General features: G+C 44.8%; 2 protein-coding genes across 3 annotated transcripts; one reads left to right on the top strand and one right to left on the bottom strand.

The window, feature by feature from the left end:
• The first annotated feature begins 9000 nt into the window (after positions 1-9000).
• On the top strand, positions 9001-20723 carry GPRC5D (G protein-coupled receptor class C group 5 member D). Of its 2 annotated transcripts, XM_054444225.2 has the most exons (4): positions 9001-9145; positions 10822-11761; positions 18712-18779; positions 20185-20723. In XM_054444225.2, exons 2-4 carry the CDS (start codon positions 10867-10869, stop codon positions 20254-20256), a joined length of 1035 nt encoding a protein of 344 aa, XP_054300200.1. In that variant the 5' UTR covers positions 9001-9145; positions 10822-10866; the 3' UTR covers positions 20257-20723. The 2 variants fall into 2 exon arrangements, with proteins under 2 accessions (XP_054300200.1, XP_054300201.1); XM_054444226.2 differs by lacking the exon at positions 18712-18779 and having other exon boundaries at positions 20185-20549.
• A 21583-nt stretch (positions 20724-42306) lies between these two features.
• GPRC5A (G protein-coupled receptor class C group 5 member A) lies at positions 42307-69061 on the bottom strand. The gene is made up of 4 exons (XM_054444223.2): positions 68816-69061; positions 50998-51926; positions 48037-48095; positions 42307-47732 (listed from the first exon to the last, which is right to left on the bottom strand). Exons 2-4 carry the CDS (start codon positions 51917-51919, stop codon positions 47640-47642), a joined length of 1074 nt encoding a protein of 357 aa, XP_054300198.1. The 5' UTR covers positions 51920-51926; positions 68816-69061; the 3' UTR covers positions 42307-47639.
• Positions 69062-71402: the final 2341 nt, after the last annotated feature.

The following is a 71402-nucleotide window of genomic DNA, read 5'->3' as shown; positions in this document are numbered from 1 at the left end:
GGTGGTCCCAACTACTTGGGAGGCTAAGGTGGGAGGATCACTTGAGCCTAGGAAGTGGAAGCTGCAGTGAACTGAGATCATGCCACTGCACTCCAGCCTGGATGACAAAATGAGACCCTGTCTCAAAAAAATAATAATAAATTTAAAAAAAGAATTAAATACAATCAGTTATTCTCTTCTTTGTTCACCAGGTTTAATTCAATTATTGATTCAGAGATTTGAAAAGAAAATAGACCTTTTATTGAAATGCTTTTCTTTCAAGCTTCATATTTTCTTCTGAAAAGTAATAATTGTGACTTTGAAAGAAAAATGAGATGTAGCAATATCTCTAATTTTATTTCTCAAACTGATTTTATAATGTTCTCTTCTATGTGTTGCAACAATGTTGGGAACATACAGCAGCATAATTATGACCTTTATAAGGACAATTTTAAGACTTAGGAATGAACATCCCTCATTGGAATGCTGTTGCCTCTGGGATTATTTGATCCTATAGGGATATGTGCCTTTGATTTTCACTAGGCTATTTTAAAACTCTGTAGAAATAAAAGTCAACATATGGAAAACTGATAGCAATGTGAATAATTCTTGCATACAGACATAAACATAAATTCTGCTCAGTGGAGTTTCAATTGAAGAATTGGAACAAGAGGATTAATTTCCCAGATGGCTTTTCCATTCACATGCCTGGTGCTTTGTCAAGGATAGCTAGCAGGCTGGGATCAGCTGGTACTATTGACCAGAGAATCTATATGTGGCTCTTATGTAGCTTGGGGTTTTCAGAACACAGCAGCTGTGTCCTAGGAAGAGCCTTTGGACTAAGTATTCCAAAAGACCAAAGCAGAAGCTGCAAGGCTAATTTTCACCTAGCCTCGGAATTCACGCATCCTCACTCCCACCACATTTTATTGGTTACAAGAGAGTCACTAAAGCCAGCCTAGATTCAAGTGGAGAGGAATTAGATAGACCCCACCTCTCGATGGGAGGAATGTATGATACTTACAGCCACCTTTTAAAATTGCTGCCTTTTAGGTTCCTTAAATGTGTTTAACATGTTAAAGTGTATCGTACAGCTGAGTGCAGTGGCTCGCACCTGTAATCCCAGCAATTTGGGAGGCCGAGGCGGAATGATTGCTTGATGCCAGGTGTTCAAGACCAGTCTGGCATAGTGAAGTTCTGTCTTCATGAAATATTTTTTAATTGTTTTTGTTTTTAAGACAGAGTCTTGCTCTGTCACCCAGGCTGGAGTGTAATGGCATGATCTTGGCTCACTGCAACCTCTGCCTCCTCCTGGGTTCAAGCAATTCTCATGCCTCAGCCTCCTGAGCAGCTGGGATTACAGGTGTGCACCACCACACCCATCTAATTTTTGTATTTTTAGTAGAGATGGTTTTGCCATGTTAGCCAGGCTGGTCTCGAATTCCTGGCCTCAAGAGATCCACCCACCTTGGCCTTCCAAAGCGCTGGGATTACAGGCATGAGCCACCACACCCAGTCTAAAATTTTTTTTTTGAGACGGAGTCTCGCTCTGTCCCAGGCTGGAGTGCAGTGGTGTGATCTCGGCTCCCAAGCAGCTGGAATTACAGGCGCCCGCCACCACACCTGGCAAATTTTTGTATTTTTAGTAGAAATGGGGTTTCACCATGTTGGCCAGGCTGGTCTCGAACTCCTGACCTTGTGATCCATCCGCCTTGGCCTCCCAAAGTGCTGGGATTACAGGCATGAGCCACCACATCCAGCCAAAAGTTTTTAGTTAAAAAATATATTAGCTGAGCATGGTGGTGTGCACCTGTATTTCCAGTTCTGCCTGAGCCCAGGAGTTTCAGGCTGCGGTGAGCTTTAATAGTATCAATGAACTCCAGCCCAGGTGACAGAGCACGACCCTTGTCTTAAAAAAAAAAAAAGGAAAATAATGCCCCCAAATCAGCTAAATGTGCACTTTTACTATCCAAATACCATGTTCAAAAATATTTGCCAGATGAGATAGTTTTTCAATTTAACAAAATCTAAATCTTATTTCTGAGTATTTTTCCTCATGGTAACCAGGACTTTGACTATGTGTGGTAAGTGGATATGTCAGCTCCAATATCTGAACAAAATATTTCTACAAGTTTTGCCCACTGGCATCTCATTTGATTTCAATAAATCCATGAAGTTCAGTAAAATTTCTTCAGGTGCCAAAGCCTTATGATGAATAAACCAGGGCTGTTGTAGTTTTTTTTTTAACAACATTTATTAATTCCGCTAGATTTTCTGGTTGTATTTGTTGTCCACACTCATAATTCCTTTACATTTTTTTCAGTTTAAATAATATTCAATGTATGGCAATTCCTCAAAGAACTAAAAACAGAACTACCATTGGACCCAGCAATCCCATTACTGGCTATATACCCAAAGGAATACAAATCATTCTACCATAAAGATACATGCACACGAATGTTCACTGCAGCACTCTTCACAATAGCAAACACATGGAATCAACTTAAATGCACGTCCATGACAGATTAGATAAAGAAAATGTGGGACATATACACCATGGAAGACTGTGCAGCTATAAAATAAAATGAGATCATGCCTTTTGCCGGAACATAGATGGAGCTGGAGGTCATTATTCTTAGCAAATTAACACAGGAACAGAAAACCAAATACCACATATTTTCACTTATAATGGGGAGCTAAATGATAAGAGTTTATGAACACAAAGAAGGAAACAACAGACACTGGGGTCTACTTGAGAGGAGAGGGTGGGAGGTGGGAAAGGAGCAGAAAATATAACTACTGGGCACTGGGCTTCATACCTGGGTGGTGAAATAACATGTAAAACAAACCCCCGTGACACGTGTTTACCTATGTAACACACCTGCACATGTACCCACAAACCTAAAAGATAAAAATTAAAAAAAAAAGTTCAATAAACAATATACTTTTCCAACTAGGAGATTATATCTAATCCAGTTGAGGGTAAAATAAAATTTAAGGCCAGGTACAGTGCCTCATGCCTGTTACCCCAGCACTTTGGGAGGCCGAGGCAGGTGGATCACCTGAGGTCAGGAGTTCGAGACCAGCCTGGCCAACGTAGTGAAACCTCATCTCTAATAAAAACACAAAAAAAATTAGCCAGGCATAGTGGTGCGCACCTGTAATCCCAGCTATTCAGGAGGCTGAGGTACAAGAATCGCTTGAACCCGGGAGGCAGACTTGCAGTGAGCCGAGATCGCACCATTGTACTCCAGCCTGGGCGACAAGAGTGAAACTCCATCTCAAAATAAAATAAAGTAAAATAAAATTTAAGCACAACAAATTCTCCATAAAAATTGTCTTGTCAGTCATATCTGATCTGACTGAAAGTGTTGGCAACTTACAATATCAGTGTTTTCTTTAAGTTGAATCACAAAATCTGTACCATACTGTCATTGCATTCAAAAACATTGCGTCTTATTATTCTGTAATAGTATAGATTTGATGAGATATTATGGGATACTAAAAGGTATAATTTTTAATTTTTCAGCTGATTTATCATTTTATCATAAAAAATCCTACGTACCATCTCATCCATTCTGGAAGAATAATTTTTGACAGGTGCATGACCCATTTTCTTTTTTGCCCCTAATACACTACTAAATAGGTGATTACATGGCTCTTTCATTAATAGTAGCTGACAACGTATAAATTATTAGTAATCATATGTATTTTTCCTTTAGAAACATTTCTTTGACTTATTGACAAGATATTATATTGTATTTCCAGGTATGTTTTTTATTTTGAAGGTCCTAAGCTTTCAATTATAAAAAAATTTTATAAATAATATATTGAGTCTGTCATTTTTGTTAAGCCTTGCATATTTTATAAAATCGCATTTAAATAATCTTCACCATCAGGTCTTCTATGTACTTTTTCCTTTTTAGAATGCAACTCAAATAAAATAAAAAATAGTGCTCTCTTTCGGGTTTTGGCAGAGGCAGTTTGAGACAGGGTCTCACTCTGTCACCCAGGCTGGAGTACAGTGGCACCATCTCGGCTCACTGCAGCTTCAACCTCCTGGGCTCAAGCGATCCTCCAGCCTCAGCCTCCTGAGTAGCTAGGACTACAAGTGTGCACCACCATGCCTGACTAATATTTGTATTTTTTGTAGAGATGGGTTTTGCCATGTTGCCCAGTCTGGTCTTGAACTCCTGGGCTCAAGCAATCTGCCAGTCTCAGCCTCCCAAAGTGCTGGGATTACAGGAGTGAGCCACCATGCCTAGCCTAGCCCAAAAAATGTTATTAGAGTCAACATTTTTCTCAGTATTGTCGGATTTATACTTCCAGATGTACAATAAATTATTCATAAAAATTGTCTTGTCAGTCATATCTAGTCTGACTAAAAGTGTTGGCAATTTGCAACATCAGTGTTGTGATTTAATTGAATCAAAAAATCTGTACCAGACTGTAATTGCATTAAAAAACATTGCCTCTTATTATTCTGTAATAGTACAGGTGTCAACAAGCTGAACTTGAATATACCTCTATATTTTTACATCATCTGCTTTCTTCTAATAATAAGGCAGCTCTGCATAACAGAATGTATACTAGTACAATTAAAGTGTTATAAGAGCTACAAACTGAAAAAAAAAATAGAATAACTTCCCTTCCAAAAAGTATTCTGACATTCTTAAGTGATACTCAGTTGAGAGTCTTGACAATTTGCTGATCAATTGCTATGGCACTTCACAACTAATTCCACATTATATCAATATAAAATTAAACTGTACAGTGTTCACATCCTGATATAAAATTGATCAAACTAGGCATCAAATACCAGAAAACCGAATAAGATGCCCAGGGCCAGCTATATAATTTCTGGAGCCAAATGCAAAACAAAAATACATGGCCCAGACTGGGTGCCATGGCTCACACCTGTAATCCCAGCACTTTGGGAGGCTGAAGTGGGCGGAGTACTTGAGGTCAGGAGTTCAAGACCAGCCTGGCCAACATGGTGAAACCCCATCTCCACTAAAAATACAAAAATTAGCTGGGTGTGTTGGCACATGCCTGTAATCCCAGCTACTGAGGAGACTGAGGCATGAGAATAGCTTGAACTCAAGAGACAGAGGTTGCAGTAAGCCGAGATCGTGCCACTGCACTCCAGCCTGGGAAACAGGACTAGACTCCATCTCAAGAAAAAAAGAAAAAGGGAAGAGAGAAAAAGAAAAAGCAAAAGAAAGAAAGAAAGAGGAAGAAGAAAAGGAGGAAAAAGGAAGGAAGTAAGGAAGGAAGGGGAAGGAAGGAAAAAGAAAGAAAGAGAAAGAAAAAAGGAAGGAAAGAAACAGAAAGAGAAGAAAGAAGGAAGGAAGGAAGAAAGGAAGGAAGGGAAAGAAAGGAAGGAAGCAAGGAAGGAAAAAAGAAAGAAAAAGAAAGAAAGAAAATATGCAGCCCTGCTTAGAAATGAACAAGTCAGTTCCCCCTTTCTAAGGGCCCACTGTCCCAACCCATGGCAGACAGGTGAGCCCAGGTGAGGGGCGACAGTAATCACAGAGCAGAAGCACAAATGGGGAGGCTAGCTGGGCAACCCAGGACACCACATGGTGGCATAGAGTGGGTGGCCAAGAACCTGTCTCAGGAAGGAGGGGAGGCTATGGAAGGCAGGGTGGGGTGTGAGTCAAGACTCAAGCCTCAGCGCATGCTTCTGTGTCCCGCCCCACTTCACTTACCAAACACAAATTCAAAGATGCAAGTATTAACAATTTCAATATGGCAACCACGGAGTATCCAATTCCAAGCACACGGCCCTTCTGAATGGGGTTCCCCATACAACTGCACTGGTTACACCCTTATGAAGCCAGCCCTGGAGATGCCAGTGAGCAAAAGAACAAATGGGCCACTCCTGACTGATGCATTCCGTCCCACACAGCCTGTCCTCACACGGCCAGTCATGACAGCTGCAGGATGAAGAATATGTGATGTGCTTTCATATTCTTTTTTGTGTGTGTGCCGGTCAAATCATGCTTAAAGGCTCACGTCTCTCTAAAAGCCTGTCCTGATAAGGTGGGAAGAGTCAGGAAAGGCTGCCTGGTACAACAGCAAGAATATGGCCCAGAGACAATAAACCTTGGCTGTCATCTTCAACATTCCATATGGTAAGCACATCCCTTCATCCCTGGGCCTCTGCTTCCTTATTATTAAATTCCTCATGTTGTAACATTTGCTTCCTTATTATTAATCATTAATAGGAGTTAGGCTAGGTAACCTTTAACATTCCCTCCAGCTCTGTTTCTGTGAGAAGGAAACAACATAAATAGGTGTTTGACATAAGATGTTTGGTGTCCTGTTTTATTTCCATTTTCATTGGACTCATTGTAATCAGTGTATTTTGATTAATCAAAGCCATATCTGAGCTGTTTGTTCTGATGTTATTGTAGCATAGAAGCCAAAAGAAATGAGCTGTGGGTAATTTGGATGTGTGTAGGCAAAAAGGCTCCTCATATCCTTAAGGCCTAGCTGCAGATGGGTTAATTCTATAACGCTAGATTTTAAAATAACAATAATTAATACCTGGGACACATCCTTTTATCTAAGGTACTTAAAGGGCTTTGTGGTCATTAACCCATAAATCCACTGGTCTCAGGCCATCAGGAGCTCAAGAGGAATCTCCTTAGAAGACAAGCACACCAGAAGCTAAAACATCACCAGGAGGAGGAATGACAACCATGACTAACCAGCAGGAAGGGGGTGGGAGGTGCAGGATCAACAAAATAGTACTCCTGGAAGAATTAAATGGAAAATCCTCCTGCAGTTCTGCTGACAGCAGTTTAACCACTCACTATGCTCTTTGAGTGGATGCTCACGGATGTCACATTTCATCACCTGAAAAATCCCTTTACCCTTAACGTAAACATTAGCCTTCACAGCTTCGGAAAGCCTGCTATTACACCCAAAGCAGGTAAAGGGGAGCTTAAGGTGTAATTGGATGTAAGAAAATTCTATCATCCCTAGAATTTTCTTCTCTCATAGGAGAAAATGGCTTTTTGAAGGAACTCTAAAGATAGAACACCACTTCAGAAAGATTTTGTCAAGGGTTTGTTAAGTCTCTCACTTATTTGCAGGTGTTTTCCATTAATACACATCTGTTGAAAAACCACACCGCTATAAAGGACCTTCTGAAAGATCTGGAATTTTATCTTTAGAATCATTCCATTAATTGAATTATCCATCACCCAGGAGGTTCTCCACATAAAAGCAGGTACTATGGGGACATACAATGTGGAACCTGATCCCCAGACAGCTATAAATCCAATCAGGAGATGAGATTAATTCAAATAACAGAAATTGAGACACTTCTTATTTATTATTCATTTATTTCAATTCATTATTTCTTAAAATGTATTCATAAGTTAAGTAATAGGCAGAAAATAGGGTTTCTGTAATTTTGAACAGAACAGACCCCAAGTCTTGTAGAGTTCCTGGTGGAAGGTGATCAGCGAAGGCTAGAATGATGAGGGAAGACAGGAAGAGTCATAGAGGAGATAAGGTGAACAAAATCCTACAGGGAGGGAAAGAATTTGGGTCAAAAATTGGATAAATGGGAATCAAGCACAAGGCAGTTTCAGACAGGGACAGAGGTGAGCAGATGGGAACTTATTTTTTTTTTTTGTGAGCCAGTGGGAAAACCAAGGGGGCTAAACCATAGAGCCTGGAGATGTGAAGAAAGTACAGGTGGGTAAGAAAAGTAGAGCCAGATCACAAGCACCTTGAAACCAGACACTGGTTTGGAGTCTTCAGCAGTCCTCTGTCAAAATACATATATTCAGGGGCTGGGTGCAGTGGCTCACATCGGTAATCCCAGCCCTTTGGGAGGCAGAGGCAGGCAGATTACTTGAGGTCAGGAGTTCAACACAAGCCTGGCCAACATGGTAAAACCCCGTTTCTACCAAAAATATAAAAAACTAGCCAGGCGTGGTGGCATGCACCTGTAATCCTAGCTACTCGGGAGGCCGAGGCAGGAGAATTGCTTGAACCCAGGAAATGGAGGGTGCAGTGAGCTGAGATCATGCCACTGCACTCCAGCCTGGACGACCTAGTGAGACTCCATCTCAAAAAAAAAAAAAAAAAATACATATATTCAGAAAGAAAACCAAGGAGTAAATTGGAGGTGGCAGGGGTGTGGTTGGTGGGTGTAGGCTGGACACTGTGCTGTGCTGTATTTTGTGTCACCATAGGAGAAAAGGAATATGGTACTCAAGTATCAGCCGGTGACCTTTAATTGTCAGTTCTTTATCTTGGGATAAATTCACAGACTGATTCACAGTTTTGCCTGCCACTGGCCATTTTAATGCCAGTAGTAGGCAAAACCACCCTTCCTTATGGCCCAGTGAAACCCTCATTACCTGTACTTTGTTGAATGGATGCTCTTTTGAATTAAAATCAAGATGTGGGGGCCGGGCAAGGTGGCTCACGCCTGTAATCCCAGCACTTTGGGAGGCCAAGACGGGTGGATCACGAGGTCAGGAGTCTGAGACCAGCCTGGGCAACATAGTGAAACCCCACCTCTACTAAAAATACAAAATGTGGTGGCATGCACCTGTAATCCCAGCTACTTGAGAGGCTGAGGCAGGAGAATTGCTTGAATCCGGGAGGCCAGAAGTTGCAGTGAACCGAGATCGCACCATTGCACTCCAGCTTGGGTGATGGAGCAAGACTCTATCTCAAAAAAAAAATCAAGATGTGAGAAAGTCTCCAGAGATGGCTTTTTAGGCAATAGGTCAGAAGAAGGATGAGGTATCCTGGTGTAAGTCACCTGAGGGCCTGGTGTAGCTTCCCTGAATGTGTCGCAATACACAGGGAGGAAGCCGTCTTTCCTAGATTTACACCCACTTTCAGATTTATACCCGCTCCCTAAGGCCAAGGTGCCTCTGGTCAGCAGTAGAATGAAAAAGAATTGTTCTCACCAAGGAAATCTCTGTAGAAAAGTTGCGGTGAAACTGGAATAGGTGTGTCTTTCTGTCCTTCCGGCTCTTTTTATAGATACTGCAGGAACCTCAGTGAGAGCCTACAGTTCTTCCGCCCATTTGGGGAGAGATTAAAGAAGCTGAGGTTGGCTTTCTTACTCATTGGCAGTTACAACTTCGCCAGCACTACAGCCTAAGCTTCCAGAGTGGACACGGAGAAGGTAAGTTGGAATTGGGGGGCCATGCCCTCAGCTGTAAACCTGGGTCACTCCAGCCATCTGGTCTGGGGATAACTGAAGGGAAATAGAGCTAAGGGGTATTCAATTGCAATTGATTTTTTTTTTCAAATGAATATGTGGGATCTTTTTCCTAGGCTACCTCAGTCAAGACACGGACTTTTGTACTAAACTGTTCAAAAAGGTATTTAAAGAAAGGGACCATTTTGTACAATTATTTGAAGAACATACAATAGGTGTTTAATTACAACCTGTTGCATTGGATTGACTTGAATTAACTGAAAAAATGAACAGTCATTAAAATTATTGGGAAATTTTATTCCCAGTAATTTATCTGCCTGTCTCCTTCAAGCAGTGCATCAGTGTCTAGAACGATCCAATGATCCATTAATGTTGGCAGTCCTTGTTCTGGAGTCTGATATAACTGAATTCCATCAGTCATGCAAACATTCTCATACACCTCCTTTTATGAAAAAGATTTTGTATTAGCTTTCAAAGCCTTGGAAATTAGCATATGCAAATGGACATATTATCAAGTGAAGTCTGTTCAGCTTTTCCCAGCAAGATGAAGCCAAGATAGTTTTGAGGGGTTTATGTTGCCTTTCTCATTTCCTTTACTGACATCCTATATAAAACTGAGATAAATTTGGGGTAATATGTGTGATGGCATTTCCCATCCCCTTAGACTATGTTTGCATATATCTCTGAATTTCTTCCCCCAGGGAAGCTTAGCATTTAGATTAGTATCAGGAGTCAAACAAAATGTAACTCAGGCTCTCGACAGTGTCCTAGGAACAATTTTGGTAAAGACATTTAATTCATATGCCCAGGTGTCTTCATTTCAGAATGAGAGAAATTACAGTGCCCAGCATGGACCACCCAATAGGCATTCTTGTAGGTATTAGGTTGGTGCGAAAGTAGTTGTGGTTCTTGACGTTACTTTTTTTGTTTGTGTGTTTTTTGTTTTTCGGTTTTTGTTTTCAGACAGGGTCTCACTCTGTTGCCCAGGCTGGAGTGTAGTGGTGTGATCTTGGCTCACTTTAACCTCTGCCTCCCGGGTTCAAGCAATTCTCCTGCCTCAGCCTCCCAAGTAGCTGGGAATACAAGCGCATGCCATCATGCCCAGCTAATTTTGTGTGTGTGTTTTTAGTAGAGATGGGGTTTCACCACATTGGCCAGGCTGGTCTTGAACTCCTGACTTCAAGTGATCCACCCACCTCGGCCTCCTAAAGTGCTGGGATTACAAGCATGAGCCACTGTACCCTGCCTTGTTTTTCGTTTTTTGAGACAGAGTCTCACTCTGTCACCCAGGCTGGAGTACAGTGGGGCGATCTCGGCTCACTGAAACCTCTGTCTCCTGGGTTCAAGCAATTCTCCCGCCTCAGCCTCCTGAGTAGCTGAGATTACAAGTGTGCACCACCACACCCGGCTAATTTTTGTATTTTTAGTAGAGATGGGGTTTCACCATGTTGGCTAGGCTGGTCTCGAACTGCTGACCTCAAGTGATCGGCCCGCCTTAGCCTTCCAAAGTGCTGGGATAACAGGAGTGAGCCACCACGCCCAGCCTTCTTGCCATTACTTTTAATAGCAAAAAGCGCAATTACTTTTGCACCAACCTAAGAGATGCAGAGTTGTCAATTTGTCTCATTCTTTTTCTGCAGGGCATCAGAAAACCATTCTGGTGAGGTCCACACCCGTAAGTCAGCATGTACAAGGACTGCATCGAGTCCACTGGAGACTATTTTCTTCCCTGTGACGCCGAGGGGCCATGGGGCGTCGTTCTGGAGTCCCTGGCCATACTTGGCATTGTGGTCACAATTCTGCTACTCTTAGCATTTCTCTTCCTCATGCGAAAGATCCAAGACTGCAGCCAGTGGAATGTCCTCCCCACCCAGCTCCTCTTCCTCCTGAGTGTCCTGGGGCTCTTCGGACTCGCTTTTGCCTTCATCATCCAGCTCAATCAACAAACTGCCCCCGTACGCTACTTTCTCTTTGGGGTTCTCTTTGCTCTCTGTTTCTCATGCCTCTTAGCTCATGCCTCCAACCTAGTGAAGCTGGTTCGGGGTTGTGTCTCCTTCTCCTGGATGACAATTCTGTGCATTGCTATTGGTTGCAGTCTGTTGCAAGTCATTATTGCCATTGAGTACGTGACTCTCATCATGACCAGAGGTATGATGTTTGTGAATATGACACCCTGCCAGCTCAATGTGGACTTTGTTGTCCTCCTGGTCTATGTCCTCTTCCTGATGGCCCTCACATTCTTCGTCTCCAAAGCCACCTTCTGTGGCCCGTGTAAGAACTGGAAGCAGCATGGAAGGCTCATCTTTATCACTGTGCTCTTCTCCATCATCATCTGGGTGGTGTGGATCTCCATGCTCCTGAGAGGCAACCCGCAGTTCCAGCGACAGCCCCAGTGGGACGACCCAGTTGTCTGCATTGCCCTGGTCACCAACGCATGGGTTTTCCTGCTGCTGTACATCGTCCCTGAGCTCTGCATTCTCTACAGATCGTGTAGACAGGAGTGCCCTTTACAAGGCAATGCCTGCCCCGTCACAGCCTACCAACACAGCTTCCGAGTGGAGAACCAGGAGCTCTCCAGAGGTACTTTCCTGGGGGATTCAGGGAGCAGGGAGGTGCTCCTACAGGAGAAGCAGGAGAGAAATCATGCAGTAGGATGAGCCAAGAGGAAACTAAAAGAAAATGGTCAGATTTGGGGTGGGTGGCTTCATAGTTCAAGCATGGAAATGCAGACTCCCAGAATCAAGGTTAAATTTTTATGAAAAATGAGTTCTTCCAAGGCATAGAGCTTTATAGGGAGACACCAAGACATACATGAATTAAAGGCCCTAAATAAAGAGGGCATGACTCTGAATGTTCACACTGGCTAAAGAAAGGCATCCACTATAAAATGAGTTAACCGGCCCTACATTAGGCCTGGACCATGCGATTTTGCATGACATCTAATGTTAAGTCCAGATGTATTGGCCTTCGAGTGCAAAAGCCGATCCTGGCAGCAGTGATGGACATTTTAAAAATTTGTCTCAAAGCTAATTTGCCCAAACATAATCTTAAACTGATTCATAAGACTCACCACCTCATTAAAGCCATAAAGCCCAATCCCTTCTGGATCTCAACTTTTCAAACCATTTACTGTTTAAAATCCTTCAAGGTTTACAAAAAGCGAGAGGAAGAGCCATTATATCCTAATTCTGAGTAAAGACTCAGATGTGTGATCATTAGGAGAAAGAAAGTAACTTGCTTATGTGACATTTTCGTAATAATTTCTGGGTCATATTTTTATTCAAGCCACCTGACTACACTTTGTTAAGGAATAAAATATATTATCCACGGCAACAAGGACGCTTGGACCCCAACAACCTGGGGGAAATAGTGGCTAATTTCAATTATCTGGAAATATGTTAACACTCATTAATTCCTTTTCTGAAACATCTGGGCTATTATCCAAAACCCAATATCACAGTTTTACATCAATTTTTGTGTCTTAATAGGCATCTGATTTCTCACATTTTATTTCTAATATGTAATGATGATGTTATTTTATATATTGTACAGCACACATAATGTTCACCAGGCTCAAAAAAAATTCACATGAGCTTCCTTTTAAGTACGTACACTTTTTTTGAGCTGTAATCTACGGCTAATTGCACATTCAAATTAAATCCTGTTCAGATAAATACATCCATTAATTCTTTTCAGTTCAGTTAACCAAAAGTTGGAAATTGACACTACACATTTTTTCCCATAAAAGTTTTCCATTGCTTGTTGGTGATGCATAATCACATCACTGAGTTTTTTGGCAGAATTGCAGAGTCAATCTTTCCTGAAAATACTTCTCATAGTTCTTACTAGAAGATAAAACTTTTTGTGTTTGTTTTTGTTGCTGCTGTGTGTTTCCAGGAAACAAAAGTCAGAGCAAAAAACATTCTTAGAGTTTCACAATAAACCAAAATACACTGAGCTTTGTAACGATCAATATTCCATACCCCACAAAGTACCAGTCAAGTGTTGAACGGGTTCGAAGGAGTATCTCAGTTGAAGAGCAAGGGCCTGCTAAAATATGATGATTCCTGGTTTGGCCAGGAGTATCCTGTTACTCAAGAAAGGTTAGAAAATCCATTTCTGGGCAGGAAATAGTCTGCCAATGATAGTCATCATCAACGTAATTTGAAATTTTGTGGAAAAAAAATCAATAGTGTTGTAAAGAACATACAGATTGGCTGGGCTCTGTGGCTCACACCTGTAATATCAGCACTTTGGGAGGCCGAGGCGGGTGGATCACTTCAGCTCAGGAGTTTAAAGACCAGCCTGGGCAACATGGCAAAACCCCGTCTCTACAGAAAATTAGCTGGGCATGGTGGCACAGGCCTGTGGTCCCAACTACTCAGGAGGCTGAGGTGGGAAGACCACTTGAGTCTGGGAGGTTGAGGCTGCAGGGAGCCATGATTACACCACTGCACTCCAGCCTGGGTGACAGAGAAAGACCCTGTCTCAATTTAAAAAAAAAAAAGAAAGAAGGGAGGGAGGGAGGGAGGGAGGGAGGGAGGGAGGGAGGAAGGAAGGAAGGAAGGAAGGAAGGAAGGAAGGAAGGAAGGAAGGAAGGAAGGAAGGAATTGTTCACCAAGATTGGGCAAAATAACCAGAAGCTTAAGCTCAGAAAGTAAAATGAGAATTTAGGTCACCTGGAAGAAGTACAAATATCAAAATTTAGAAGAACGATTAAAACTCAATTAAAAGTGCAGGATTCCACCTAGCTAGGAAAAACATACAAATAGATACAAAATAGGTAAGAGCTAGAGAAGTATAACAATAACTTGAAACATCCTAAGTGTTATGGTAGGTCATGAGCTGATAGTAGGGAAACAACTTACCACTGTCTTTGCTTTTGTTTGCTCAAGAAACAATCACAGTACTGTATAAGCAGATGTGTGGTCAGCAAGAATAACTGTGCCATTGTACCCGCAATTGGTCAGTCTCTAGCAAGGATACCCACTGATCCACTAATGAGAAGTGTGGGAAGTTTGGGGAGGCTCGGCAGAACCCCACAAAGATGATTAAAGGCTTATAACATCAGATCTGTGTGGTAAGGTGAAGACAGTCAGAATGAGATGGTCATTCTTAAGCTTTATGTGCTTTACCAGACTATCCAAGTTCTCTCTCGAAATTCTGTCCCAAAACACATTTTGTTTCAGTCCATGAGGCATGCATTTGTGATGTGACACTTCTGACTAATGCTGTTTGTAGCTGTGATTCCGGTCACATAATTATTTAGTTTACCACTGGGTTATGAGACCAGAATTATTCAGCTAAAAGGAGAGTAGGACAAGGGATCCCTAGCTGGAAATTTCACAAGTATGGCCGGGCACAGTGGTTCACGCCTGCAATCCCAGCACTTTGGGAGGCCAAGGCAGGCAGACCACCTGAGGTCAGGAGTTAGAGACCAGCCTGACCAACAGGGTAAAACCCTGTCTCTATTAAAAATACAAAAATTAGTTGGGCATGGTGATGCCTGCCTGTAATCCCAGCTACTTGGGAGGCTGAGGCACGAGAATTACTTGAACCTGGGAGGCAGAGGTTGCAGTGAGCGGAGATCACACCACTGCTTTCCAGCCTGGGCAACAGAGCAAGGCTCCGTTGAAAGAAAGAAAGAAAGAGAGAAAGAGAGAGAGAGAGACAGAGAGAGCGAGAAAGAGAGAGAGAGACAGAGAGAGAGAAAGAAGAGAGAGAGAGAGAGAGAAGAGAGAGAAAGGAGAGAAAGAAAGAAAGGAAGGAAGGAAGGAAAGAAAGAAAATTTCACAAGTGTGAAGACCTCTCCCCAAGAGGCGGTTGTCCTATTGTTTTCCATCTCCAACTAAAGATAGTGGGTGGAAATGGACGCAGAGGCATGAGAGATTTAGATTAAAAATGAAAATAAGAGTTGGTAGACAGAAACAGATCAGCAAAGGGGATTAAGAATTTCATTTCCCTGGAAGTCTTTCTAAAGAAGATTAGGCTTTATTCCTCTGAAGTGGATTATGGACTTAATTTTAAGATACAAAAACATCTGGATGGAGAATGAAAATGCAATCAGGTATATTACTGTAGGATACCAAACAAATGGGTATAAATATTATTTGCTCTGTGTTATAAGTGTGTCCGTGAAAAGCTGTATATTGATTGGACTTTTAAAAATCAGTTGGCCTCACACAATCAAATCCTCTCACAGCATTTGATTGAAATTCAACATGCTCAGCATATTGTTAAGTACAGGAAACTTCAACAAAAAGATTAGGGTAAAGAATTTGTGTACATGAAATGAAGCAATTAAAATGCAAAATAAAATAGAGACGTAATTCTGAAATTATTTTGATGTTTAACTACTTTCCATTTACATGCTCCTGGGATTATGTTATTTTTTAACATATTCTTCATTAATTAGTTGATGAATATAATACTTGTTTTATATTTAATTTGGAGTTAGTAAATTTTGGAATATTTCTCTTCCTGAATAAATGATAACTAACCTTCAAAATAAATAAATAGAATAAAATCAGTAGGTCTTTTGAGAATCTTAAATGTGATATAAAGAGCAGAAATCTTAGAGTAGAATATCAGCTATGAATTGTTTTATAAGTGGAAAACTTCTAATTATTGCCTGCCTTATCTGTTTTAGACTAGACTAACAGGAATATCATTATATCATATTTGCTAACACTAAGACCCATCTGTATTTGAAAGTGTTGTCCGGGCGTGGTGGCTCATGCCTGTGATCCCAGTACTTTGGGAGGCCGAGGAGGGTGGATTGCCTGAGGTCAGGAGTTCAAGATCGGCCTGGCCAACATGGTGAAATGCTGTCTCTACTAAAAATACAAAAAATTTGCTGTGCGTGGTGTCGGGCACCCGTAGTCCCTGCTACTTGTGAGGCTGAGGCAGGAGAATCCCTTGAACCCGGGAGGTGGTGATTGCAGTGAGTTGAGATCATGCATTGCACTCCAGCCTGGGCAATGAGAATGAGACTCGAAAGAAAGAAAGAGAGAAAGAGAGAGAGAGGGAGAGAAAAGGAAAGAAAGGAAAGAAAGGGAAGAAAAGGAAGAAAGGGAAAGAAAGAGAAAGAAAGAAAGAAAGGAGGTGTCACAGTACTGTAGGCATTTTTCCATCCAGTGTTTGGATGCATACAGACAAACCTCGTATGACTCTTTTTGAAGGCATTAGATAATCAATGAGTCTACATAATGTAAAAATGGATCAACGAGTATAAAACGAGATGAACCAAGAGAACACTATTCCTGCAAACATAAGCCCTTCTGGTTGTTTCCCTAGCAAACTCCAACTTTTGCTGAACATAGCCCTTTTTGACAATTCTCAACATTTTTTTCTTCAAGGCACACTCACCTTACCAGGGGAAATCCAACTTAAATGGTCCCAGATGGTGTCATGTTTGTTTGTTCTTTCATGGGAAGTTCTTTTTTGTCACCCTCAAGTTACAGGTCACAGAGAGAGAACTAGCTTAAAGCAAGGAAGAAGACAGTGGGGTTATAGGCAGGATTTGTTTGGTCTGAGGACAGATAAGTCAAGGATGGTGTCATTCATAAAGATTCAGAGAGCTTAGCTGGACATAGTGGCACACACCTGTGGTCCTAGCTACTCAGGAGGCTGTGGGATGGATCACTTGAGTCCAGGAGTTCAAGGTTGCAGTGAGCTATGACTGCGCCACTGCACACTCTAAAAAAATTACATTTCAATTTAAAAAAACAAATTCAGGGAGCGAGAGCATAATCGGGCAGCAAAGCGCAGTGGAAAGAGTGCAGAATCGGGCCGCACATGCCCAGGCTCCGAGACTCTGCTTCTTACCAACCTCGAGACCAAACCAAGGTCCTCAAACCCTAGGATCCTCAGATTCCTCATCTTTAAATGCTGCTCATCACCTCCCTCCCTGCCTCCTCCACAGATAAATGGAAGGTCTTACTCAGCTCAGACTTCCTCTCACACAGTGGTGCAGGTTTAGTATAAAAAAACACTCAGCCTTTTGGTAAACTCATGAACTATAGCTAGAGCTGGAAGAATTAGGCTTTTCTAACTGATGATCTGGTTTGATGAGAATGTTGGATGAAAGTTGGTTCCCAAGAGACTGAGTGTGAAGGAGCCTTGTTATGACACAAGGAATGAAGTTGAGCCAAGGATTCAGTTTGTTCTGCCATGAAGGAAAGACAAGCATTTCATGTATCACAGCATCAGCCCCTTTAAAAAATAAAAAAAAAATAAAAAGCCACTAGGAAGAGGATGTCAGAGCATCTACTATAACTGCAGCACCAGCACCACCACCAATAATCATAAACAAAGGATAGCTCTGTTCCAAGGACTTTACATAACATTTTACATAATCTTCAAAACAATCCTATGAGACAGACTTAGTGTTATGACTGCCATTATTCCTCTTTTATTTCCATCAGGAAACAAAGGCAACAAAAGGTTAAGGAACTTGGCCCTAGATAGGTAACACAAATGAGAGAGCCAAGCAGTCCTTTTCCAGGGTCCATCCACTCAACATGAAACCTCTAAGTGTGAACCCTACTAACACGGTTATGTCTGTGATCATCAAAAAACAACTAGGCACCCAGCAAGTACCTGCTCTTAGAGACAGGCACAGCTCCTGTCTTCACAGAGCTTACAGGCTGGTTGAGGAGACAGCCATTAAACAAATACCTATGTCTGTGATGATCCTACAACAATATAGAATTGTCTCAAGTTATCTCTTTTATTATGTCCAATTTTAAAAATTGAATTCAGGCCAGACATGGTGGCTCAGACCTGTAATCCCAGCACTTTGGGAGACCAAGGTAGGAGGTTTGATGCCAGGGGTTTAAGATCAACCTGGGCAAAATTTGTAAAATTTTGAAAAATTAAATTCAACCTTGTAGAGAATCAAGCCTAAAGGGACTGTTGAAAAGAGTGAGATGCCCAAGGCCACACAGTAATACTGAGAGAGCAAAAACTGACTCGGAGCTAGTGCTCTCCCAACGCCAGTGCGCTTCTCCTAAACACTCACACGCTACCCATGCTTTCTACATCAACTTTAAATATACTCCTTTAAATCACAAACTTTTTCAATAACAGCTACAACTGATTGATAATTCCTCTTATTTATTTATTTATTTAGTCTCACTGTGTCACCCAGGCTGGAATGCAGTGGCGTGATCTCGGCTCATTGCAACCTCTGCCTCCCGGGTTCAAGAAATTCTCCTGCCTCCGCCTCCCAAGTAGCTGGGATTACAGGTGCACGCCACCACGCCCAGCTAATTTCTGTATTTTTAGCGAAGATGGGGTTTTGCCATGTTGGCCAGGCTAATCTCGAACTCCTGACCTCAAGTGATCTGCCCATCTTGGCCTCCCAAAGTGCTGGGATTATAGGCGTGAGCCACCGTGCCCGGTCTCAGAGTTCCTTTTAAAGAGTGAAGAGCCTGTTTGCAAGCCATGGAGTTTTCCTGTAGTCCTCATGTGCTGTTTCCAATTGACTCTCGGACACTAACCCAGCCCTTCCCTCCTTTGGCTTTCAGCCCGAGACAGTGATGGAGCTGAGGAGGATGTAGCATTAACTTCATATGGTACTCCCATTCAGCAGCAGGTAAATGTCCTCACTTACATTCACCCAGGAGGGACTTAGCAAGCACTCCTTCCTTAGGACAGCCTCAGGCTTCATTTCTAATGGCTTTACTGACCTGAGAGAGGAGAGACAGGGCAGGAGCATCCCTAAAGGCATGTGGAGCTTGAGCCACCCAGATTTAAGCCAGAACAGGTGGCGCAAGACAGCCTTCACCCAAACCTTCCCAGTCTTCATCGCCAGCAACAATATAGCATTCTGATGCAAGTGCTTGTCCCTGGAAAGAAAGGGCAGCTTGAAGCTTTTGTGTGAAGGTGAAGAGCAGTAGGCTCACCGCATTTTGCCTCGGGGACAATACAGGATTATAAATATGTCTGAGTTTGGGGTCAGCTTTTAGTAGCAGTTGTCTGAACCTATCACCTGAGCCCCACTGACTGCTTCTCTGAGTCACTGTCTAGCTCCAGCAGCCCAGGCTGCCCTAAGAACTGGGCAGGGTATGTCATCATCATCTGCATGCCCAGATGGATGAACAAATTTTAATCCTTTTTAGGCAAAAACAGAGGGAGCACTGCTGAGTAGTTTGGGGGTAATTCACATTTGGGCTGTGAAGACTTGAAGACATACAAATCTAAACAGCCAAAAATATCACACTGGGACACAATTCTTACATTACGGGGATCAAAAGTAACTAAAACCCCAATGTGAAAGCCACCCTCAGATCATTTGTTCAATGAATTTACTAGGCCACTAAGCTAATCCCTCTGGTATGTTATCTGAGAATTTGCCTTTTCCTAGAATGACACATGGACCAGGCCATAGCTGTATCATGTGCTTTAATCAACCCTCAGGAGGGCATTTACATAATGAAAACATCTTTATTATCCCCTCCAAGAGTTTCTTGGATTCATTTCAATTTCCAGTGATCAGCTATTCAAGAACCTTGCTTGCAAAAAGATTCTTGTTCGTGGCTAAGGGGTAGCCTGGTATAGGTAGGCTCAGTACGTTTCTTCTGTTATTGACAAAGAATTAAATGAAGGTGAGATAATAATACTTCAAACATAACTTTAGGGCCGGGCACAGTGGTTCATGCCTGTAATCCCAGCACTTTGGGAGGGTGAGGTGGGCGGATCACTTGAGGTCAGGTGTTCAAGACCAGCCTGGCCAAAATGGTGAAACCCCATCTCTACTAAAACTACAAAATTATCTGGGCATGGTGGTGCATGCCTGTAATTTCAGTTACTCAGAAGGCTGAAGCAGGAGAACTGTTTGAACCTGTGAGGCAGAGTTTGTAGTGAGCCCAGATCACACCACTGCACTCCAGCCTGGGTGACAGAGCGAGACTCTGTCTCAAAAAACAAAAACATAACTTTGGAGAGTATCATTTCTTTTGTTGCTCAGAAAGTTGATGATGGCATTTCTTCCTTTCCAGACTGTTGATCCCACACAAGAGTGTTCCATCCCACGGGCTAAACTAAGCCCCCAGCAAGATGCAGGAGTATAAATCTACAGGAAACACAAGTGGAGAAAACCCAGCAGACCATCCTCGGTAGCATAGCCCTGACAGACCACGGGGGCCCACAGAGTCACGCTGCCAATGAAGAGTCAGCACATCCCACCTTCTGTTTCCTAACCCCTCCATCCACCAGGACCCTCCACCAGAAGATCACCATTTTGAACATAATTACAATCTTGCTGGCCACCCTACTTTGACTGTGTCTCTTTCTTCATTCGTGTAACTGCAAAATTCCCTTTCTTAGGAACGCTGGAAAGAATTGGTGCCTCTTATTCACAGAACTGAAAGACCCTGTCTGAAGAAATTAAGGGCATTCTAATGTGACAACAAGGTTAGTAGCAGCTTACTACTGGGTTACATGTCTGGTCAATTTTTAAATTGTGCTAAAAAACTCAGAACATAAACTTCACCATCTCAACCATGTTTAAGTGTACAGTCCAGTAGTGTTAATCATATTCACACTGTTGTGAATTCTCTAGAACTTTTTCATCTTGCAAAACTGAGATTCTCAATCCATTGAACAGCTCCCTCCAGCCCCTGACAGCCACCATTCTACTTTTGGTTTCTGTGAGTTTGACTACTTAGATACCTTATGTAATAGAATCATACAGTATTTGTCTTTTTGTGACTGGCTTATCTTTCCTAGCATAATGTCCTCAAGGTCCATGTCACATGTTGTAGCATGTCACAGGATCTCCTTTTCTAAGGCTGAATAATATTCCATTGTATGTCTATACCACATTTTCTTTATCTATTTATCTGTCAATGGACATCTGGGGTTGCTTTCGCCTCTTGGCTATTTTGAATAGTGCTGCAATGAACATAGATGTGCAAAAATCTCTTTGAAATCCTGCTTTCAATTATTTTGGTGTATACCCAGAAGTGGGATTGCTGGATCATATGATAATTCTATTTTTAATTTTCTGAGGAACCTCCACACTGTTTCCATAGTGGCTACAGCATTTTACACTCTCATCAACAATGCACAGAGTTCTACTTTCTCCACATCCTCGCCAACATTTGTTATTTCCTGGGGTGTTTTTATTTTTGGTTTACAGTGGTCATCCTAATGAGTGTGAGGTATCTAGTAATTTTTTTGTAAAGGAACTCAAAATACGATAGGTCCAGAATTGTCTACAAAAGTTAAAGCCAAATCCTCAGGATCACCACAATTGGGCGGTTTAAAGAATACGGACATTGCCACGGACTTGCAAGCTGGCAGGCTTTCTCTCCTGGTGCTACCTCCCTGTGACAGCTACTTGGGCAGCAGACATGGCTGAGGGCATGACCTGCTTTGCTGAGCCGGTAACAGCAAAGGAAGAGCCACCCCAGCAAATGCTCATAAAGGATTTTATGTGGTGAACATAAAAAGCATAGTCTGCCTGTCTTGATGTTTCTAATGAGCTGGTGCCTCTGCGCTAATTTTCTTGCCTTTGTTCCTCATCAGCCCCACATTCTTCCGAATGTTTTCATCTGCGCTTAATACTCGTTTGTCATCTATTACAAGAATAAGAGGACCAGAGTCAGAGGTGTGCCTCTAGAAGGGTCCCAGGGTCTGAGTCATCCCTCCCACCTTGCAGATGGGAGAACAGAATGACTTACCCAAAGCCACACAGTCATTAGTGGTGCGCCAGATTTTCTGACTCCTAGGCCTGTCTTCTTCCCCGTCCACTAGGCTCCTCCATGCCCATATTTCTGTATGAGCAAGTAAGGTGTGTTCCCCTTGAGAACAAATGAAATATTTCAGACCCGTGAGTGTTGAGTGCCTGCTAACTGAAAGCCTTTTGAAAAATAACTACAGCTTTATACATGCAAGAGAGGCTTTTCTGTGGCCAATGGAGACCATAAGTTGTTCAATAGCAATAAATATTTCCTGAGCATCTGCAAGGTACCAGGAACCATTCTAGGACTCAGCCCCAGACAAGGCGTACAACACTGCTTTAGCAGAGCTTGCATTTTTGTTGTAGAAGATCATACAATGCAGAGAATTTCAGGAACACAGTTCCTTTGTTTTTTACAGACAGGGAGAAGGGACTTGCCCAGTATAACATGGCTTGTTAGCACTAGAACCAAGACCAGAATCCAGGTTTCCAAACCCCTACCCAGAGCTCATCTCTACACAATGTTCCAACGTTTTCGCTCTCTCTTTTTTTTTTTTTTCCTGAGACAGAGTCTCACTCTGTCACCCAGCCTGGAGTTCAGTTGTACGATCTCGGCTCACTGCAACCTCTGCCTCCTGGGTTCAAGCGATTCTCCTGCCTCAGCCTCCAGAGTAGCTGGGATTACAGGTGCCCGCCACCACACCCAGCTAACTTTTTTTTTTTTTTTTTTTTTTTTTTTAGTAGAGACGGGGTTTTACCACGTTGGCCAGGCTGGTCTTGAACCCCTGACCTCAAGTGATCCTCCCAAAGTCCTGGGATTACAGGCATAAGCCACCGCGCCCAACCTGTTCCAACACTTTCGTATGTTTTTCTGCTGCTGCACTAAAATTCGCTGCTCTTTTTCAAAGTGTGTGCCATAAGCAATATTATCAGCACAACCCAGGACCTAGGTAAATGACCAAAACGTTTGACCTACTGCCCTTATTGATAATGAAAAACGGAGAAAAAATGTTTAAGCATTAAGCAATGCTTTGGTCTATAGATTAGGTGGCATCCACATGAAGACCCTAATTTGAGAGGAAAAACAAGCCAAAAAACTTCCACCTGTTCTGAAAGAAAACCATTATAACACATCCTCCTGATGTTTATCCTAATAATCATAATAATACCTTCAACATAATTTTGTTTTGTTTTGCAAGCAGGAGATGTTTCTACAGAGTTGGCTAACAAATTTTTAAAAACCCATTGAAGCCACATACAAGGGCCTAATATTGTCTCCAAAAATGTTTTTTTCTAAAATTGATGAAGGCTAAAATTGAACCTCTTTTTACCAAACTGCCTCAGAAATTTACACCACAATTTATCTAATTTTAGACTACATATTAGTTAGATTTGGGGGGTTGTAGGTTGCAAGTGTCTCATTCAAGCTGTTTCAGGAATAAAGTTTTTTTTCTTTTGTTTTCTTTTTTTGAGATAGAGTCTCGCTCTGTCGCCAGGCTGGAGTGCAGTGGGGCGATCTTGGCTCACTGCAACCTCCACCTCCCGGGTTCAAGCGATTCTCCTGCCTCAGTCTCCTGAGTAGCTGGGACTGCAGACGCGTGCCACCACACCCAGCTAATTTTTGTATTTTTAGTAGAGACGGAGTTTCACCATGTTGGCCAGGATGGTCTTGATCTCTTGACCTCATGATCCGCCCACCTCGGCACCCCAAAGTGCTGGGATTACAGGCGTGAGCCACCACGCCCGGCCTGGAGTTTTATTTTAAAGTTACATATGACAGGGAAACAAAACTTCCTCAGGATACACAGTACAGCCTCTCAGCTGGCCTGACGGAGAGTAAACACTGTCAGGCACTGGGAGAGGCTTGCTGTCTCCTGCGGTCACTTCTACACTTTCTCTGCTTCTTTTTGTGGGTATTTTCGCTTATCCGCCCACCGCCAGCTGACTGATTCTCTCCCATGCCATAATTCAGCCCTTCTCTTAGGTTGAATCAGCCTGTGGATTGGCTGCCCTTGGGTCCGGCACCCACCACTGGTCCACTCAGCTGTGCCTGGCTTGGTTATGTGGGACAGACTTGGTCACATCTGCCTGCTTCCTCTGTGGGAAGTTGTGGACAAAGAAATGTTCTCTGGGGAGCAGGGGAAGCCATAACATGCACCATAAGAAACCAATACAGGAGAAATTAATCCTGAAAAATATAAAAATATAATTTCATAAAATTAGAGAATACTTTGTTTTGAGACAAGATCTCACTCCATCCACCCAGGCTAGAGTGCAGTGGCTTAAGCTATCCTCCCACCTCAGCCTCCCAAGTACCTGGAACCACAGGTGCACCCCACTATGCCCAGCTAATTTTGTATTTTTCGTAGAGACGGGGTTTTGCTATGTTGCCCAGGCTGGTCTCAAACTCCTGGGCTCAAGCAATCCACCCGCTTTGGCCTCCCAAAGTGCTGGGATTACAGGAATGAGCCACCGCACCCAGGCTATGGAATACTTTTGTGAAAATACAATTGAATTTATTTCAAGTTTATGCAGCAATTCACATAAAGCTAAAAACTGTGAACTCTCTAAGTAGAGATCCATGAGGAACCTGCTTTTAAAAATAGATTTTTCCAGGTACTCGGGAGGCGGGAGGATCCCCTGAGCCCAGGAGTTCAAGGCTGCAGTGAGCTATGATCGTGTCACTGCACTCTAGTCTGGGTGACAGTGAGACCCTATCTAAAAAAATAAATAAATAAAACATAAAATTATTTATGGTTAACATACTGTACTCAATTACTCAATTTGACAAGTATTATTTGAAGGTCTAAATTCATTTACTTTTTTTTGTTGTTAATACAGATGAGATGGCCGGGCATGGTGACTCACACCTGTAATCCCAGCACTTTGGGAGGCTGAGGCAGGTGGATCACTTGAAGTCAGGGTTCAGCCTGACCAAGATGGTGAAACCCCGTCTCTACTAAAAATACAAAAAAAAAAAATAGCCGAGTATGGTGGTGGGTGCCTATAATCCCAGCTACTCAGGAGGCTGAGGCAGGAGAATCACCTGAACCCGGAAGGCGGAGGTTGCAGTGAGCCAAGATAGTGCCACTGCACTCCAGCCTGAGCAAGAGAGTGAGACTCTGTCTCAGAAAAAAAAAAAAAAAAATAGAGATGAGATTTCACCATGTTGCCCAGGCTGGTCTTGAACTCCTGGGCTCAAGCAATCCTCCTACCTCAGCTTCCCAAAGTACTGGGATTACAGATGTGAGCCACCATGCCCAGCCATCTAAACTCATTTACTTACATGTAATGGGTTACATAATTTGATAGGTACATATTCTCTAAAATATTTTATTTTTAATTTTTCTTCTGGGTGGCTCATTTCATCTCGCATCTTAAATATTTTAGGTAGTATCCCTCTGATTATATTTACTTTATCCAAGAAAAAGGTATCAATTAAAATTTTTATTTTAAAATGTCTGCTTGGCATAATGTAGCCGGTTAGCTTAGCTGGTTAGAGCATACTGCTAAAAAAATACTTGCCTGGATAGAGTTAATATATCCTTCATCTTGATGATATTAATATTTTCCTGATTCAAAGAACATCAAAGATTTATTTCCCTCCATATTAAATTTCATGATCATCCCATAAACTTAAAGGGCTTAGAGTAATATCTGTTTTATATCGACCAACTTCGTGCCTTCTTCTTCTTTGTTTTCTTCTTCCACAATTAATTCGAGATCTGCCTTTTCCTGGAAACTTCCTTTGATGGTCTAAGAGACAGGGCTTGTCATAGACTAAGCCCAACCTAAGTTATGGCAGAATGATATAAACCAGATACTTCTGTGGCTGTGGCATCCTCCTCAGATTAAGCATAATCACCTATTTTAAAAGAACACAATTAACGAGAATTAAACTAGAAAAGAGCTTTCCAGTTTCCTTGGTCCAACGCCTCATATTGTGCACTTGCGGGAGGTGCTTCTCAATGAACGCTAAACAGTGGCCATATGGAGACCTGGACCTCTGAGAAGATGCACCTGACGTCTGAATAAAGGCAGACTTTTTCCTGGAGCTGTTAAAAATGTCTTAATGGCTCGGGCCTTTAGGAGATCACATCTGCCACTCTTCATCAAAGGTAGCTTATTTAGAATTAAGTGTGGAGTCCTGATAAGTAAACAACGACAAGGAAGGGGCCGCGGGTTGGGGTGGGGGTCAGGTGGGGAATATCAATGAATGAATGATTGTTCTGAGAGATGGCTAATCACAAACAACCTGCGGGCACAAGGACCTGCTGGGGGACCTCCTTCTGCACACAACCCCCTCCAGCACAACCTTATAAAACTTCCCTCCAGCCCCTCCCTCTCTGCAGACAGATCCTTTTCTGCTGTGCTGCCCGTTGCAGCCTTGCAAAGTATTTTCATTCCTTCTCAAGAAATCTGCATTCCTTTATGTACAACTGTCTTGATAAATTCCTTCACCACCTGCGCCATTGGCCCCAGATAGTCACCACCTGTGACATTAAGTTTGTCGGGTAACATATATCAGAACTGATTTATTTAAAGGACTTCAAAGTGGTTACATCAGGAGGCACAAAATCGCAGCCATTGTTAAAGTATTATCAGAATGCCTTTCCTGGGGCTGCCTTCAGGAATGTCTCAAGAAAATCTGTGTGACTGGATTACCGTGATGATGTGACCTCAGAGAGCAAAACAGACACCTCTTTATCGACTAAGATGGACCCTAAGGGTAAAGAAACCAAAATATTACCTAGAGGTCGAGGATTCAGGGGCCAGGTGGCATGACAAATTTCTAAGTTTCTACAAGCAAAACTGCACTTTCACTAAACCCCTTAACAACAGAAGCTATCAGGCAGATTATCTGAACTCTGGTTTACAACCCAGACCACTACAACTCTGTTGGACAGAGGATCAGCCTTACCAACATTCTCTTTTTTGACAAACAACTGCAGACCTTAAGCCAATTTCAGCCAGCTTGTAGAGGCCGCGCACAAACTGTATTTGAGTCATAAAGTTCACCTTTTGACATGAAGAGCCAAATTCTACCTCATTTTAATGCTAAAACCCCACCCCAAAGTGCACAGGGGATGTATGTTGCATATATATTTACCCATTGCTCAAGCACTAGGCAGCCTTCATAAATATGTATAGCTTGTCCCCAAACCTGCTGAATATGTATGACTCTAGTGTGTAATACAGACCCTGTGAGGCATAAAACCCAACCATCCTTCCCCTCTTTGAAGAGAGAGCACCTTTGATACACACTGGACACTTTCTCTTCCCGGCTGGCAAAGCAATATCACCAGTAAAGGTCTTCTTTCTACCTTTTAACCATCGTGGTGGTCTTTTGAACAGCAATAATCAAACTGTTGGATCAGAGAGGCAAGCACAATGACGATTTCTAATATTCACCTGAATCATCACTAAAAGAGCTTCCAAGTTCACTTTGGAAGTGCCATTGAATATCTTTTCTGGGTTTTTCTTTTTTTTTTTTTTTTGAGACGGAGTCTCGCTCTGTCACCAAGGCTGGAGTGCAGTGGCATGATCTCGGCTCATTGCAAGCTCCGTCTCCCCGGTTCATGCCATTCTCCCGCCTCAGCCTCCGGAGTAGCTGGGAATACAGGTGCCCGTCACCGCACCCAGCTAATTTTTTGTATTTTTAGTAGAGATGGGGTTTCACTGTGTTAGCCAGGATGGTCTCGAGCTCCTGACCTCGTGATCTGCCTGCCTCGGCCTCCCAAAGTGCTGGGATTACAGGCGTGAACACTATTAGAACTTGAATCATATTCAGTATCTACTTAAATCAAGTCTAGATTTGGCAAATGATACAGTTCTTGAGGTAACTGTGTCATCCTAGGATTCAAGATCAACTAAACTGTAGGAATTTCAGTTGCATCTATTATTGCCCACTAATTGTGAGATGATGGCATATATGCTACAACATACGTACAGAGGAAGCTATCCACAGAATTCTATACATATTTCAACTTGGAGAACTGACATAATTTTTACTCACTCATGTTTTTTATATGATATTAATGCACTGAGGGAGCACATTATGCCTTTTTAATTACTTTCTCTTTTATTTACATATTTTTTAGAGACAGGCTCTTACTATGTCACACAGGATAGAGTGCAGTGATGCAATCATAGCTCACTGCAGCCTCAGACTCCTGGGCTCAAGCATCCTCCCACCTCAGCCTCTTAAATAGCTGGGACTACATACAGGTGCACACCACCACACCTGGCATTTTTTTTAAAGAGACAGGGTCTTGCTATGTTGCCCAGGCTGGTCTTGAATTCTTGGCCTCAAGCAATCCTTCCACCTCGGCCTCCCAAAGTGCTGGGATTATAGGCATCAGATGCCACGCCTAGCCTAAAATAACTTTTTAATGTGCAATTCACCCCTTAATTATTGTTTTAAGAGTTTGAAAATTTGCACATCTTCCTAAAACAAGACCCACCTACATGTATTGAGGGGGCTGAACTTTTTAAAGTATATGCTACAAACAGAACATTTCATTGTAGTTTCCACCTGGGCTTTATTTGTATGTAGAAGAAACTTGTGTAGACTTTATCTGCAACTAATTTTTAAATTTCTCAATGTTTGGCTGGACGTGGTGGCTCACGCCTGTAATCCCAACACTTTGGGAGGCTAAGGAGGGTGGATCATGAGATCAGGAGTTCAAGACCAGCCTGGCCAAGATGGTGAAACCCTGTCTCTACTAAATATACAAAAATTAGCCAGGCGCAGTGGCAGGCACATGTAATCCCAACTACTCAGGAGGCTGAGGCAGGAGAATCGCTTGAACTCAGTGGGGCGGAGGTTGCAGTGAGCCGAGATCACGCCACTGTGCCTAGCCTGGGTGGCAGAGTGAGACTCCATCTCAAAAAAAAAAAAAAAAAAATCAATGTTTAATTCAGTGGCATTAATCACAGGGCAATTATCTACAGAAAAACTGAGTTTTTCAGTTTTGTTTTGAGTATATATAGCTGGTCAGATTAAAAGAATGTTTGTTGGCCAGGTGTGGTGGCTCATGCATGTAATCCTAGCACTTTGGGAGGTCGAGGACAGTGGATCGCCTCACGGTGGATCGCCTCACGGTGGATCGCCTCACGGTAGATCGCCTGAGGTCAGGGGTTTGAGACCAGCCTGGCCAACATGGCAAAACCCCCGTCTCTACTAAAAATACAAAACTTAGCTAGGCATGGTGGTGGGAGTCTGTAATTCCAGCTACTTGGGAGGCTGAGGCAGGAGAATTGCTTGAACCCAGGGGGACAGAGGTTGCAGTGAGCCGAGATCATGCCACTATACTCCAGCCTGGGCAAAAAAGCAAGGCTGTCTCAAAAAAAAAAAAAAAAAAAAAAAGGATGTTCGCTGTAGTGCTGCTATAATTAGCGTTTTGTTTTAAAAGCAAATGAAAAGAAATGAGTATATACCTAAAGCAGAATAAGATCTTAGATCATAAGTGTCCAATGATGACCCTATGATGAGATGCCTGATCTTTTAGGGTAACAATTTTTTTAAATAGTGCTTTGCTTTCTACTTTATAGCTCTTTACAATTTACAAATAATTTTCACATCCACCATCTCATCTGATCCATTGGATGGATGAGCCAATGCTTTTCAATTATGAAATACACACATACACACACACACACACACACACAGAGACATACATATATTTTATAATATATGTCTTACTAAGATGCTAAGACTCTCACCTAATAAACTGCATTTGGGCCACTATCACTCTGCTGTTTTTTACAGCATAATCTGAGCCACCTCTATAACATAAAATAGACACATACCCCATGAGAATCTTTACTACTGGCAGAGATGTCACTGCATGATTTTCAAAAAAGACTGTGCTTTTGGTTTTTAACTGCAGTTGTTACTGCTGTGTCCCGCTGTTGACAACTCATTTTTCTAGACACCAAAACAACTAGTAGGGGTGGTTATTCAGAAAATTAGGAAAATCTGTCAACTTTATGGAAAGTGTCACTGTGGTAGTCACAAGTGCTGTTTTCCAAATATTTCCAAACTCTCTTGTCTTCTGGGTACACTGCCAGTTTGCACTTTTGCACCTTTTGAGGTTGTGGGGGATGATGACGCTAATTCTGTCCTACAAGTTGTGAGCAGAAATGATGTCACTTCCAAGTCCCAAGCAATTAATTGTTGATGCAAGACCCTTGTGGGCTTTTTCCTTCCTCCCATGGTGGTAAGCAATATTCCACATAGCAACTGCTGCATTCATCTGGGTTCCATGATGAATATGCAGTGTGTGCAAGAAATAAAGCTTTGTTGCTTTATGCCACTGAGACTCGGGGCTGTTTGTTACATCAGCTAACCCAGCCCATCCTAACTGACATAGCCACTGAACCAGTTGTTTGGTATCCTGAGGTAAAGCAAGGAGTTACTTGTCTGAACATTTTACTTTACCATCTGTTATTCTAGTGTTCTTCAAAGACATTCCTACATCAAAGAAGAACTGCCCTGCTCTTGACTGATGCATGGCAGACTGCTCTGCCAGCCATGTGGCTCCGCGCTTGCCCACATAATTACAATTCACAGAGATAGCTTGCTTCCATCATAAAAATATGTAGAAGGTCACCCTGCGTGCAGCAGAGGGCTGGTCTAAGGTGGTGCCCTCGAAGTGTGGCCTCCAGACCTGGGCCTGGTCGGCTGATGGCTTGTCACTAGTCTGCCACAAAGTATAGAACTTAAGAGTAAGCCCTTAGAAACTTGTCTCCCAGACAAAAAGCAATTCTAAGAGACTGAGAGCAAAATAGACTTCACAGAGGAGGTCAAAAGCTCAAGCTCTGTCTTACACGGGGTTGGTGGGGGGTAGAAATTCCCTGAGCAGATGATGTTGGGAATGGTACTCAGAACAGCCACACACAGGGAGACTGTGTGTGAGTTAGAAACATGTGCCCCCTCTGAGTGGATGAATTTGAAAATGTGCCCCCACCCCAAAGGATGTGACCTCAGGCCAGCATCCAGGGCTTGGCCAGCAGTGAGGCCGGATTCCAACCCCACCCCAACCATCTCAGCTGGGTGCCTTTGAGCAGTGCAAAACACCCAAACTAGTCAACTGACAGCATTGGACCAGGTATGCGGGTCAGAAAAGTCTGTCTGAAGGTGAGGCTGCAAGGAAAACCAAGGCTCATTCAGCGAGCCACAAGACCTCCTTATGCTGGAGCAGAGATAGACAAAGAGAGAAGCAACGGGAGAGGTTGGCTGTGCCCCCACAAGGCTTCCATCCCAAAAGGAGGAATCTAGACATGGTCTGTGTTTGAAGAGCACTGGAAGGAGAGGCCTGATCATCAGTGAGCACTGCTGTGCTAGGCCCTCTTGGAGCCTGAGACAGAAGGAAACGTGTGTGTCCCTATGTGCACTTATCAAAATATCTTCCCATGCTTTGAACCAAGTGGAAAAAGCTCATTTAAAAGTCTCCAATCAAAAAATAATTAAGCCTCAGCCGGGCACAATGCCTCACGTCTATAATCCCAGCACTTTGGGAGGCAAAGGCAGGTGGATCACTTGAGGTCAGAAGTTTGAGACCAGCTGGGTCAATGTGGTGAAACCCCATCTCTACTAAAAACACACAAAAAATTAGCCAGGCGTGGTGGCATACGCCTGCAATCCCAGATACTAGGGAGGCTGAGGCAGGAGAATCGCTTAAACCTGGGAGGCAGAGGTTGCAGTGAGCCAAGATCGCACCATTGCATTCAAGCCTGGGCAACAGAGCAAGACTCCATCTCAAAAAAATAAAAATAAAAAATTATACATATATAATTATATATATATATATAAAGCCTCCTCCGCCCCATCTCCCTTTCTTCTCTCTTTTAAAACAAAAACAAAAATAAAAAGGCCAGGTACAGTGGTTCACACTTGTAATCCCAACCCTTTTGGAGGCCAAGGCAGGATGACTTGAGCCCAGGAGTTCAAGACCAGCCTGGGCAACATAGCAAGACCCCCATCTCTACAAAAAAAAAAAATTATCTAATAAAAATATCCAAGAGGCTGGGCATGGTGGCTCATGCCTGAAATCCCAGCACTTTAGGAGGTTAAGACGGAACGATTGCTTGAATCCAGGAGTTCAAGATCAGCCTGGGCAACATAGCAAGACCCCATCTCTACTAAAAATCAAAAAAATTAGCTGGCCCTGGTGGCACATACCTGTGGACCCAGCTACTCAGGCAGCTGAGGCAGGAGGATTGCTTGAGCCCAGGAGGTCAAGACTGCAGTGAGCTGTGATTGCACCGCTGCACTCCAGCCTGGCAACAAAGCAAGACCCTGTCTCAAATATTTTTTTTAATAAATTTTTTAGAAAGTACCCAAGAATGGTGGCACACACCCATAGTTCCAACTACTCAGGAGGCTGAGGTGGGAGAATTGATGCGGCTTGAGAGGTTGAGGCAACAGTGGGCCATGATGGTGCCACTGCACTTTAGCCTGGGCAACAGAGCAAGATGCTCTCAAAAAAATTTTTTTAAGCCCTCCCTTTCTTTCATCTCTCTTTCTTCCCTCTCAAAATACAAACAAACTATATATATACATATCTATGTATGTGTGTTATATATATATATAGTGTGTGTGTATATATATATATAAAGCCCTTCATTGCCCAATTTGTTTGTACCCCATTGTCAACCCTCACAGATCCATGGCAGGAACACAGCAGCCACACAAGCCCTGGATCCGAAGCCTGATTGGAAACGGCTCCTCTCTTGCAATAACACAGGGTGGTAAAACAAACCAAACAGCCTGGTTTTATAAATTTTGATATGTTGTTTATCATGGGCTTTTTGGTATTGATTTTGTTTTTAAAAATATTGTGGTAAGGCAGGAGTGACTGAGGCAAGTATTAGAGCAGGAATGAAAGTTTATTAAAAAGTTTTAGAGCAGGAATGAAAGGAAGTAAAGTACACTTGGAAGAGGCCAAGCAGGCGACTTGAGAGATCAAGTGGACAGTCTGACCTTTGACTTACGGTTTTATATGCTGGCATGCCTCCGGAGTCTTGTGTTCCTTCTCCCCTGACTCTCCCCTTGGAGTGGGCTGTCCACACTTGTGGAGTGGGCTGTCCACACTTGCGCAGTGGCCTGCCAGCACCTGGGAGGGGAGCATGCGCAGTGTTTGGCCTGCCAGCGCCTGGGAGGGGAGCATGCGCAGTGTGTGGCCTGCCAGCGCCCGGGAGGGGAGCGTGCGCGGTGTGTTTGTACCATGCAGGAGTTGTACACATGCTCACGTGAGGCGTTCTTCCCTTATCAGTCGAATGTCCCTAGAAGGTCATATACCAGTTAAACTCGGCCATTCTGCCTCTTAGTGCTCATGCTTGAGGCCACTCGCCCGACTCCTAAGATCTTATCGGGAAGCTGCTTATCACCCGTTTCAGGTGTTTTCTATCAGCTGGGAGCGTGTCTTTCCCTGGCACCAGCTGTGACCAATTATTATTTTAGAGCGACAAACTAACAGCCGCCTGACCATCACCCAATGGTCACCTGAGGTTCCTGGTATTGGAACGGACCCTCTCCTGCCCTGCTCATCCTGACAGCTACCTACTGTAACACACCTAGGCAGATAAAGATGAGATTGTGGAGTTCCAACAGAGGCAGACATTAGGGAATGAGCTGAAAGGTGGAGGTGGAAGTTGTTCAGGGAGATGAGATTGCGCGGGGTACGTAAGAAGAAAGCCTCAGTAGGCTTCACGGTGGAGCAGGCTGTCCCATCTCCAACGAAGCTCTCCCCATGCCTCCATCTCCATATGGAGTTCCACTGTTAACCCTAGGCATCTCCAGCAAGATCCCTACGGGGAGAGGGAAAGAATCTGAGTACTGTTTGCAGAACCACACACGACAGCTCTGAATGAATAAGCCAAGAGAACACCCCGAGATTCTTCCTGCGGATTTGGGTTCCCAGGCCGGGAAGGAGCTGTTGGAGCCTGCATGGAAGATTAGTGGATCTGCAAAAACACAATGTGGATGACTGGCCGACGCCTTGTTCCATCCCTGCCCAAGCAGAAGAATCGCCGGGATACTTGCTCCGGATACAAATTCTTGGACCCTGACTCAGACCGACTAAATCAGAACCTCCGGGAGGCCTCGAGACACTGCATTTTTAACAAATTCCCATGTGATTTTTAACACAGTATAAGTTTAGGAAGCGCTGCTCTGTTGACAAGGAAAGGCTCTGGTCTGGTTTGTAGCAGACTGTCCAGGCTTTCCCAACTTGGTCCAAAAAGGCAGGAAGTGATTGGCTTGAGAGGGCAGAATCAATGGAAAGAGTTTATGAATTCCTGCCCCTGGGAACATTCGTCTTTCACTTTTCATCTTCTTCCCCACCCCCACCTCTTTGGGGTATAGTCTCCCCCATGCCACGGTTCCACATCTGCTCTGACCTGGGGTTCCCACCCAGCCTCCATCCAGAACACGCTCACCCTGTTTTTGTAAGAGAAAACATTGCCAAAAGCAGCTTATGCCTGAAAATTCAAGAAGATAAATTCCTCCTGAGCCTATTTGCTGGCATTCTCATCTGTTTCCAGTTTGGTGTATATCATCTGAAGGGTTGTTGTTCATCCATTTTTGTTCAAGTCAGTTTAGAAAAGAAATGCACTTTATGCTGGGTGCAGTGACTCACGCCTGTAATCCCAGCACTTTGGGAGGCTGAGGCAGGTGGATCACTTGAGGTCAGGAGTTTGAGACCAGCCTAGCCAACATGGTGAAACCCCAACTCTACTAAAAATACAAAATTAGCCAGGCATGGTGGTGGGCACCTGAAGCTACTTGAAAGGCTGACACAGGAGAATCGCTTGAACCCAGGAGGTGGAGGTTGCAGTGAGCCAAGATCATGCCACTGCACTCAGCCTGGGTAACAGAGTGAAACTTCATCTCAAAAAAAATTTAAAAAAGAAAGAAAAGAAATGCATTTGGAACACAGTGCAATCGATCTTTGGGGAAAATCCATCTAAAATGCTTCTCTTATTGTTTTTTGGGGTTTTGTTTTGTTTTGTTTTGTTTTGCTTTGGGGTATGCTTTTCTCTTTTCTCATATTTAAAGTTTGTTCTTGTGCGGTTCTCCTAGGAAACAGCACTTTCCCAAGCTTGACAAAGAAAAGCCTCAGGGAAATAAATTGGGATGTGATGAAAAGTATTCAGCCCAAGAAGTAAAAAATTCCTTTCCTTTCTTCCAAGCCTCAGGCTTGTAAGTTGCTTTTATCACACTGGATTTAAGTGTTCTTATATGGAAACAAACACACACAAAAATCTGATGGTTGATCAGCTGAAATTCATCAAAATTATTTGAAGACAAATTGGCATTCAAGACACCAGAATAGACAAGAGAGGGACCTGAGAGCTGTGTTCTCTGAGTGAAAGGACATCATTCTAATTAGCCTGTGACCAAAAAAAAAAAAAATACCCTTCTCCCAAAAAGTTTATTCATTTTACCTGTGTGTACAGGCACTGTCCTAGGCTCAGGGAATACTGGGAAAAAACAGAACAAATTTCTGTCCTTCTAAAGCCTATATAATAGAGAAAAACACACAAACCAACAAATAAATCTAAATTCAAAATTTCAGTACCCTGAAGACTTACCACTATGTGAGCCCAGCATTAAACTGCCAGCTCTGGCCGGGCACGGTGGCCCACGCCTATAATCCCAGCACTTTGGGAGGCTGAGGTGAGCAGATCACTTGAGTCAAGAGTTGGAGATCAGCCTGGCCAACATAGTGAAACCCCGTCTCTACTAAAATACAAAATTAGCCGGGCATGGTGGCTTGCACTTGTAATCCCAGCTACTCGGGAGGCTGAGGCAAGAGAATCTCTTGAACCTGGGAGGTGGAGGTTGCAGTGAGCTGAGATCGCGCCACTGCACTCCAGCCTGGGCAACACAGAGAGAGTTTGTCTCAAAAAACAATAATAATAATAATAATTATAAAACTGCCTGCTTATATCTGGGCCAGCTTGTAGTTAGTTCCAGCTACTCAGGAGGCCAAGGCGGTATGACTGCTTGAGCCCAGGAGTTCAAGATCAGCCTGGGCAACATAGTGAGAACCCATCTCTACAAAAAATAAAAGGTAAATAAAAATGAAAGATCATGAAAATCAAGGTCACAGGGATGGATCACTCACCGTGAGTTAGGCTGCTTTTCAGCCACACAACCGGCAACCTTGTTTTGCTACTGACTTGAATGGAAATGTGTTTTATTTGGCATGACAATGTGCACATACACATACGGTGATAGGAGGCAAGGGCACTGGTTTCATCTCACATGTAGAAATGACTCTCCATACCTTAGGCTTACGGCCAATTGGTGTATATAGGAGTGGACATGGATGTGGGTGGATGTGTGGGCATGTCTGTACACACAGCCACCAGCAGGTACACCACACATACCAGGAATTTCTGAGATTCTCACAGACCACTGAAGAAGATGTCTGGGGAGCATGAAAGCTTCTCCAGAGCCAGGCATGGTGGCTCACACCTGTAATCTCAGCACTTTGGGAGGCCAAGGTGGGAGGATTGCTTGAGCTTGGGAGTTCGAGACCAGCCTGGGCAACATAGAGAGACCCCCCCCATCTCTATAAAAAATCAAAAAAAGCTAGGTGTGATGGTGCACACCTGTAGTCCAAGTTACTCAGAAGCCTAGGGCAGGTAGATTGCCCAGCCTGGGTGACAGGGCAAGACAAGAAAGAAAAAGAAGAAAGAAAGACAGACAGACAGAAAGAAAGGAAAGAGAGAGAGAGAAAGAAAGAAAGAAAAGAAAGAAAGAGAGAGAGAGAAAGAAAGAAAGAGAGAAAAAGAGAGAGAAAGAAAAGAAAAGAGAAGAGAGGCCAGGCATGGTGGCTCATGCCTATAATCCCAGCACTTTGGGAGGCCCAGGCGGGTGGATCACAAGGTCAGGAGATCGAGACCAAGCTGGCTAATGTGGTGAAACCCCATCTGTACTAAAAGTACCAAAAGTTAGCCGGGCGTGGTGACAGGCGCCTGTAGTCCCAGCTACTTGGGAGGCTGAGGCAGGAGAATGGCGTGAACCTGGGAGGCGGAGCTTGCAGTGAGCCCAGATCGCGCCACTGCACTCCAGCCTGGGCAACAAAGTGAGACTCTGTCAAGAAAGAAAAGAAAAGGGAAGAGAAGAGAAGAGAAGAGAAGAGAAGAGAAGAGAAGAAGGAGGGAGGGAGGGAAGAAAGAAAGGAAGGAAGGAGGGAGGGAGGGAGGAAGGAAGGAGGGAGGGAGGGAGGAAGGAAGGAAGGAGGGAGGGAAGGAGGGAAGGAAGGAGGGAAGGAAGGAAGGAGGGAGGGAGGGAGGGAGGAAGGAAAGAAGGAGGGAGGGAAGGAGGGAAGGAAGGAAGGAAGGAAACCTCTCCATTATGCAGAATATGTAAACAGCCATTTTTCTTTCTAAACTCTAGTTTTCTTTTAAAGTTAAATGCAACACACATGCATGCAGACTCTAGCCCTGATGATCTGGGAAAAATATACAGGTACCAATTCATCAATTCATTGTTTCTGGCTCTGCCGCCAGGTTTGTCAGAGAAAGGAAAGGACAGAGGACCTAGCCAGGGCCTTGGGGGCGGGAGGGGACGGCCAACATAATCAAAAGAACCATCCCTGAGCAGGCTGAGTTCTGTGCTTTCAGGAGGCCGCTCCTCCTCACCTTGTCCCCCGTCTTTCATGAAGCCAGGGTGTTCTAGAAACGTAGAGGAAAAACTGGAAGGACGTTCTATGATGAGGTCAAACCCATCTGCCCAATTTCACATACAGGTCTGACCGTTTGGGAATTGTAACTTAATATTTCCCTGAATTCCTGATTCTCTTTTTTTTTTTTTTTTTGCAATGGAGTCTTGCTCTGTCACCCAGGCTGGAGTGCAATGGCATGATCTCAGCTCACTGCAACCTCCACCTCCCTGGTTCAAGTGATTCTCCTGCCTGAGCCTCCTGAGTAGCTGGGATTCCAGGCACGTGCCACCACACCTGGCTAATTTTTTGTATTTTTAATAGAGATGAGGTTTCACCATGTTGGTCAGGTTGGTCTTGAACTCCTGACCTCGTGATCTGCCCACCTCGGCCTCCCAAAGTGCTGGGATTACAGGTACGAGCCACTGCACCTGGCCATCCAAATTCCTGATTAAGTCTTTAATTTTAACTTTAGTGTAACATTCTTTTATCTTCATTACTTTGCCAGGCCTCTGATTTTACAACTCTTCCTCCTACTTATCGGCTCTCACTCCCCATCCCCTCACCCTCACTCTGATGCTTTCTTCCCAAGGAAGCCCTGGCACCCCACCCCTTCCTCTCCCTCCCTCTAATTCAGTACAGTCAGATGCTCCTTTGGACCCTCATTCTGGCTCCCAAGTATCCAGAGGTCATGGGTTTGTGACTCAGATGATAAACTCATGCTACCCAAGTACAACGCACAAGCCTTTTTTATTTTACTGAGTAACACGAATCATGGGGTTCTTTCTTATGCAATTAATCACCCTCAAATACATGGTCTAGTTTGTTTTTCTTTTCTTAAAAAGACAGTAGTTTTTGTCTAAAGAATTAAATCAAGCAATAGTTCGGACATTGACTACATGTATCTGAGGTGGGAGAACACAGTGGTGTTTACAAAATTCAAGTGCCTTTGCAAAGGATTTTAGATCATCACCGTGTCTGCAATAAAGTCACATTAACATAACATGAGCTCTATTCCCATGGCAGCTCCCATTCTAAAGCAAGGCTCTGAACAAAGGAGTAGTCCTGCAACACACAGCCCCCTTAATTTTAATCGACACCCAATCATAACACTTACTAAAAGGTGAGGGCCCATCCCAAGAGTGAAGAGCATTTCCATTTTCACCTGAAGGGCAAAGGAAGCATTTGGGTTGGAGGTATAGGGAAAGAAAACTGACCAGTAAAACTGACAATCTAAGAACCCTCCATGGCTCTTAGATTCAAATATGAGGAGTAACAACTCAGCCAATAAAAGTCTAAACCCTAAGAGTTACAAGCTGCCTCAAGCTTATCTAAGGCCTTGCTCCAGACAGAATTCCCCACATTGTCCCCAGCAGAGCTGGAGGATGTGTCCTCACCTTTTAATAAGTGTTATTGTTGGATGTCATCGGTAGTTGTGTGTTACAAGACAATTCTCTGCTTCATAGCTTTGCTTTACAATGCAAGTTGCCTTAGGAATGGAGTGCATGCTATTTGAATAGCATTGAACTGATTAGTTCATTGAGCTTGAACATCACCAGCCAAGAGAGGACCCGCTATTTTGCAGGAACCTCTCCTGGAATCTGCTTGCCTAAAATTTCTAACCACAGAGCCACCTGTTAGGCAATCGTTATTAAAGACGGTTGGGAGGCAGCAGGGAGTTACAGGGATAAGAAATCTGGAGGCAGCCCACCCCGCCCTGGCTCCCAGACAATCACTTGATAGCTGTGTTGCCTTGGGTGTTACTTAGCCCCTGGGTGCTTCAGTGTCTGCAGGTGTTAAATAAAAAAGGGATAACAATAGTAATAACCCATGAGGTTTTTATACATATTAAATTATATTATACATCTAAAGCGCTTAGGCTGAGCACAGTGGCTCACGCCTGTAATCCCAGCACTTTAGGAGGCCGAGGCGGGCGGATCACCTGAGGTCAGGAGTTCGAGACCAGCCTGGCCAACATGCTAAAACCCTGTCTCTACTAAAATACAAGAATTAGCCAGGCGTGGTGGCAGGCACCTGTAATCCCAGCTACTCAAGAGGCTGAGGCAGGAGAATCGCTTGAACCCAAGAGGCAGAGGTTGCAGCGAGCCAAGATCACGCCACTGTGCTCCAGCCTGGGTGACAAGAACGAAACTCCATCTCAAAAATAAATAAATAAATAAATAAATAAATAAATAAATAAATAAAGCACTTCAAACAGAGCCTGGCACGGAGTAAGCGCACAGTCAATGTTAGTGATGGTGATGATCATGCCCCTGCAACATCTCCTCCTCTCCGGATTAACTAGCTCCAGTCGCATCAGCCATTCTGTATGTCATGAAATTCCAAAAATAGCTCCTCTGTTAGAAGCTCCTCCTCCATCAGAGTGAGCTGCACAGATGTGGATTTTATGCTCTGATGTGGTACCTCAGGGGAACAGCACATGCCTTGACTTGGACTTCACAAATTGTCAGTGCTGCCTACAATTGCTTTGACTTTCTGGCTGTTGTCTCATCACTGGTCCTTCTCAGTTTTCTAGACACCTCAAACTACCAAGTCTTTTTCATAAAAACTACTGTCAAACCAAGTCTTTCCAATTTGTATTTATGTAATTTACTTTGACGGCACGAATACATTTACATCTATTAAGGTAAATTCTTGGTTTGGGATCTTTATTCCAGCTTATTGCAACATATTTGTATTCTGGTTTTATTATTCAGTCTTTCCTAATTTTGTGTCATGTGCGAAACTTGATAAATGTGCTTTATCTTTATCCAAGTGATTGATGAAAACGTTATCCAAACAGATGCAAAGACAGAGCCCTGTGGCACATCACTAGAGACTTCCATCTAGTAAAGGATCTCTTCTTGAATGTTTCAGTTATGACTCCACCTAACTCTATTATCACGATCTCTGCTTTTTTCCATTGTTCATAAAATATCACGCAGGCCGGGCGCGGTGGCCCATACCTGTAATCCCAGCACTTTGGGAGGCCGAGGCAGGTGGATCACCTGAGGTCGGGAGTTCGAGACCAGCTTGACCAATATGGAAAAAACCCGTCTCTACTAAAAATACAAAATTAGCCAGGCGTGGTGGCACATGCCTGTAATCCCAGCTACTCGGGAGGCTGAGGCAGGAGAATCGCTTGAACCCGGGAGGCAGAGGTTGTGGTGAGCTGAGATCATGCCAGTGCACTCCAGCCTGCACAACAAGGGCGAAACTCCATCTCAAAAAAAAAAAAAAGAAAAGAAAAGAAAAGATATCATGCTAAAAATTGACACATGCTTTTTCTCTTTCAATTCCTGGTGGGGAAAAAAAAAGTTAGCCTGGAAGCATTTATTCTTAGAAAGAGAAAGATAGTAGCTTTACATAATCAGGAAACATGGTGCTAGCCCCTACAATCATGTCCCAGAGCTCACAGCATGGCTACATGGGCTTGTCATAGGAGTTTTCTGAGTTGAGTTGATACAAACCCAGCAGGATTGACAGATCATCACATGGAAGGGGGTTGCACTAGACGCAACTGGAACCAGGCAATTTGGTGTGGCATATGCAGCAACTAAATTTCACTAACATGTCATCTTCTTTTCTGCTGAAGACCACGATTGGATTGGACTTGGATTGAATCACTGGGCTCAGGACAAACATCTTGTCTGAGTCATTACAAACACAAGTTATCTGCAGGGCTCTCCAAGGACTACCTCTGCACCTGCTCCCAGAAGCTGCACAGGGAGGGAGGGCTCTTCCAGGTGTGGCACTTGCTCCCTGAAGGGAGCCAGAATTCCATGCAAAGAGAAAGAAGGAGTATGGGTGTGGGTTTTTGGCTCATTATGGGCCTCAGGGAAGTTGAAGGAATCAATAACACAAACAAGTGAATAGGAATTCCCTGTTGGTTGGGGGCATGGTGGCTCACACCTGCAATCCCAACACCTTGAGAGGCCATGGGTGGGAGGATTGCTTGAGCCCAGGAGTTCAAGACCAGCCTGGGCAATATGTGAGACCCCATCTCTACAAAAGAAAAAAAAAAATCTCAAAAATTAGCCAAGCGTGGTGGTGCACGCCTCTAGTCCCAGCTACTCAGGAGGCTGAGTGGCAGGATCACTTGAGCAGGAAATGGGGGTTGCAGTGAGCTGAGATCACAGCACTACACTCCAGCCAAGGCAACAGATCGAGACCCTGTCTTAAAAATAATAATAATAATAAAGAATTAACTGTTTACTGGATCCTAAGCTTTCTTGTAAGAGTGGCTGAATATGATCAATTCTGAGATGAGTCAAAAGATGAATGGCAAATAAAATCTCAGGCTGGGCATGGTGGCTCATGCTTGCAATCCCAGCACTTTGGGAGGCGGAGGGAGGAGGATCACTTGAGCCCAGGAGTTCAAGACCAGCCTGGGCAACATGGGGAGACCCTGTCTCTACAATTTTTTTTTAATTAGCCATGTGTGGTGGTGTGCACCTGTGGTCCCAGCCAGTACTCAGAAGGCCGAGGCAGGAGGACCACCTGAGCCCAGGAGGTCAAGGCTGCAATGAGCCGTGATCATATCACTGCACTCCAGGCTGGGTGACAGAGAAAGAACCTATCCCAAAAGAAAAAAAAATTACTTTTAAAATTTTTTAAATTATTTTTTTAGAAAAAGAAAATCTCAGTAAAGGGGAGCATGTAAGAACCACTTGAAACCTTGAATACATTATGATATGAAACCAAGTATATCAAAAGATGGTGCTTGAAAACAACAAATTTTACCACCTGACTCAGACTTCTTTGTCATTGTTTTATTTAAAATGTGATTGTCTCTGATTAGAAAATACAGTCATGAGGGCTAAAAACTGAAATGATGTGAAAAGGCATCCATTAAGCAGTGTTGCGCCACCACCCTCTCCATCGGTCCTATCTCATGGGGGTGGGGAAAATGAAGACAGAACGCTTTGCCTTGCTTTGCAATCCCTCCTTTGAAGGCCTTCCCTCCCAGGAAGCCAATGTTCATTTGATGTGGAAGAGGGGTCCTGTGTTTAACCAGAAGCTGTCCTCCCCCATCCTTTCCCCATGGCTTACACGCAGAAGGGAGAGGAGATGACCAGAGGAGAAATCAGGGGAAGAAAAGGCAACAGGGGAGGCAAAGGAAAAGGAGAGGAACACTTAAAATATACAGTGAAATTTGAGTAGGAGTCTCTACTCAAAGACTTCTCTGGGAAGTGTCCAGAATTGACCACACAGGTGCTGATGGTAGAAAGAACACAGAACCAAAACCCTGATCTAGTTGCATTAACTCCATTAGGCCTGAGTTCCTCTGTAAAATGAAGACTGTGGAGGCACCAACTAGAGGATTTCTGTGACCTTCTCAAACTCTAAAATTTTTGGCACTGGACTGTTCCACTTTGAAGGGTCAAGAAAGAATCTGGAGGTTGCAGAAATCAGGGTCAGGCACACACACACACACACACACACACACACAGATCCAGCAGCATCCTTGGAACATCCTGAAGTCAAGAAAGGCACAGCACTGTCTGCCCCAATAGAAGGAATTCCAGAAAACAGCCACGAGGTTGGGACACAGAATTTCCAAAGAGGGCAATCTACAAACTAGGGGTTGATTTCCCAGTTCCTGGATCTCAGCAGTCAACACTCGAGAAGGATTTTTTTCTGAAGCTGCCACCTCCAATTCTGAAATAATCCCATGTTTCAGATTGGGGCCGGGACGGTGGCAAACCTGCAGACCCTGGCAGCAACATGAGGGCAAGGAAGGGAAAGGTCAGCTGGGCACAGTCCAGTTCTCAGCAGTAATGACAGAAATGAAGGAAGGAAGCTCAGAATGAGTGCACGGGGGAAATGGGTTTTGCTGATGCATTTCCAGGGCCGGCGGTACTCTTTGTTTTGGCACACTTTTCCTGACAAACAGCCAGTGTTCTCAACACATAAATACTAGTCGATGTTAACAACAACAGCATATGAGACCGTTCTCCGTAAAGATGCCAGATTGCATGCAAATGGACTGGAAATACCTTGGAGGGTTTCACAAAAATAAGACAAAGGGCAAAGGAACTTTGCCAAAGGAGATGGAGAGCAATTCTTTAAAGATAGTGGGAGGGAGGAAGCAAAGAGCTCATAAATACAAGCCTCTTAAAATGGGACGCATTTGCCTCGTGCCTACTGAATGTCTGCAGCTCAGCTTGGTGCCCCGCACAGGATAGCGGCTTTAAGTGGCTGCCTTTGCAAGGCTCGGAGGCCCTGAGGGTTGATGCCTGATGTGTCAGCGCCATCTAGTGGAAACATGGGGCATGGCCGCTTTGGACAGCCTCAGCCTAAAATGAGAGGCAGAGAGACACGCTCTATTTCCCATCTCACAATGAAAGATGAGAGAAAGGCTGTTGAGTTTTATTTCATCATCGCCCATTTTGGTCAAAGGAGATGCCACTTTGGCTCCAAGTCATCAATCACCTGGCAACACCCAAGGACCAGGCTGGGCTACATTTGCACATTCCATTTCAGCCCAGGTAGAGATGGAGACACTTATAAGAACGGCTTCGGAATCTTCTCCAGTTTGATTCTCAGATGCCAAAGCCTGCAGGCCATGAGAGGTCCCTACTTATACAGAAGAGCTATCCTTTGGTACCCTCTCCAAAGAAAAGAAAGAGTAAAAAAAATAATTTTTAAAAACAGCTTATTTATGTGCAGAAGGTGTGAGACCTGAAGATGAGTTAACAGCAGCAGCAGGGGGAGGAGGGGTGACAGGTACTGCTCAAATGAGCAGCAACCTTCTGCCACCTGGCAAGAACAGGCGTTCAGTGCAGGGTGGCCTGCTCGTGCAGACTCCAGAGACCACTGCGTTTCTTAGAAGGGAAACAACAGGGCCGGGCGCGGTGGCTCATGCCTGTAATCCCAGCACTTTCAGAGGCCAAGTAGGTGGATCACGAGGTTTGGAGTTCGAGATTAGCCTGGCCCATATAGTGAAACCCTGTCGCTACTAAAAATACAAAAATCAGCCGGGCATGGTGGAGGAGGAGGAGGAGGAGAAGGAAGAAGGAAGAAGGAGAAACAACAGTCCAGAGATGATGCCATCTCCGGGGAGAGGTTGACTTGAGGAAGGCAGCCATGGGGATAAAAGCTCCCACAGATCCTTTTCCCTAAAAAGAAAGCAGGCCGGGTGCAGTAGCTCACGCCTGTAATCCCAACACTTGTGGGAGGCCAAAGCAGGAGAATCTCGAGTTCAAGACCAGCCTGGACAACAGAGCAAGACCCCCACCTCTACGAAAAATATATTGTGTGTGTTTGTTTTTCAAGAAGTGATTCAAATTGCTGCTCAGATTTTAAAACTTACTATAACTATCAGTGTAAAGATCCATGCCTGTATCCTGTTTCATTTTTATACCAACTTGGTAAAAATGCTGTTCTTGACACCCTGTCCTCCCTATCCTCCCTCAAACCACATGTGATCTCTGAAAAAATAAAATTAGCCAAGTGTGGTGGTGCACGTCTGTGGTCCTAGCTACTCAGGAGACTGAGGCAGGAGAATCACTCGAGCACAGAAAGTTGAGGCTGCAGTGAGCTATGATTGTGCCACTGCACTCCAGCCTGGGCCGTAGAGCTAGACCCTGTCTCAAAAAAAAAAAAAAATGCCGATCCAGAGTATTTTGTAATTTTACCTTTTACTCCTCCTGCCTTGCTTGGTTAGTAGTACGAAGACCAGAGAAGGAAAGAAAAGATGGAAGGGAGGCTGGGCATGGTGATTCCCACCCATAATCCCAGTACTTTGGGAGGCCGAGGCGGGCGGATCACTTAAGATCAGGAGTTCAAGACTAGCCTGGTCAACATGGTGAAACCTCGTCTCTACTAAAAATACAAAAATTAGCCAGGCGTGATGGCACACGCCTGTAATCCCAGCTACTCAGAAGGCTGAGGCACAAAAATCGCTTGAATCCAGGACGTGGAGGCTGCAGTGAGCTGAGATCATGCCACTGCACTCCAGCCTGGGTGACAGAGTGAGACAGAAAAAGGGGAGAGAGAGAGAGAGAGAGAAGGAAGGAAGGAAGGAAGGAAGGGAGGGAGGGAGGGAGGGAGGGAGGGAGGGAAAGGAAAGAAAGAAAGAGAAAGAAAGAAAGAAAGAGAAAGAGGGGAGGGAATATGCATTTTTTGAGTCCCTAGCCTATGATAGATAATATATGTGAAACCACATTGCTTTCTTCTCACAACAAACCTCATTAGGTCACACCTCCTGGGAAAGACCAGAAGGATCTGTGTCACTATGTGTCCTTCCCCCTTTTCAGTACAAAGATAGGCTAATCTTAGTGCGAAGCCTACCAACCAAACCTTTGCAGCATATAAACATCCCTAACTCAGCACATCATCCGCTCACCTCCACCTCCCTCGCCTCTGCCTCACTCTGGTTTTTCCTTTTGATGAAAAGCAGAGTGTCAGGCTCTTAGGAAGTAACTCCCTGACTTAGCTACACATTTTTACATGTCACTCAGTTTCTATGTAGAGGGATTTTTTTTTTGCATAACGAAAGAGAGATTTCCTATTGCTCTGCCCTACAGAGCTGTTTCTTGGATTAAGTCAATTATCATGGTTAGGTATCACATGTCTTTGCCGAGAGACATTTGTGAACTAATTCTGTCAAACAGGGGATCTGGATTTGTCCTCTCCCACAATTAGACCTTGGGTGAAACATGGAACCAGCTTTGAGTTATCCTCCCTGCCTCTCCTGGGCTGCCAAACCCCAAGCCAAGGTTGCCACTCCTCTGCCTTTCTGGAGTAAAACCTCAGGCCCTGTGATGATCCTGGCTCTCACACCATTGACAGCCTCAAAAATGAGGGGAAACACACTTGTTTTAGAGGCAACAGGAGAGACCTATGAAGAAGGGTCAAGTACAAACCCAAAGGAAGTGAACCTTGAACTTCAGCTCCAACATGAAGCTCTCAGGGAAGCCCGTGTTCTATCCCCCAGAGTCTAATGCTCACTACTGGTAACTGCTGTCACCACTGTGAAATGGTGGCCACCACATCTTTATTGCATACTCAGGTGAATAACTTATTATACAATGAACACTCCTCCATTAGGAGACCATGGCCACTTACAGAATGCAGCCGTGAATGCGGTAAATCTATTTACAGAGGCTGGGGTGCAAGATGAGAGAAGTATCAGCCCCAGGAATTTAAAGTGAGAATGATCTACAAATTCTCCTGACAAGGAGCAACCGGGCTTGTGCTAGTGAGGTCTGAAAGAACTCCTGGCAGAGCGTAGGGGGAGATTAGATCTGGGAATTGACAGCAAGTTTGGGGACAGTGCAAGAAGAGAGGGGTGACCTGTGAATTGGTGCTGGGGAGCTGCTGAGGCCCAATGTGAGGCAGCACCAGAGAGATGAGTAAATTTAGGGTGATCTTTAGCCTCTCCTACCCAGGCAAGAAGGGTTGGGGAGCAGGGGTGCCAGCAAGTTGGCTTCCAGTGTAGATTCAGGTCGGTGCACTGAGAGACAGGCTTTTGCTGTTTTTGCTCAGATGTGCAGGTCTGCTCTGGGCCAAGCAATCCTCAAAAAACCCACTGCGAGTTAGAGGAGCAGGCCCTCAGAGCTGTGTGAGCCAGTGTGCGCTCAGATGACCAGACCTTTAGTCCATGGAAAATAACAGCAAGATTAAGGGTCTAGGCTGGGAGCTGTGGCTCACGCCTGTTGTCCCAGCACTTTGGGAGGCGGAGATGGGAGGATTGCTTGAGCACAGGAGGTTGAGGCTGCACTGGGCTGTGATCGTGCCACTGCACTCAAGCCTGGGTGACAGAGCAAGATCCTGTTTCAAAAAACAAACAAAAAGAGTAAGGGTCTAAACTTGAGTTGCCTGAGACTCCCACTTAAAAGAAGTATCCTAAGGATGAGACAAAAAAAAAAAAAAAAAAAACCTACAGCGCCGCTAAGAACTGGAGTCTTATTAGCCCACATCAGCCCCAGCATGGAAGAATTGTGGTTGAGGCTGGGAGGGATGCAAGCTGTTCCCGTAGGGTCTTGTACAGTTTTCTCAGAAGACTCAAGATTTCACCCACATCCCTTTGAGCTCCCGCTGGATCTGCCGCCCGGCTGCATTTGTCCCACTCTTCAGGACAGAGTTAGCTGCCCTCTTTCTTTCCTTCATAGTTTTTGTAAGGGCTCGGCCAAGCGTGGGCCCGTGGGATGGAGAATTCCTTTTGGGGAGGCTGGTTCTGAAAAGGAAACAGTCATATCGTGAAACCCACTCCAGTTCCTGCCATTTCAACAGGTCTCAAGTCTGGGCAGGAGTCTCATTTCCTTCCCTTTCTCCCAGGCCTCCCACCCCCAAGTCCTCTCTATGCCAAGCACTCATTCTTACCCACTAACCCCATGAGGCCGCTTAGAGGAAAGAAGACCCATCATTCCTTCAAGTGGCCCTCTAGGGGCCATGAGAAAGGGAACATCGTCTGTTTCCAAAGGATCAGTGTTCCTGAGGTGCTAATGCCTTTGATGAAGAGGGAGAAAAAAATCACTTACCTGTAGCTGAAAATGTGTGGAATAGGGGGCATAGAGCGTGTCCCCTGTCTCTTCAAAACCTGAAACAGAGGAAGAGGAGAAATTAAAGCATTGGGGCCCCCACCTATGTTCATCCCATTGTATCACTTATCACAGTGTGACATCTTGCCCATTTCATTGCCTGTCTCTCCAGCAGACCTTAAGTTTCTTGGAGGGAGAAAGACTAGGTCCTCAAGCCTAGGACCAGGCACAAAGCAAACACAATACTGCTTGAATGAATGAATAACTATGATGACTAGGGACGCCCCTTTTCAGAACTTCACCAGAGCCCCACCTCATCCTAGGACCACTTCAAAAGCACATTTGAAAAGTCATGGGCTGGGCACGGTGGCTCATGCCTGTAATCCCAGAACTTTGGGAGGCCGAGGCGGGCAGATCACAAGGTCAGGAGATCAAGACCATCCTGGCTAACAAGGTGAAACCCCGTCTCTATGAAAAATACAAAAAATTAGCCAGGCGTGGTGGCGGGCGCCTGTAGTCCCAGCTACTCGGGAGGCTGAGGCAGGAGAATGGTGTGAACCCAGGAGGTGGAGCTTGCAGTGAGCCGAGATCACACCACTGCACTCCAGCCTGGGCGGCAGAACAAGACTCTGTCTCAAACGAAAAAAAAAAAAGAAAAAGAAAAGTCATAAAAACCAGTCATTTCAGATATAGATCTGGCCAGGGGTGTACCTAGAGTGAATCTCACTGGGGATTTACCTATTTCCTTAACTGCCTGCCAAGGAAAATATGTATATATTTGTATCATTTTCTTTGGGAAGAGGCAGGATTGATGAGCAACTGTTTTCTGTGTATTTGGGGAAAACCAGAGGCTTGGGAAAGAAGGATAAACACATGCAATCATCATTAATGCAGTTCAAAGCAATTCATTTATTTCCCACCAAATTTATGGGCCCAATTTGCTGAACAAACACTTAAACGCCTTTATGTAAGAGATCGTGGCCAGGCACGGTGACTCACGCCTGTAATCCCAGCACTTTGGGAGGCCTAGGCGGGCAGATCACGAGGTCAGGAGTTCGAGACCAGCCTGGCCAAGATGGTGAAACCCCGTCTCTACTAAAAATACAAAAAAATTAGTTGGCCATAGTGGTGCACATCTGTAATCCCAGCTACTCGGGAGGCTGAGGCAGGAGAATTGCTTGAACCTGGGAGGCAGAGCTTGCAGCGAGCCAAGATTGTGTCCCTGCACTCCAGCCTGGGTGACAGAGCAAGACTCTGTCTCAAAAAAAAAAAAAAGAGAGATCGTGAAGCACATAAGGATTAACCAGAATGATCCCTCCTTGCAGCTGACACTGGAGAGTAAGGAACATATGACAAGTACATAAATAACAATGCAATGAGACAGACCCTGATAAGAGCATTTCAAAGTCCTACAGATGCACAGGGTGGAGTGATTACCAGGGGAAACTGGGGAATGCCTGATCCTGGAGAAGGGCAGAAGAGGGAGATGGCCACGCCAGGCAGAGGACAGACACACCTGGAGCACAGGCACAGGCAGGAAAGCACAGCGACTTGGTTCATCTGGACTGCGAGCAGTTTCAGAGGTTGTTGGTTCCAACTGTGGAAGGGCTCAGGAAGGATTTGATGGGATGGGGTGGCTCAGGGGACCCAGGGAGGAAAGTGAGCAGCAAAGCATGGAGGCCAGAGAAGCATTTTAAGGGAGAAAGCTGACAGTGGCCCTTGAAATGAATGAAGGAAGGAAGACTCATCAGTGAATGAGAACAGGAAGTACAGGAGTGAGGTGATGGAGTGAAGCCACGGAACGGACAGGAGGGGCTGGGGGTGGTTAAATAACCCCTCCTGCCCTCCTCCACCTCCCTTCAGACTTCCAAGTGCCCTAGAGAGGGACCATAGCTGCAGTGAGTAGCACCAGGAAGTTCCACACCTCAGGCTTAAGAGCAAAAGAAAGATCTATTTTTAGCTGGAGCTAAGAACGTGGCCTTGGAGGTTCCTCATTCCCATCCCAAAACCACCCACCCCCTGTGATTAAAGGTCAGTGTAAACCCTGGAGACCAATGAATAGGTCCCTATGAGCAGGAGTACTTTCTGGCCATCAGTTTAGCCTCTTTTGCTTATGAAAACAACACGAGAACATCTGGCTTCTCACAACTCCAGATAAGAGCAAAATCATTTGACTCTTTTTTTTTTTTTTTTTTTAATAGAGATGAAGTCTTGCTATTTTGCCCAAGCTGGTCTCAAACTTCTGGGCTCAAGCAATCCTCCCACCTCAGCCTCCCAGAGCGCTAGGATTACAGGAGTGAGCCACCACGCCTGGCCTGAATCATTTGATTCTTGTATGTCAAATATGATCTGTTCCTTCCCATGGGCCCAGAAACACACACAAAAAATGTGGTTCTTCGCACTAAACCAGAATCCCTACCAATTTTACGGAGACTTCCTGCTGGTTTATGATAAAAGGGCTTTCTCCCTTCTCTGCTCTGTGATCACTGCAGGAAATCATGGCTTGGTTTTATGCACTGAAATCTACAAAGGCTCCACATTTCTGGAAGGAATGCCTCGTTATCTTTTATAAAAAACACAACCTCACCTACTTATTGCTGGGAATTTGTCTCGTTATCCTTTTTCCATTTCTTTGCTGCATCTTATTTTGATGCACAGAAACCTCTGAGGTGTTCTGCCCCACAGGAAATTACGGCACAAGAAAGGGGAAGTGAGGAGGGCTCTCCCAGTCTACACCAATTGTATAAAGTACTCAATAAAGACTCCAGAGGCCAGCTTCTTGTTCTACTTGTCTCTAACAGGCTGGACAATTTTAAGCAAGATCTGAGCCTTAAGGAACTTATCTATTCTGTCAAGGGTATAACCTGGAAAATCTTGCATGTTCCTTACAGCTATAATATCCTATGATTCTCCCCCACCTTTCTACGAGGGATTCTCTGCCTAGCCAGGCTGCGTCTGTACCTTGAGTGATTTCCTCTTGAGAGTAGGCTCTGTTCTCCACACCATAGCTCTTCTTCATGAGTTGAGGTTTACAGAAAGCATCCTCAACAGGATAATCCATGGGGTTTCGTTGCTTTGTGAGCAGCCAAAACTCGGGACTAACATAAGCCAACAGGAACACCCAGCCATTGGCAGCCAAAGCAGAGCTGAGGATGGTGTCATCCCACCTGCGGTCAAAGTCAGGAATCATGAGCAGGGTGATCCAGGCCACCCAGATGGCAATGGAGAGGAGCATCGTGAGGTAGACATGGGCCCCATGTCTCTTCCAGCCCGTGAAGGAACCACAGAAGGTAAAGGAGGACATGAGGAAGGTCAGCACCATCAAGAAGAGGACGTAGATGAGCAGGAGGACAAAGTCTTCATTGCGACGAGGAGCAGAAAGCTCAGAAAAGACATTGACGTTGGTCCTATTCATGGTCAGGACAATATATTCAATAGCAATGACATCCTGGACTAGGCTGAAGCCCACGGCCAGACCTAGAATCACCAACAGGGAAAGCGGCTTCCTCCCTCGGACGAGCTTGGTCAGATTGAGAGCATGAGCCAGCAGGCAGGAGAAGCAGATGGAAAAGAGGATCCCAAAGAGGAAGAAGCGTGTGGGCCCTGTGCTCCCATCCAGTCTGATGACGAAGGCAAAGGTGAGGCCAAAGATGCCCAACACACCCAGGAGGAAGAGAAACTGAGTAGGCAGCATTTTTCGCCTGTTGGAGTCCTGCACCTTGCAGATGAGGATCGGGAGAGCGAGCATGAAGGCCACCGAGGTCACAACCCCAGCTGTGGCCACTGTTTCTAGGACGATGCCCCAAGCTTCAGCCTTATCACAAAGTCTGTAGTACTTGGATTTCAGGCCACTGTGGCAACCATCAGGGACTGTTGTAGCCATTCTGTACCTGCAGAAAAGGAATGTTGGAGTGGGGAGAAGGTAGTGAATCTCCTAACACAGTCTTCAGACACAGAAGACTAAAAAAGGATTAGGAAACCTATTTTGCATGTTTAGCCAGAGTTTTGACTTTGAGCTTACTACGTTAAGTAAAGCTACTAACTTTCCCCTACCTCCTGTAGTAAATTCTAAAACCTGTTGAAGAACAGGAAGAAATCTCTTATGTCCCTTCCCCCAGTTTAACTATATTAATATTTACCTTAAAGCCAGAGAACCTAACACTCCGAAGAGGTATTTTGAAGCCTAATCTCAAAAAGCTTCACAGGGCTGGACGTGTTGGCTCATGCCTATAATCCCAGCACTTCGGGAGTCTGAGGCAGGAGGATCGATCATTTGCTCTCCGAAGTTTGAGACCAGACTGGGCAACATAGCAAGACTCCATCTTTATATAAAAAAAATTAGCTGGGCATGGTGGCACGCACCTGTAGTCCCAGCTACTCAAAAGGCTGAGGTGGGAATATCGCTTGAGTCCAGGAGTTCAAGGATGCAGTGAGCTATGATCACATCACCGCACCCCAGCCTGGGCAACAGAGCAAGACCCTGTCTCTTGAAATATATATACATGTATATATTACAAATAACCTGCCAGGGTTCCTGATATTTTTTTTTTGCTAGTGTTTTCTTAGGAATTAGTGAACATGGAACTATCTAAACTTGAAGTTAACACTTTAATCATAATTTCGCAGCCTCTACCTTTGGCCCTGATACAGTTATCATTTGTAAGCATCCTATTCTCTCATGGATAAGAGGAGTTATCTGAATGGTAAATTTTTCTTTTTCTTTTTTTTTTTTTTTGTTTTTTTTGAGAGAGTCTCGCTCTGTCACCCAGGCTGGAGTGCAGTGGCACGATCTCGGCTCATTGCAAGCTCTGCCTCCCGAGTTCAAGTGATTCTCCTGCCTCAGCCTCCCAAGTAGCTGGTACTACAGGCATGTGCCACCATGCCCAGCTAATTTTTTTTTTTTTTTGTATTTTTAGTAGAGACGGGGTTTCACCGTGTTACCCAGGATGGTCTCTGAATGGTAGATTTTTCTACAGAAGGCCGAGCATTCCCTTCTGAGCCAGCGGCTGGGTCCTCTTCTTAGGCTCTGTGGTTCAGAATGATTCTGCCCCTCCTCCTTAAGATTTGTTTTTGGGTTTTATTGTTGTTTTTTTTTTTTTTAGACAGAGTTTCGCTCTTTTTGCCCAGGCTGGAGTGCAATGGCATGATCTTGGCTCACCGCAACCTCCGCCTCCTGGGTTCAAGCAATTCTCCTGCCTCAGCCTCCCAAGTAGCTGAGATTACAGGCATGTGCCACCACGCCCAGCTAATTTTGTATTTTTAGTAGAGATGGGGTTTCTGCACGTTGGTCAGGCTGGTCTCAAACTTCTGACCTCAAGTTGGTCTCAAACTGCTTCGGCCTCCCAAAGTGCTGGGATTACAGGTGTGAGCCACCGTGCCCGGCCTCCTCCTTAAGATGTGTAAAGATGGCTCCACTAATTCCAAAAAGTTATGAAAGCGGTCTTGTCTGTCACAACCAGCTCTAAATTGGCTACCTGTAAAGAGGAACGTCCTAGATGGCACATAAATAGCGGGTAATCCAACAAAAAATAATCTTCATAGCTAACATGTTCATTTTTAGTATGGCTCCAATTTTTACTCCTTTTTTGGGGCTGGGGGGAACAGAGCCTCGCTCTGTCACCCAGGCTGGAGTGCAGTGGTGCGATGTCAACTCACTGCAAGCTCCACCTCCTGGGCTCAAGCCATCCTCCCCTGATATCAGCCTGCTGAGTAGCTGGGACTACAGGCATGCGCCACCACACCCAGCTAATTTTTGTATTTTTGTAGAGACGGAGTTTCACCATGTTGCCCAGGCTGGTCTCAAATTCCTGGGCTCAATCAATCCTCCTGCCTCGGCCTCCCAAAGTGCTGGGATTATAGGTGTTGAGTCACCCCGCCCGGCCTCGAATTTTTACTTCTAATCACTCTATATATACATTACTTACTTCATTTCATAGCAACCCTATGAGGTAAAACTATTATCCCTATCTTACAGATGAGGAAACTGAGGCAGAGAGAAGTCAAGTTACATGCCCAACATCACACAACCAGGAAATGGCAGAGCCAGGATCTGAATCCAGGTTGTCTGGTGCCAGGACCCAGGTTCTCAAGTACTCTACGTGTCTCCTCTCAAATTAGCCTTAAAATGAGATCTGAGATATCCTTCTCTCTCTCCTTCTCTCTACGTCTCTTTCTCTCTCTCCCTACCCCTCCCCTCATCAGATGCCTCATTATGACTCTGGTTCCACTCTCCTAGTTCAGCCCCAGGAGGATAGGAGATCCCAGGTAATGGACCATCCACAAAGCGAGAAATCTACTTACTCATTCGGATAATCAGGAATCCACTAGCTGTATTACAGTTTACTTCCCATATATCTGTCCTTAATCTGTCAGGAGAAAGGCTTCTTTCTCTGCCCCTACAATCTTCATGTGAATTTTAGACCCAGCTCCTTGACCATACCCCTAGGAAATCTAAGTCCTCAGGATTCAGGGCACAAGTGGGAAGATAAATTGGGAAATTGGAAAAGAGAAAGGAGTGTCCCCATTTCCTCAAAACAGGTGGCTCACAAATTCCAAAGTCAATGTCAAATAAGATGTTGAGATTCAACAAGGCTAGACATAACTATAGTCCAGTTTCTGAACAATTTCATTCAAGTTATTTTATTGCTTATTTAAGTGTCTTCTACACTATTCTTTTCATTGTGTTCCATGCTTTTTGGGCATGGGATTTTTTTTCTTGAGTTTTTTGTTTCCCGATGAGATTGTTCACGTGGCATTAAAAAGTTTTGAACGGACTAGAAGAGAACTATGTTGTGGCAGGAAAGAGGCCAGAGTTAGAGGAAGGGAAGGCTCGCAGAGGTCACCTCCAGCCCTAAAGAAGGACAGAGATGATGCAGCAAGAAATCCAAAACAAGAGGAAGGACTGGGGTTGGGAAGCAGGAAAAGATACAAAGCATCCCTTGAATCCTGCCTCTTTCCTTAGAGCAGAAAAAACAGCTCAGAAAAAACAACCTTCTTGGCCGGGCACAGTGGCTCATGCCTATAATTCCAGCACTTTGGGAGGCCAAGGCGGGCATATCACCTGAGGTCAGGAGTTTGAGACCAGCCTGGCCAACATGGAAAAACCCTATCTCTACTAAAAATACAAAAATTAGCCGGGCATAGTGGCATGCACCTGTAATCCCAGCTACTCGGGAGGCTGAGGCAGAAGAATCGCTTGAACCCAGGAGGCAGAGGTGCAGTGAGTGGGGATCACGCCACTGCACTCCAGCCTGGGTGACAGAGAGAGACTCCATCTCAAAAAAAAAAAAAAACACACACACAATTTTCTTTTCCACTAGAAGAGATAGTCATCTTACCAAAATTATTTAATTCATATAGCAAGTAGGAAAAGATTGTACATATGTATATATGCAATATGTACATATGCATACATACGTATGATACATATGTGAATATCATGTGAATATATATTATCACAGTATTATGTATAGTGTGTTAAAGTGACATCAGATATAGCTTAAATCGATCTTCCTGAATTTTAATAAAATTTGGCTCTCCAATCTTAACTGTATTTTATGTAGTCATTCATTCAACAAATACTTACCGAGCACCACTATGTGCCAATCACTCTTCTAAGCACTCAATGGTAAAGGCAGAAACAGACACGTTTCCACTTCTACCACAGTAGAAGAGAGAGATGGATGGCACCTGTCACTATGGCCATGGGCCTCCCACAGCCTTCCCTCACAGTGGGTCTGTCACCTGCACACTCTGCCCTCCTGGAATCTACACCACAGCCATCGCTACCACAAGCAGAGCACAAAGAATGGGCTATACCTCTACAGGGCAGTGCAGAATGAGAAACAGGAAGAAAAAGGCAAATGAGGTTCAGATATAGACAGCCCCTGCAATCCAAGCACCCAAGTCTGATCCGCCTTGCCTACAAATGTCCCCTCTTTGGTCCCCTCTTTGACATGGGAAAGAGGAGGTGTGAGGGCTCTCCCAGGCTACACTGTGAATGTGGAAGAGGAAGACCCTATTTCCTTCAAGGGCGGCGTGGGGAGGGAACTCAGGCCCTGTGCACTTCACTGTGTCTCTCCACACCCCGGCAGATTAATCACCAGGGTGTTGTCTAGCAGGAAAGGTATTTCCCTCTTCCCTTTGATCTCTCCCTCTCCCTGCCCCTCCCTGCCAATTGCTCCTTCCCCACCCATCAGGTATTACAGTTTGTGGACAAGTAGTTGTTATCATAATTACCCGATCGTTATGAGGGACTTGATCCTTATGAAGGACTTTGAACCCGATGACTCTAAATCTTGACAGAGGTTGAACAGTTCTGGTACTGGACAGACAGGAGGTAAGGCAGAGCCCCCATCTAGAACCTATAGGCTCCTCTTCCTGTGCAGCTGCACAGGAGGGTGCTGAGTCTCAGGGCCTTATAGCACCCACAGATCAGGATCCAACAAGAGAAATGGCAGTGGGTGTAAAGAGAAGAAAAAACCAGTTTCCCTAAATGTCACCTCCACCTCCCACCTCCCAATCATGCAACAGGGAATGGAGAAATAGTTCTTGAAGTACCTTTAAAACATTATTTAGGTCAGGCGCAGTGGCTCAGGCCTTTAATCCTAGCATTTTGGGAGGCCGAAGCAGGCTGATCACTTGAGCCCAGGAATTCAAGACCAGTCTGGGCAAGATGGTGAGACTACTGTCTCTAGAAAAATAAAAATGTAAAAATTAGCCAGGTGCGGAGGGGCACACTTGTAGTCCCAGCTACTCAAGAGGCTGAGGAAGGAGGATTGCTTGAGCCCAGGATTTCGAAGCTGCAGTGAGCTATGATCACATCACTACATTTCTGCCTGGGAGATAGAATAAGACCCTGTGTCTATTTTTAAAAAATTAAAAATTAAAAAAATAACTTGTTTTCATTATAGAAAGTTTTATAATGGAGTCCCATGTATCCAGCACTTCATTTCAAAAATTATTACTGTATGGCCAATTTTGCTTCATCTGCATTCCCCACCCCACTCCCTAGACTATTTTTAAGCAAGTCTCAGACATCATATAATTTTATCTATAAATAGTGTGTGTATTTTTTTTCTTTTTTCTTTTTTGTTTGAGGCAGAGTTTCACTCTTGTGGCCCAGGCTGGAGTGCAATGGCGCAATCTCGGCTCACCGCAACCTCCACTTCCCAGGTTTAAGCGATTCTCCTACCTCAGCCTCCCGAGTAGCTGGGATTACAGGCATGCGCCACCACGCCTGACTAATTTTGTATTTTTAGTAGGGACAGGATTTCTCCATGTTGATCAGGCTGGTCTCAAACTCCCGACCTCAGGTGATCTGCCCCTCTCGGCATCCCAAGGTGCTGGGATTACAGGCGTGAGCCACCGTGCCCAGCCCTTTATTTCTTTTTGAGATAGATTCTCACTCTGTCACCCAGGGTGGAGTGCAGTGGTGTGATTGTGGCTCACTGGAGCCTTGACTTCCTGGGCTCAAGGTATCTTCCCACCTCAGCACCCCCAAGAAGCTGAAACTACAAGTGCATGCCACCACACCTGGCTAATTTTTTTAATCTTTATTTTTTGTAGAGATGGAGTCTTGCTGTGTTCCCCAGGCTGGTCTTGAACTCCTGGCTTCAAAGGATCCTCCCCTTCTCGGCCTCCCAAAGTGCTGGGATTACAGGTGTGAGCCCCCATGTCCAGCCTAGAATGTCTCTCTAAAAGATAAAAACTCCTTCTTAACCACACTTTAATAACTAACAAGAATCCTTTATTATCAACTATCTAGTTAGGATTCATATTTCCCAATTCTCTCACAAATGTCTTTAAAAAAAAAAAAAAAAACCTTCTTAGTCAATTTTTTTTAATCTGGATGACTAATTAGTTTGGAATTATCATTCTTAATTCACCTCAGTTAGCCTCCCCCACCCCATCCCTAAGATGATGGGGATTGCTCAACAAGTCTAAAATGTTCTGAGTACTTTGAATTTAGTAAGAGGAAAATAAAACTCACTGGAGTTATTAATAAACAAGTCTGCACTGAAAGGGTGCCATGTTGCCCAGAGAATGACCCAGGTAAGGGAAAGACACCAGGGGATTGGAAGAGACGGACAGGGTTCTGAAAAACTGAAAATGATTTCTAGAAAGCAGCATTTGAGAGGGAAAAGAGAAGTGATCAGCATTTAGGAATATGAACTGTCTGGAGCTAGAGAAACAGCCTGGGAGAGGAGCAAAGGGCTACAGCAGGAAGGAGAAAAGAGAATGAGACTAGCAGTGGTTTGGATATTATTTGTAACCAAAGTCAAAGGACGGGAGATCTAGAGTCCAGCCAACAAAGAACTTGCTCCTATAAAGACCAAATGGACCCCACCCCTTCACTTGACGTAGAGGTCCTTTCCTCCAGGATGGTTTTTTTTTTTTTTTTTTTTTTGATGCCCAAGTCTGATGAGACACACATCTCATAAATTCTCAGACACTCTCAGCTTTTCCTCCCGTAGCACTCATTACACAACCCAGCCTGTCAGTAAGTCTGTGTCTCCCTCTAGACTCAAAGGCTTTCTGCAGGCGGAGACTGAGTCATTAAACGTTCTCTGTCCCCAGCCACTTGCCTAGCACCTGATGCTCAGTAAGTACCTAACCAGAATAGATGAGGCAGCAAGAGAATGGCGCCTGGTGTGTGGGGTAAGGGGAGTCAGGAGGAGGACGGGCTGCTGGTGAGATAGGGTAGGATGGGCTGTGCCTGGTTTCTTCTCAAGCCCCCAGGCTGCTATCCTTAGTTCTAACCACCTTTCCTCCCACCCTCCTTCTCACGCAGGCTGCCAAAAATTGCACTTGGGTCTGAGATTAGGAGCGCCTGGCCATGTCTGAACCCCGCTCCTATCTTAGTGGCCACAGGTGGCTCCCAGGAAAGCATGAATCCTGAGGTTTTACTGGTAAGCAGGGAGGGATTAACTGGGATCTAGTCATGTGCTCCACCCAGTACTCAGTGACTAAACCCTGCACTTTGGAGGGAGATGGTAATGTTTCAGCATGAGTAGCCTCTGGCCTTGGGCATGAGCAGCCTCTGGGCTTGGGCATGAGCAAAGGACTTTGAGTATGAGGACAAGACCCTCTTCACTTATTCCAGCTGCTAACAGTTAACACACAGCCATCCAGTAACACAAGGATGCCCACAGCTGAGATCCTAGAATCACTTGGTGCTGTCTTAAACCTTTTTGGAATGAATCTATGCATGAAAGAAAGGGGTCTTTGGTTCTTTTGTTTGTTTTTTGGGTTTTTTTGGTTTTTTTGTTTTTTTGAGATGGAGTTTTTACTCTTGTTGCCCAGGCTGGAGTGCAATGGTGTGATCTCAGCTCACTGCAACAACCACCTCCCAGGTTCAAGTGATTCTCCTGCCTCAGCCTCCCGAGTGGCTGGGATTACAGGCATGCGCCACCACACCCGGCTAATTTTGTATTTTTAGTAGAGATGGGGTTTCTCCATGTTGGTCAGGCTGGTCTCGACCTCCCGACCTCAGGCCCGCCTCGGCCTCCCAAAGTGCTGGGATTACAGGTGTGAGCCACTGAGCCCGGCCCCAAAAGAAAGGTTTAAAAAACCAGTGGGGTAGAGGGAGAGGGAAGGGAAGAATAAGAACAAGAGGAAGAGGGAGGAAAGGAAGACGAGGGCGAAGTCATTTCTTGGGCTCAACTCCAAGCCCTCTGTTCCTCCTCCCCTTTAGGGAGAAGGGGTTTCAGCTGCCAGGCTGTGTGAACAAGTAAGTCACTTGACCTCTCAAAGCCTCCTCTCATCTATAAAATGCAGGACACGCTGCTGAACTATGTGGTCTGAACTCATGTTCAGCTCCACCATTCACCCACCTGGGGAGCTTCATGCACAAAACTTCCAGATCTCTTTCTTTCTCCCTCTCATCCTCATTCTTGCCCCATCTCCTATCCCTAAAAGAGTATGTGCCACAAACTCCTATCCAAACTAAAAGCCAGGGCTGGAGGTAAGGTTGAAGGGTCTGAAGAAGAGGCACACCAGGGGACTGCCCACCTGAAGGACAAAGCCAGAGGCTCCTGGAGCAGCGCTGACCCTAGACATGGCCTTGACTGACACACAGCACTGACCACTGTGCAGGGACAAACGTGAACATGTGATGAGTCTCCCACTTTGGGTTTCTAACCTGAGACTCCTCTTCGCAACCAGAGAGATGGGGAAAGTGTCTAGAGTTGCTTGTGACTAGGCCTGGAAGTTTGCCCATGCTTATTCTACACAGTCCTTCCCAGAGCATCTGAGAATGAATCACCTGGGGCCCAGAACCTTGCAAAGACAAATGGACTTTGTCTTCCTATGAGATTTCTCTCATTCTGTCAAGATGTGTCTTCACACCAGCCCAGCCCTGAAAATGTGTGACTTTCTAGCATTTTCATTTTCTCTCTATTCTCGAATTGCTACATTCAATCAGTAGTAATAACAGTCATGATGTAATTATGAGTAAGAATAATGACAGCCACTGTCACCTCCTGAGTCCTATTATGAGTCAGGCACTATGCTGAGTAGTTATGTGTTTTTACACATATTCTCTCATTTACATCCTTTTACATCCATTATCTCATTTAACATTCCTACAGCCCATTTTATAGGTGAGAAACCTAACTGAGAAAGAGGAAGGTACATGTCTAGTGTCACATGGTCAGGAAGAATAGCTCTTTGTGAGTAGTCATAATCATAATTCCATCCTCCTTTTCACCTCTAAATCACTGTCGTCATCTCTAGAGCTTTTCTCCCTGACCCCAACCTCTCTCCATTTAAACCACCACATATTCAAGCCTTGGCTTGCTGAGGAGTCTCCAAAACAAGCAACCCTGGCCGGGCGCAGTAGCTTACACCTGTAATCCCAGTACTTTGAGAGGCCGAGATGGGAGGACCACTTGAGCCCAGGAGTTTGAGACCAACCTGGACAGCATAGTGAGACCCGTGCTGTACAAAAAAAAAAATTAAAAATTAGCTGGGTGCTAATTTAGCCAGGATCACACCTGTGATCCACCTACTCGGAGGGTGAAGCAAGAGGATTGCTTGAGCCCAGGAACTCCAGGCTGCAGTGAACTATGATCATGCCATTGCACTCCAGCCTGGGCAACAGAGTGAGACCCTGTCTCAAAACAAAAAACTAACTAAATAAATAAATAAACATAAAAGTGTGGCCACTGCCCTTGGGAGGAATAATAATCACACTGACATACAACTAAGAAGTTATAGAATACATCGGGAATGCTGAGGGCACATGGAAAACAGTGACCCGTTCTACCTAGTGGGGTTTTAAAAAAATTGTTTTTAATTTTTAATGCTTTAGGGAAGAAAGCAGGGAGATGAAGCATGAAAGACGAACAGGAAATGGTAGGAGATTTTTATGAAGGTACAAGAGACAGGGCTTAGGGAATGGAAAAGCCCAGGTTAACTCCCAGGTTTCTGGCTTAGGCAACTGAGTGGCACCATTGTCAGAGCCTAGAAATACAGGCTTGCAAGGAGAGATGCTAAGTGTAGCTTTGTTGGGTCTTTGATAAATATGCGACCTGCAAGGGGAGCTATCCAGGAATAACAAGAGTCAAAAGACCCAAGTCCTCATGAGAGTTTCCTCTGAGCCATGTATGGTTTCCTTTCTTTTCTTTTCTCTTTTTTTTTCTTTTGAGACAAGGTCTCTGTGTCACCCAGGCTGGAGTGATGCAATGGCACAATCACAGCTCACGGCAGCTTCGACTTCCTGGGCTCAGGTGATCCTCCTACCTCAGCCTCCTGAATAGCTGGGACAGGTGCGCACCACCACATCTGGCTACTTTTTGTATTTTTTGTAGAGGTGGGGTCTTGCTATGTTGTCCAGGCAGCTCTTCAACTCCTGAGGCTCAGGTGATCTGCCCGCCTCAGCCTCCCAAAGTACTGGGATTACAGGCACGAGCCACTGCTCCTGGCCACATACGGTGTTATTTAATCCTCACAACAACCCTATTATTATGCCTCCCTTTAACAGCTGAGGAAACTGAGGCACAGAGAAATTACATAACTTGCCCAAGATTACACGGCTCTTAAAAGCCAGGCTCCTTGACACTGGGTGTGCTGTCTCTGCACCGTGGGCATATGGGTTGGTGCTCAGGAGAGGTTTGGGCTGTAAGCACAGACTGGCAATCATCACCTAGAGTGGTATTTGAAGCCTCGAGAGGCGACAAGATCACATGTGAAGCCAAGGACAAAACCATGTGGAGCACCATCTCATTTAGGTAGGAGTCCACAAAGGAGGTTAAAAAGAAATTATCGGCCGGGCACAGTAGCTCACACCTGTGATCCCAGAACTTTGGGAGGCCGAGGCGGGTGGATCACCTGAGGTCAGGAGTTAAGAGACCAGCCTGGCCAACATGGTGAAACCCCATCTCTACTACAAATACAAAAATTAACCAGGTGTGGTGGCTCACACCTGTAGTCCCAGCTACTCAGAAGGCAGAGGCACAAAAACCGCTTGAACCGTGGAGGCAGAGGCTGCAATGAGCTGAGATCACGCCACTGCACTCCAGCCTAGGCAACAGAGTGAGACATGGTCTCAAAAAAAAAAAAAAGCAGCATATTCTCTCCTTTTTTTCTGTCACAGCAGATCCAGCCCCAGTTTGAGCTTCAAGGCCTTTCTCCAATTAGTCCTCCCACCTGTCTCCTCCTTCCTTCCTAACTCCCCTCTCCACCTCTATGCAAGGCAAGCAAATCTTCCTAGAGTTCTGTATTTTCCATCTGGAAGGGAATTTGGGTTCATTTAAGGTCTTCTCATGCTCTTTGCCTCAACACAAGAATTATTCTCCTAACCAGAAAGATCCTCTCGCTCCTATTTATGATCCACTTACCATATTTCTGCAAAACTTTGCCCAAGATTTAACCTCTATCATGAGTTTTTTTAAATTATTATCATTATTACTATTAATCTGATAGCCTTTTGTTTTGTTTTGTTTTTTAAGACAGGGTCTTGCTCTGTCGCCCAGGCTGGAGTACAGTGGCGCGATCTCAGCTCACTGCAGCCTCTGCCTCCCAGGTTAAAGCGATTCTTGTGCCTCAACCTCCTAAGTAGCTTGGATTACAAGCATGCGCCACCACACCTGACTAATTATTATATTTTTAGTAGAGGCAGGGTTTTGCTATGTTGGCCAAGCTGGTCTCGAACTCCAAACCTCGTGATCCATCTATCTCGGCCTCCCAAAGTGCTAGGATTATAGGTGTAAGCCATCGCACCTGGACTTGAAATCCTACTGCACTCTAAATGTGTTGATCTCTTCATAGTTTTTACAATTAAATATTTCTTGGCACTCAAATTTTTCCGTATCTGTGTTATATATTACAAATTAATATCAGTGCTGAGCTGCCTATCAGACAACAAGCTTTTTTTTTTTTTTTTTTTTTTGAGATGGAGTCTCGCTCTTGTCACCCAGGCAGGAGTGCAGTGGCGCGATCTCGGCTCACTACAACGTCTGCCTCCCGGGTTCAAGCGATTTTCGTTACTCAGCCTCCCAAGCAGCTGGGACTACACGCACACGCGACCATGCCCAGCTGGTATTTGTATTTTTAGTAGAGACGGGGTTTCCCCATGTTGGCCAGGCTGGTCTTGAACTCCCTACCTCAGGTGATCCACCCGCCTTGGCTTCCCAAAGTGTTGGGATTACAGGTGTGAGCCACCGTGCCCAGCCAGACAACAAGCCTCTTAAGAAAACAGAGCAAACTTCTATTTGTTGGTGTCCCCCTTACTCTGTACTCTACACAGTGATTGCTGAGCAAATGCTTTGGACTAAGACTGAGTGCTGAATACTTACCCAAAGCAAGTTATTTATTGGCAAGTGTGAGTAATGAGGAGGGAAATTTTTTGAAGATGAATGTGTGCGGATGTTAATCCTCGTATTTCTACTCAGGCGGAGTTCTTCTAAGGGAGAAGTCCCACAGAAATCCTTCTGCCCTTGATAAAGGATTAGTTATAAATGCAAAGTGTCTACAGGGAAATCTCCAGGATCCCCTATTCTGGGTAGCCATCCCAATTCAGATGACATAAAAGTGATGAATCATGGCAATAACTTATGAATAACATCTGAATAACATCACTGAATTGAGTTTCTATGTAATAATGAGAGAAAATAAGTCATAATAGCACCACAGGCAGATCAAAACAAGTATAAGCACGGTGTTCATCCTAATTTCTACACTTCCAGGTAGTTCCCTGGGCATATTACCATCTTCCTGTTATTCTAAACAAAACATGTAGACTTGATTAATGTGAATATAAAATGAAATACTGGAAATCATTTTTTAAATAAAGCTTAATATTTTGAGTGAAGCTTCTAAATCTCTTATGCCCAGAATTCAGAGAAATGAAATTTCCAGAAAATAGGAAAATAAAGTGAAATCCTCTACTAGTATACTATCTTTTTTGTGTGTGTGTGAGATGGAGTCTCGCTACATTGCCCAGGCTGGAGTGCAGTGGTGCGATCTCGGCTCACTGCAAGCTCCACTTCCCGGGTTCACACCATTCTCCTGCCTCAGCCTCCTGAGTAGCTTGGACTACAGGCGCCCACCACCACGCTCGGCTAATTTTTTTTTTTTCTTTTGTATTTTTAGTAGAGACGGAGTTTCACTGTGTTGGCCAGGATGGTGTTGAACTCCTGACCTCGTGATCTGCCCGCCTCAGCCTCCCAAAGTGCTGGGATTACAGGTGTGAGCCACTGTGCCAGCCCTCTACTAGTATACTATCTTAAGGCTCTCAAAGATCCCTTCATTTAAATATCTTATTCTGATACATAAGGGTAATATTCACTGGATCCAACAAGTTCAAAGCTAAACTGATCACCTCTCCTTACAAGCTTATCTTTCAAAGCCCTGAGAATGACACTACCATCTACTCAGTTGCCTAGTAGATCTAAAAATATGATATATACTGTCTAATGCAGAAGGAGATGGAGATGACCAAACCATATGGCCTAAAATTAGATGACAATAACAAGTAACTATTATTACAAGAAATGTAAATGGTAACTGTTTTATTTTGAAAAAAAAAAAAAAGACTAAACTATATCATACCTAGAAGAACCTAATTTAAAACAAAAAGATACACAAGAGTCAAAAGCAAAAGAACAGAAAGAAATGAAAATAAACTCAAAAAGAAAAATACTAACAGATAATATTTATTTAACAAGTATTATGTGTCAGACACAAAGTTAAATAAGTTGTTCAAGGTAAAATAATTGAGCAGAAGTTAAGGTTTTAATATCATACAAAGTTGTAATCAAAGCAAAAAGGTATTATATTGACCAAAAGGCTTGTTTTATAATAATTAGGGATGCTCTACACTGAAGATAAAACCATCCTGGGCCAGGCACGGTGGCTCACGCCTGTAATCCCAGCACTTTGGGAGGCCGAGGCGGGTGGATCACGAGTTCAGGAGATCGAGACCTTCCTGGCTAACACGGTGAAACCCTGTCTCTACTAAAAATACAAAAAATTAGCCAGGCGTGGTGGCGGGCACCTGTAGTCCCAGCTACTCAGGAGGCTGAGGCAGGAGAATGGCGTGAACCCGGGAGGCAGAGCTTGCAGTGAGCTGTGATCACGCCACCGCACTCCAGCCTGGGTGACAGAGAGAGACTGTGTCTCAAAAAAAAAAAAAAAAAAAAAAAAAAAACCATCCTAAACTTTTATGCACCAACTAATATAGCACCAAAATACATAAAACAAAAAGTACTGAAGGCTGGGTACAGAGGCTTACACCTATAATCCCAGCACTTTGGGAAGTGAAGGCAGGAAGATTGCTTGAGCCCAGGAGTTTGAGATAAGGCTAGGCAACATGGCAAAACCCCATCTCTACAAAAAATTTAAAAATTAGCCAGGTGTAGTGGTGGGTGCCTGTAGACCCAGCTGCTCAAGAGTCTGAGGCAAGAGGATCACTTGAGCTTGGGAGGTAGAGGTTACAGTCAGCCAAGATTGTGCCACTGCACTCCAGCTGGGGCAACAGAGCAAGACTCTGTCTCAAAATAAATAAATAACTGCTGAAAATACAAGGAGAACCCAAAGGCAATACTATAGTTGTATGAGACTTTCATACTTTCATACTTCTTTACCAGTCCTTGGCAGATAAAATATACAATATGAATAAGAACATGGTAAAATTGTGTAAATGTTCTATGAATACTTAAATAGAAATATTCTCTATCTTCATATCTTATTAGATCTCCATTACTAATCATATAATTCAGATCCTCTATACCAGTGATCAGCATAGATTTTCTATAAAGGGCCAGGTTATAAGCAATTTACTCTGCAAGCCACACATTTGTAGCATGAAAGTAGCATAGATGATATATAAACAAATGAGCATTGCTGTGTTTCAGTAAAATAGTGGATTACAGGTGGTAGCTCATGCCTATGATCCCAGCACTTTGGGAGGCCGAGATAGGCAGATCACCTGAAGTCAGGAGTTTGAGACCAATCTGGCCAACATGGTGAAACCCTGTCTCTACTAAAAATACAAAAATTACCCAGGCGTGGTAGCGGGCGCCTGTAATCCCAGCTACTTGGGAGCCTCAGGCAGGAGAATGGCTTGAAACCGGGAGGCGGAGGTTGCAGTGAGCCGAGATCCCGTCACTGCACTCCAGCCTGGGCAATAAGAGCGAGACTCCATCTCAAAAAAAAAACAAAAACAAAACAAAACAAAATCACTTTATTTACAAAAAGAGGCTATAGGCATATTTGGTCCATGGACCATAGTTTGCCATCCCTACTCTATTATGATTGCTTAATAGGAACTATGGTCCATGGTCCAAATGGAACATTTGCCAAAAATGAGCATATTTAGAATACAAAGACAAATCTGGAATTCTAAAATAAGAAATGTGCAGACCATATAGTCCGACCACAGTGCAATAAAAATGAGAATAAAAGAAGAAACAAACACCCTGAACTACTCAGGAAGTCAAAGATTCCTCAAGCAAAAATACTATTCAATTTATTGTTTGCTATACCGCCATATTAATTCCTCAGCTTAATCTTTGGACTTTAATTAGTAGTGGACCCAGAATGAGAAGAATAAAATCACACCGTCAAAATTGTTCTTCTTACCCTGTTGTCTTCGATTACCATTCAAGACTAGAATACAAAAAAGCCAGTTCTAAAGAGGACTTCCAAGGCAACGTGTGCAGATAGAGAGGGGCTAGACTCTAAACACAGGAGAGGAAATTGGGGGCCTCCCCAAGACCCCTATGAGGAACTCAGGCCCAGCCCCTTGCCTGATCACAGTTCCATGTTCCTGTGGAGCTGTGAGGAGAAATCAGTCTTCCTGACTCAAGGTTGAGAGCTCTTCCCGGGAAACCAAAGGATTCTGCTCATTCCATTCTGCCCTTGAAGCACTCACCTCTCCACACTCTTGGAGAGGCCCCTTGTCTCCCATGTAGCGCCTCTCCCAGCCCTTCCTTCCCCTCATTCCTTCCCTCACCTAGCAGACACCAGCATGCAAACCTGGAGGGTGCGTGCCCCCTCCGCCCTCACCCCTCCCGTGGTCCCTCGCCCATTGTATCTGAAGTAGCTGAAGTGTTCCCCTTCAGGAATGAACCCACAGCAGTGGCTGATTCTGCCGAACCCTTCAACAGGTGTGGTGTTTACACAAGCCTCTGAGGAGAAAATCAGCATGGAAAGAAGTCAGGAATGGAAAGTCCTTCAAATTCCTTGATTCTGAGCAGGTTTCAGCTGTTAGCTAGCCTTTCCCATGGATGTTTAGAGCTATGTGCTAGCCTTTCTCACGGATATTTAAAGCTATTTGTGGCCGGGCACGGTGGCTCACACCTGTAATCCCAGCACTTTGGGAGGCTGAGGCGGGCGGATCACCTGAGGTCGGGAGTTCGAGACCAACCTGACCAACATAGGGAAACCACGTCTCTACTAAAAATACAAAATTAACCAGGAGTAGTGGCGCATGCCTGTAATCCCAGCTACTCGGGAGTCTGAGGCAGGAGAATCGCTTGAACCTGGGAGGTGGAGGTCGCGGTGAGCTGAGATTGCACCATTGCACTCCAGCCTGGGCAACAAGAGTGAAACTCCATCTCAAAAAATAAAATAAAGCTATTTGCCAGCCTTCCCCATGGATGTTTAAGGGACCAGATTGAACAGCATCTATGCTATTCTCAAGTCCTATCTATAAAGTCGGTGGTGGAAGGTGAGCTCTCAGTGCACATTCAACTTTTGTCTGTCCCAGGTTCCTGAGCAACTCAAGAGACATCAGAGTGGAACTGACCGCCCACGCATCAAGAGAAAAGGGATGGGCTTCTAGATCGAATTCCCAAAACTCAGAAGGGCTTTTTGCAGCATCTGGGTAAAATAGCAGCTGTCACTGTGTCCTCCCTCCTGCCTCTGCCCCTTGTTTCCCACTCCCCCTCCACTTCCAGTCCCTTCGGGTCCTCTGAGATCTTTCCCCCTCTATTCTTTTCCTTCAGAGTGGTCCCAGAGCTGCTCACCTCCTGCCTGGCCGGATTCCACCTACTCAAAGTTTGTAGAATGTGTCCGAGCAGAAACTATTACCCTGATTATCTCTTTGCTCTCCGCCTCTACCTTAGCCTGGGAAACCCGCAAAGGAAAAAAAAAAAAAAATCTGAGTTGTTAAACTAGAGGAACTGTTTCCTAAGGAATTTTTTTCTCATAGCCAACTGTATTCCATTACCAGGATTTCTCTCCTCTTCTATCTCACCCCTCCCAACGCCCCGCTCTCCCCAGACGATTTAAATCCGGAGGCCCGAGCGCTCTGGGCTCCTGGGCCCTCACTTACCCTAGTGCCTAGGCGTTGGCAGTGAACTTGGTGCTGCTTCCCACGCGCAAGAGGGCAGCAGGCGAGCTCCTCAGTGCTGGGGGAGCCCTCGGACAGCTATCCCGCCCTCGCACTCTGAGCAGTTGTTATAAAGGCGTCCCTCGCCGGAGGGAGGGAACGAGCGAGGGGTGAGCAGAGGGACAAGGAGGGGGAGGGTCGAAGGAGAGGACACGCCTATTCCAGTTCCACGGCACTTCATGCTGTTATGAAAATAAAGTCCCCGTGCCAGGGAATGACCCAAAAACCGTCTGACGTCAGAGGCACAGTCACCCCTGGAAGCTGGGCGGGGGTGACCACCCGGCCCTGCCCAGCGCATCGGACTCCTCCGAGACGTGCTCACGCGCTGGTCCCAGGGCGCCGGCTACGAGAGGGGAGCCGGAGCAGACCAGCTCCATACGGGCCCCGCCAGCTGTCACCTCCCGGGGGAGCCACACCCGCCTCCCCGCAGGCACTCGGGTCCACCCGGGGCAAGGGCCCAGCCCGCGGGATTGCAGCAGCTCCGCCGTGAAGTCCAGCGGGACAAGCCAGCCTTCCTCCACTTTCTTTGACCTTAGCTTAGCCTTTCTCTCCATCACTCTCCCCCAGCCACTGCCGTATGGGAAGCCAGGCTTAAGAAAAAGGAGGCAGCAACTTTCTCAGGGCTCCCCAGCCAAAGCCACGTGAAAACCAAGGAAAACTTCCCCACCAGGTCGGTAGTTAGCTCAGCAGCTCCACCTGTCAGAGTCTAGACAGGCACCATTAGTGCTGCCCTGGGGCTGAGAGATCAGTATCTCTCCTTTCCTAATTGCCTCTCCTAAAGCCTCGACAACGCAGGCTGATTGAACGGGGGCGCCAGATGAAATTATGAAATGAAGGAATTTGCTTTGGTGCCTGGTTTCCCCTCCCTCCACTGCCCACTCCTCTTCCAGGATCAAGCCAATCGGACCGAAACTCGTCTTTGTTTACGTGTGGAACGATCCTGGAGTGGCTGCCCGCCTGTGCCGGGGCTCAAGCCAGGTTCTACCCCATGCCATGGGGAGGCAGGAGGGACTCTGCTTTTAAAGTGGTTATCAGCGCGCTTGGTAAACTAATCTGGATTATTCTGCATATGAATAAATGGGGGAAGGCCCAGGACTCCCCAGCTTTCTCTTCACTTCTCCCCACGCCCCAAGTCTCCAGAGCCTAAAGTGCTTTTAAAATGTGACCTACTGGAGACTGTGACCCCACCGTTGTTAGGTTTTTATTTCACTCCCAAAAAACCACAGGCAGTGCCTTGAGTGTTGGAATACTTTGAGGTATGCAGCCCAGGGGTCTGCTAGTCCACCCATTTCACACCTAAGGCTCCCAGGGGTGTGTGTGGCAGACCGGGGGTGGGTACTGAGAGATTGGTGGGACTGCAAATGACAGTGCTTTATAGTGTGTGCCATCCGCTAAGTCAGGGCTTCTCTCTGGACCCCAGCGTTCTCATCTGTTCCAGAAGGAAGTTGAACTAGACTACCATTGGACAATAGAACCATAATTCAAGCCACAAACATAAGCCACATTTGTTTTTTATGTTTTGTGTGTTTTTTCCTTTTTTTTGAGACAAGGTCTCACTGTCACCCAGGCTGGAGTACAATGGCACAATCGGCTCACTGCAGCCTCAATCACCCAGGCTCAAGCTATCCTTCCACCTCAGCCTCCCAAATACCCAGGACCACATGTGTGCATTACCACACCTGGCTAATTTTTTTGGTTGGTTGTTTGTTTCTTGTTTGAGACACTCTCACTTTGTCACCCAGGCTGGGGTGCAGTGGTACCATCATAGCTCACTGTAAGCCTTTACCTCCCAGGCTCAAGCAATCTTCCTGCCTCAGCCTCCCAAGTAATTATTTTTATTATTTATAGAGACAAGGTCTCGCTGTGTTGCACATGCTGGTCTCAAACTCCTGGGTTCATGCCATCCTCCTGCCTTGGCCTTCCAAAGTGCTAGGATTACAGGCGGGAGCCACCACACCTGGCCCACATATGTAATGTTAAATTTCTAGCCACATTAAAAGAAGTACAAAGAAACAGGAAAATTAATTTTAATAATACTGTATATTTTATTTTACCCAATAGATCCCAAATATGATCATTTCAACATGTAATCAATATTTTTAAAAATATTAAGGGGCTATTTTACTTCTTTGGTTTCCAACTATATCCTCAAAAACCCAGTGTGTCTTTTATATTTAAAGCACCTGTCAGTGTGGACCACCCACATTTCCATTGCTCAAAAAGTGTGTGTGGCTTGTGGCTACCACACTGGATAGTGAGGACTAGTTGTCCCTGGGGGCTCTTCCAGCATGGAGTCTGAATCACCATGTCTAGGGTGAGTTTCATGACATCAAGCAAAAGACGTCAAGCCTGAGGATGGTGAAAGAACAAAGATGATGTGGTTTTGGGGATCCTACCCTATCTCTACACCCCCTCCCCAGGACCACATTCTCATTGGGTCCTCCTAATGAGAACGTGATGAGTGTACTTGATCTTTCCTTTGTTCACTGTTCTCTGGATGGTGTCTGTCTGGCAGGTCCAGGATGTGTGA

Source organism: Pongo pygmaeus, chromosome 10 (genome assembly GCF_028885625.2).
Source record: "Pongo pygmaeus isolate AG05252 chromosome 10, NHGRI_mPonPyg2-v2.0_pri, whole genome shotgun sequence".
Taxonomy (NCBI): Eukaryota; Metazoa; Chordata; class Mammalia; order Primates; family Hominidae; genus Pongo; species Pongo pygmaeus.
This window is presented reverse-complemented; position numbering and strand designations above follow the sequence as displayed.

What these genes read in the sequence shown, in the direction of transcription:
- GPRC5D (XM_054444225.2), top strand. Translation starts at nt 10,867, where the DNA reads ATGTACAAGGACTGCATCGAGTCCACTGGAGACTATTTTCTTCCCTGT. An exon ending in GAACCAGGAGCTCTCCAGAG is followed by an intron (nt 11,762 to 18,711) that starts GTACTTTCCTGG and finishes TTTGGCTTTCAG; the next exon opens with CCCGAGACAGTGATGGAGCT. An exon ending in GTACTCCCATTCAGCAGCAG is followed by an intron (nt 18,780 to 20,184) that starts GTAAATGTCCTC and finishes CTTCCTTTCCAG; the next exon opens with ACTGTTGATCCCACACAAGA.
- GPRC5A (XM_054444223.2), bottom strand. Translation starts at nt 51,919, where the DNA reads ATGGCTACAACAGTCCCTGATGGTTGCCACAGTGGCCTGAAATCCAAG. An exon ending in TCAAGAGGAAATCACTCAAG is followed by an intron (nt 48,096 to 50,997) that starts GTACAGACGCAG and finishes CCTCTGTTTCAG; the next exon opens with GTTTTGAAGAGACAGGGGAC. An exon ending in CCACACATTTTCAGCTACAG is followed by an intron (nt 47,733 to 48,036) that starts GTAAGTGATTTT and finishes TTTCCTTTTCAG; the next exon opens with AACCAGCCTCCCCAAAAGGA.